A 60,948-nucleotide genomic window follows, 5' to 3' on the forward strand; every position below is an offset into this window, starting at 1 on the left:
GTTTGGGCCTTGAACCAGTACTGTTTCGACCCTTAGGGGTCTTTTCTTACCATCCTCTCACTGTTTTCGATTGAAAATCTATACTCAGTCATGGTTATACCTGTTTACTTCATAACTCAGTTTTATTACTCGATTTTGATGCATATAAATGTTGTTTTGGGTTGAGCACCCTGTTTTTACTGAAATGCCCGAGTGGCTTGAGAGGTTTATGACTGAGTGAGGCCGAGGGCCTGATTTGTGAGGATATTTATGGGATCGGACTGCACGCCATAGCATGTTGCATATTTATGGGATCGGGATGCACGTTGCAGCATGTTACATATTTATGGGATCGGGTTGCACGTCGTAGCATGTTTGATATAGGTCGAGGGCCTGAGTGATTTATGCCATGATTTGTCTTGATATAGCGCTTGGGCTGAAGGAGCCCCTCCGGAGTTTGTACACACCCCCAGTGAGCGCAGGTACCTACTGAGTGCGAGTGCTGAGTGCCGAGTGCTGAGTGACTAGGAGGCATGAGTGATTGTGAGGTATGCCCGAGTGGCAAAAGTGATTATGAGGTATGCCCGAGAGGCATGAGTGATTGTGAGGTTTTCCCGAGGGGCTGTATACGAGTGATTCTTTGCCCGAGGGTCTGTTTATGAGTTCATCATTTTTGCTTACCTTTGCATTTTTTCTCTGTTTGAAAGCTGTTGAAAAATATCCTTAAATGATTTTTTTTTCCGGAACTGTGTTTAAACGAGATATTTTGATTCAAATCCTGATTTTAAAAGCATGAGGTATTTTACTGAGATTTCATGATATGAACGTTATATGCTTTATTGCTCGTCACTACTACTCAGTCTTTATTTATTGTCGTTACTTACTGAGTTGGCGTACTCACGTTACTCCCTGCACCTTGTGTGCAGATCTAGGTGTAGCCGGACACGGTAGCAGTTGTTGATTGTTCTGGTTGCAGATTTTCTCGGAGATAGCATGGTAGCTGTTTGGAGATCGCAGCCCATGCTCTTCTCCCTCTTATCTTCCTCTAGTTGTATTTAGCTATTTTCCAGGCTGAGTTAGCTTTGATATTGTTAGATAGATTGTAGTAGATGCTCATGACTAGTGACACCCCGATGTCGAGCTTTTTCTTCTGCACTTTTATTTTGATTTGAACTCCTTTACGAAGGCTTTTATGTTAAATAACATCTATGTGCGCGATTGCTTACTTTGAGGCATTGATGAACCGCGTGCGCCTTTCTTCTTCCGCGATCACATAGTAAAGCTTCGTGGGGTAGTGCCATTTCTTCTTCGCGATCACATGGATTCATTCGCGATCGTGTAGTGCATTTTTGTGGCAGTCATTGTTTCTTCTTCGCGATCGCATGTGTATTTCTGCGATCGCCATGTGCAAATACCTGGGCAGCAGAATATATTTTCCAAAATCGAGGGTTTGGCCATTTTTATCATATCTTGAGTTGTAGACCTCGAATATGAGCGATTTGTCATGAGTTTTTCAAGTAAATCATTGGGGTAAGTGTTCTTCACACGGAATTTATTATATTTCATAATTCCATCTTTATTTTTATCTTTTAATTAGTGGTTTGAGTTGGGGGGGGATGAGGATTTTGAGAAAAACCTTCAAAAATGTAAAATGGCAATTTGAATGACGAATTGATATCGGAATTTGGTATTTCTTGTATGGTTTGACTCGTTATCGAATGGGTGTTCAGAATTTTTGTCGGGTTTCGAGACGCAGGCCCGAAAGTTGACTTTTCGATTGACTTTTTAGTTTTAATAAGATCAAAACATTATTATCTGGAATTGTTTTCTATGAGTTTTATTTATGATTTGAAGTTATTTTGGCTAAATTTGAGTCGTTAGGAGGCTATTTCACTTGAGAAGTTCCTTTTAGAGTATTGATCTAACTTCTTTGAGGTAAGTATCTTGCCTAACTTTGTGTGGGGGAAACTACCCCTTAGGATTTGAGTCATTGTGCTAATTGTGTCATGTGAAGGTCGTGTATGCGAGATGACGAGTACGTGCTCCGGCTTATTTGTGGAATTTGACCGTTTAGGACTCTTAAGTTCTTATGTTCATTAGATATGAAGTTGTTTTGCCATGTTAAATCCCACATTTAATAAATTCACCCTTACGTATCTTTTTTGGAATTAATTGCTTCATGTTCTACCCTTATTGTCGATTAAATTCTTATCTGCCTGAACTGAAGTTGTTGCCTCTTTTATTGCCATGCTATATTTTCCGTACTTGTCTATCTTTAATTGAAGTTATTATTATCTTTTCAGTAATTGCTTATCCTTAATTGAGCTTGTTGTATCTCTTCCGTAATTGCTCAACCTTAAATGAAGTTTTGTTATCCCTTTTCACTGTTGACTTATCCTTAGTTGGAATTATTGATTCATGTTATCTCTCTTATCATCGAATTATACTTTTGTGGAATCCTTAATACACATTATCTCTTCCTTGTTAATCTATTCTTGTTGAGACCATTATTCTCTGTTGTGCCTTTTTTGTGAGCTCGTTCTACAGTTTCCTTGTGTTCTAAAGTTTCTAAGTTGATTTACTTGTCGTATCCTCGTGTTATTATTGTTGTTGCTGTTATATTCAGTATTTTTGAGCTGAGGGCTATGCGTGGTTGTGATATTGAAGTTGTTTGAGGAAATGTTGTGGTATATGGGCACATATTATGAAAGTCATTTTGTTGAGTTGTTATGTTTTGGCACACATGTTATTGTTAAGAGGATTGTTATGATGTTTGCACGAGGTTTCTGTCATGTTGTTGTTATGATGTTTGCATGAGGTTTCTGCCGTGCTATTGTTCTCATATTTGCACGAGGTTTCTGCCATGTTATTGTTATTATTGATACGCATGTGGTGGTATAAGGTCTGAGTGTTGAAACGCATGCGGTGAGATAAGGTGGGCTTGATACGCATGGCTAGTAGGGGAACTACTAGAAGCCATGCTGTATGATAAAGTGGGGTAAAATGCGGGATGCTATTTCAGGAAAACTGATATTTCAAAACTAAATATAAAGGCTCACACGGTGATATAAGGAAAGATTGTGATTCATTTTATGATTTGAGACTACGAGGCGATACCTCGGTAGTGACTCTTGTTGACATTTCCCCCATTCTTTTGTACTTGTCTTTGATTGTTGTTTCCTTATTATACTACTAATTGTCTTTCTCTGTGTTGCACTATTTGCTTAGTTCTGTGTATCTAATCTTGTGGTATTACTCGTTGTTTCAATTTCATTGCTGACTTTATTACACTGTACATTCTGTGGTGATCATTTTTTATGTGCCATTCACTGTCTCTACTCTTACTTGTTGACATGAATTGTGGTAGAACACTTTCACAAGCATACACGTAGATAAATCACCCATATCGGTCTAAGAAGATGAATCCTAATATTTTGACCATTTACATGTACCCCATGTACTTGCCTTATGTGTGGGAGTTCTCATGTTGGCATGTGAGTTGTCCGTGCAGTCATGAGTCATTCTTATTGTTGGCACGTGAGTGGTCTGTGCGGATATTAGATATTGTCATTCCTTGGGCAATGTTGTTATGAATTGTAATGTGGGCACAAGATGCCAAGTGATTAGGGTTAACGAATTGGGACCCGTGATTTGTGATTTTGAGGTTTGGTACCTCGTGGAAACTCAAGGTAGACTTGACGTCGCGTTTGCAGGCCTCAGAGTAAATTATATTTTGAATAGTTGTATTTAGGAATTTTATAGCAAACTCAGTAGAGCTTATGACTTGTACTACTGGTTTTGGGATTTTAAGTTGTTTATAAGGATTTCTATTTCATATTTATCAATTGATGGTTGAATTCTTCTATTAATTCAGTAAATTTTAGGCTTACCAAGTCTTAGAAACTAGGTGTCGTCACGACATCCTACAGAGGAAAACTAGGATCGTGACAGTCCTAGATATCTTTGAAACCTTTGTATATGTTGAGTTGTTGCTGCATAGCTTTAATTTTCCTTGGAATATTACTCTACTCCAAATTTAGACTTTTGAAATATGATTATGATGCTTCTGCCCCTAACCTATATGTGTTTAGAATCAGATCTTTAGAATTCATGTGATATATGTTTGTTTGGTAATCCGGTATAGACTATATGTTTTTATGTTAGGAGGGAAAGTATATATTTTGTGGTAGGCTATGCTATAGCATTTAGTTTACATTGAAAGGGCCTTATTGGCATTTAAACCCGTAAGGAAAACATATTATTAGTGTTTAAGGGAATTTGGGAGTGGAGTTTGACTCTAGGTTGGGCTGCCCTCCCCGGCACAAGCATTACCCTAAGCCTTGAGTCCCTTGGGAACTTTGAAGTGTCGGGGGATTCAAAGGGATCATCTACCTTGAGTTGAGTTTCCTCCTTAGCCCTTAATTCATTGACGCATTTAGTTTTGGGGGGGTTTAATGTTTAATGACAACGAAAGGTTTTCAATGTGAATTATTTGCTAAGTAGAACCACCACATTAATATAATTTCCCACAATATTGATTATTTTCTTGTTCCAATTGTTATTTAATGTACATGTCATAAATGTTTTGAATACGTTGAGAATGTGGAACATACTTCTAATGACCTTCTTTTATTCTTTTGGGAATGTATACATTTGGGTCTGCTGAGTTCCTAAGGAACTCAGGCCCAAACCAGTTTTGCTGCATCTTTGAAGAGTCCAATTTGCTATAGACGCACCTCTCAAATTGCGGGGCCTACTTTATTGAGGCTCAATCATCACAGTCCAGTCTTCTCTCTTTTACTTCTTTCGTTACTGCTCATTATTTCCATAGTTTAGATTAATGCTTTCATTATTTTTCGCTCACTGCATTCGTTGTTTTATCATGTTTTGTTCTCATGTATTTAACACTCAAGTATTAAATTATGTGACTTATCTTCGTACATTATCATATGAAACATAGGCAAACCTTAACTAATATAGGACTTAAGAGAATTAATTGGTAATTAATCTTCGCCCCTGTAAATTAGGATTTGCTCATCTTGTATACTCACCTTTCTTAAAGATTTTTTGAAGCTCATATCCATAATCAAACAACATCTCGTTTTCAAAGAGAAATTAGAAAAGAATCACTGGTTTTTGCTAACAAGGAACAAAACCAGATTTTTCATGAAAAGCAGTAATGAAATGATCACCTAAATAAATTTTCAAAGACTCGCCTTCTTCAGAATTTTTATAAAAATCGAGGTACATTTAGAATCGCTTTTTCTTGTGTACATCTTCTAAAATTGTACAAACATTTGTTCTTCAAAGGTAATCACTTTCTTAACTTAATAATTACAAGCCTTAAATTATAGGCCACTTTCAAAACTCTATTAACCTTCAATAACTCTTTTAATCTCATACCCTTCTTAAATTCTTACACATATACATTCACTTCGGTATATAGTAAGCCATGTCTTAGTAGTAACTAAGTATAGTATAAATAATTGATTCCTTAAAATTAGTCTAAGTCCTATGGAGCTACCTCAGGTAGATTTTAAGGGGTGTCTAATACCTTCCCCTTAGAAGAACAAAAACCCTTACCCATAATCTCACTGGTTCACAGACCTATAATGAACATAACTTAGTAATTAAATAGGTACCCTAGTATACCTTTAAATATTAGGTGGGGATTCTCTTTCATCAACAACAGAGAAACCACAAGTTGAATCCTGTCTTGACTAGTGCAAAATAGGGTGCAACAACATGACAACTCTGTTGGGGAAACCCCACTTAGGTTTTGACCTTAGCATACTTACACTAATTTGGCCTCTAGATTTATTTATACCTTGCGTTGATTATAGTTGAAATTGCAATTACATGCTTACCTGATTTATTTGCTCTTTATGACTTTCAATCAGTTTTCTCCTAAAAGAAAACCAAACAAATTAAGTCAATTTTTCCAACATTAGAACCAAACCAATCCAATTGAGTCATATGGTTTTTTCGGGCTTTTTTAAAGTATATGAAATTCATAGTCATGTACATATTTAAGTGACTATATACTAGCATAACACTACAAAGCCAATTATTCTTTAAGATAAATTATCTTTTAAAATGATATTTTGATGATAATTGAACTAAATAATGATGAATATATAATTACTCGGCCGGTCATTTTGAGAATTTGCACTTAACTTAATAGTTTGAGGTCATGAGTAGCTTCAGATGGTGTATTATGACTTGTGTGTATCGTCGGTTTTGGTCTTCGGGTTGTTCGAAATAACTTGGAAGAATGATTCTTAAATAGGAAGCTTTAAGTTGGAATAGTTGACCTAGTTTGACTTTATGTATTTGATCCCGGATTGGAATTTGATGGTTCCGTTAGGTCAGGATGGTGATTATGGACTTGGACGTATGCCCAGATTTGCATTTGGATGTTTCTAGAAGGTTTCAATACTATTTGACAAAAGTTAGCAATTTGAAGGTTTGGAAAGTTATAGATTTGACCGATAATTGACTTTCATGTTATCGGGTTCAAATTATTGTTCCAGGAGTGGGAATATGTTCGATATGTCATTTGAAACTTGTGTGAAAAATTTAGGTTCAATCCGGATTGGTTAGGCTTGAATCGGATGCTTGGTTCGAAGTTTGAAGTTTATAAACTTGAGAGATTGATCTTATGATGATCCAAAATGGTCATCTTATATTTTAGAACTCGAATCTATGCTCTTAAGCCTTAAAAATCTCACGTTTACCCTCCTCAATTTGCGTGCGCAGTCCGGCAGGTTTCTGGAAAGCTTTTATGTTCAAAACTAATGAAAATAAGAATTTTTGAATTAAAAGTTGATTTTAGTTGACTCCGGTCAACATTTTTAGTAAACGGTCCCGGTAGGTCCGTATCAAATTATGGGACTTGGGCGTATGCCCGAAATCGAATTCGGAGGTCCCTAGCTTGAGTTATGAATTTCTGATGAAAATTAAAAGTTTGAAAATTATTTATTTTTAAGAATTGATTGATATTTGGCATTGATATTTAAGAAAAAATTATTTTCTCCGCAGGAGCAGGACCGCAGAAGCGGAACCCTGTCCGCAGATGCGGCCCCAGATGGCCCAGCCCTTTTTTCCGTAGAAACGCACATTTTGCTTCTCGTTTTCAAAAGGATAGGACGCCTAGGGCGATTTTTCAAAGACATTTTCTTCCCCAAATCATAGGTAAGAGTTCCTTAACTTGTTTCTTTCAATCTTTTACTTCATTCTACTAGAATTCAACCTAAAAATCTAGAGTTTTATGGTAGAATTAGGGGTTAGGGTAGAAACTAGAGATTTCAGGAATTTGGGGATTTTAACCTCAATTCAGGGTCGGATTCCAAACCTAATTACATATTCGGGCTCGGGGGTGAATGGGTAAGAGGATTTTAGTTCGAACCTCAAGTTTTGACCAAACGGGCCCGGGGTCGATTCTTTCGACTTTTTGGAGGAAAATTTTGGAAATTTAACTTATGAAATATAATGGATTCCTTTAGCAATATTTGATATTAATGAGTCATTTTTGAATAGATACGAGTGGTTTATAGGTGAATTCCAAAGGAAAGTTGTGATTGAGAATAAAGAGGCCTTCGGAGCGAGGTAAGTGTGGTATCTAACTTTGGCTTGAGGGAATAGGTATTGTGTGAGTATTTGCTACATGTTTTGTTGTTGAATACGACGTGTAGTTGAGGTGACGAGCATCTATACATTGTGTTCGAGTCATAGCATGCGAGTGAAAATCCATTTCTTGCAAATTTGTAGTCTTAAATCTTGTTATCCATGCTTATTGTTGTTGTTGAAATGTTGGAAGACTTGTATCCGGTTCCACCAAGGATGATAAAATTGTGAATATTGATTCGAGGTTGAGATGTTAAATTGTGAAAGTAATCATTTATGAAATATTGTTTTCTTGTGAAACTTTTCTCTATCCGTTGTTTCTGATTCTGTGAATTGTGAGGAAGAGTGTAAAGCATGAAGGGTGATGCCGTGCATAATTTAATTATATTGCGAGGAAGAGTATAAAGCCCGAAGGGTGATGTCGTGCATAATTTAATTATATTGTGAGGAAGAGTGTAAAGCATGAAGGGTGATGCCGTGCATAATTTATTTATATTGTGAGGAAAAGAGTAAAAGCACGAAGGGTGATGCCGTGCAGTCTTATTCGTTATTTGGTGAGGTTGAGAGTAAAAACATGAAGGGTGATGCCATGCAGTTTTCCTCGTTGTCTTAATTGCTCAATTCATTCAAGGATTTCCGGTTTAATTATGTCTTTACATTATACTCACTCTTTATGTTGTATTCTCCCACTGTATGTTGCCCTCCCATTATTTCTGAATTTATTGTTGTACTTATTGTTGTTGCCTCTTGCATGATTATACTATTCAGGTTATATGTGGGTGTCTTGTCCTAGCCTCATCACTACTTTGCCGAGGTTAGGTTCGACACTTACCAGTACATGGGGTCGGTTGTACTGATGTTGCACTCTGCACTTTCTATGCAGATTTTGATATCAGCTCAGGTTGATCGAGATTTGCTACTGGTCCGATGTCTGGAGACTCAAGGTAGATCTGTCGGCGTTCATAAACCTTGAAGTCCCCGTCTATCCTTTATGTCTTACTATTTTCTTTCATTCAGATAGTTGTATTTCCTTCAGACTATTACTTGTTGTAAATTCTAGAATGCTCGTCAATTGTGACTTCAGATCCGGGTGGTAGTAGTTAATACAAATTTATGATATTTCGCACTTGTTATATTTTATTGTAGTTAATTAATGTTAATTACTGAATGGAAATAATGAATTGGTAAATGATTCTATAACGTTAGCTTGTCTAGCAAGTGAAATGTTAGGCATCAGCACGATCCCGTCGGTGGGAAATTTTGGGTCGTGATAGTTAGTATCAGAGCACTAGGTGGCCTAGGTCTCACGATTCACGAGCAAGGTTACTAGAGTCTGGAGGATCGGTACGGAAACGTCTGTGCTTATCTTCCATAGGCTATGAAGTTTAGGAACAAGTTTCACTTCTATTCTTCTCTATCGTGCGATTTTGCTTTCTCAATACTGATTGAACTCTTCTACTCTTATTCTCTCGCAGATGGCAAAAACACGTACCGCTTCCTCAGCTGAGCAACAGCCAGAGCCTCCAGTGACAGCTCCTACGTAGGGCAGAGTTCGAGGCCGAGGTCGTGCCAGAGGCCGAGGTAGGGCAGGGCTCAGCCTAGGGCTTGAGTAGCATCCCCAATAGTGGAGCCTCGGATAGAGCTTGACGAGGAGGTTCCAGCCCAGACTGTTCCTGCCGGACCAACTCAGGTTCCGGAAGGGTTCATTTCTACCCCAGTACTTCAGGACGCTTTGGTCCGTTTGGTGGACCTTATGGAGAGTGTGGCCCAGACTGGCGCATTTCCCATGGCACTAGCAGTCTTTCAGGCTAGAGGGGGAGCCTAGACTCCTACCACTCCCACTCTGGAGCAGATAGTTCCCCAGTATCAGGCTTCAGCAGCTCAGCCAGTCGGATTAGTTCAGCCGGTTATTGTGGCACAGGTCGGAGATGGGCCAGCTATGTCTTTATGGAGATTGGACAGGTTTATCAAGCTCTTTCCTATTCACTTCAGCGGTGCTCCTTCAGAGGATCCCCAAGAGTATCTTGATAGTTGTTATGAGGTTTTATGGAACATGGGTATAGTGGAGACCAATGGGGTCGATTTTGTTGCATTTCAGATGACTGGTTCCCCCAAGAAATGGTGAAGAGATTACTTGTTGACCAGATCAGCTGAGTCTCCTGCTCTTACATGGGACCAGTTCTCTCAGCTCTTCGTAGAAAAATTTCTGCCTATCACATTGAGAGAGGAGCGTCGCCGTCAGTTTGAGTGTCTCTAATAGGGCAGTATGACTGTCACTCAGTATGAGACCTATTTTGTGGATTTGGCCCGTCATGTTATTTTTCTGCTTCCCACCGAGAGAGAGAGGGTGAGGAGGTTCATTGATGGACTTACTCAGTCTATCAGATTGCAGATAGCTAAGGAGACTGGGAGTGAGATTTCCTTTCAGGCGGCTGCTAATGTCGCCAGACGAGTCGAACGGGTTCTTACTCAGGGAGGTCAGGGGTCTGACAAGAGACCTCGTCATTCCGGTGAGTTTAGCGGTACCTCATCTAGAGGCAGGAGTACTTTTGGTAGAGGCCATCCTCTCAGGCCGTTTCATTCAGCGCTCCAGGCATCCCATGGTGCCTCAGGTGGTCGTGGGCCTCAGATGCATTATTCCGACCAGCTAGCCTATAATGCGCCACCAGCTACTATTAGTGCACCTCCACTCCAGAGTTATCAGGGTGGTTATTCATGTCGGCAGGATCAGTTTCAGGGTCAGCAGTCACAGCAGCCGAAGTTATGTTATACTTGTGGTGATCAGAGGCACATTACTAGATTTTGCCCTCGGGCAACGGGCAACTCACAGCATCAGAGTTCTCGTGCCATCATTCTGGCACTAGTTACTGCACCACCTGCTCAGCCAGCCAGAGGTAGGGGTCAGGCAGCCAAAGGTAGAGGCCGGACAGTTAGATGTAGAGGTCAGGCCGTTAGAGGTGGAGACCAGCCAGCTAGAGGCCATCCCAGGGACGTAGTTTAGGGTGGTGTGGCCCATCCCCGGTGTTATGCTTTCCCATCTAGGCCTGAGGCTGAGTCATCTGACGCTGTTATCACATGTACTATTTCAGTTTGCAGTAGAGATGCTTCAGTTCTATTTGATCTGGGGTCCACTTACTCCTATGTGTCATCCTATTTTGCTTCCTATTTGGTTTTTCCCCGTGATTCTTTAAGTGCTCCTGTGTATGTGTCCACACCAGTGGGAGATATTATTATTGTAGATCGTGTTTATCGTTCATGTGTGGTCACCATTGAGAGTCTTGAGTAGATCTTCTATTTCTCGACATGGTTGATTTTAATGTCATACTGGGTATGGATTGGCTGTCACCTTACCATGCTATATTATATTGTCACGCCAAGACAGTGACCATAGCCTTGCAAGGGTTGCCTTGATTAGAGTGGAGAGGTAATCTTGGCCATTCTGCCAGCAGAGTTATCTCTTATGTGAAGGCTCGGTATATGGTCGAGAAGGGGTGTCTAGCTTATTTGGCTTATGTCTGTGATTTTAGTGTGGAGGTTCATTCCATATATTCGTTGCCAGTTGTTCGTGAGTTTCCAAAGGTGTTTCCTGCAAACCTGTCGAGAGTGCCACCCGACAGGGATATTGATTTTTGAATTGATTTGGCTCCGGGCACTCAGCCTATTTCCATTCTGCCATATCGCATGGCCCTGCCAGAGTTGAAGGAAGTGAAGGACCAGTTGTAATATTTGCTTGATAAGGGCTTCATTAGACCTAGTGTCTCGCCCTGGGGTTCACCTGTGTTGTTTGTGAAGAAGAAAGATGGATCGATGAGGATGTGTATAGATTATCGGCAGTTGAACAAAGCCACCATCAAGAATAAATATCCATTGCTGAGGATTGATGATTTATTTGATCAGCTTTAGGGTGCCAAGGTGTTTTCAAAGATTGATATGAGATCTGGCTACCATCAGTTGAGGATTAGGGCATCCGATATTCCTAAGACAGCTTTTCGGACTCGGTATAGGCATTATGAGTTTCTAGTGATGTCATTTGGGCGGACAAATTCCCCAGCAGCATTCATGGATTTGATGAACTAGGTGTTCAAACCCTACCTGGATTCCTTTATGGTTGTGTTTACTGATGATATCTTGATCTACTCCCACAGTCGAAAGGAGCATGAGCAGCACCTTCGGGTCGTTCTTCAGACTCAGAAAGGCAGGCAGTTATATGCTAAGTTCTCAAAATGCGAGTTTTGGTTGAGTTCAGTTGCTTTATTAGGCCACGTTATATCAGTAGAGGGTATTCAGGTGGATCCTAAGAAGATTAAGGCAGTTCAGGACTGGCCTAGACCCATATCATCTACAGAGATTCGTAACTTCCTGGGTTTGGCGGGCTATTACCGTCGATTTGTGGAGGGGTTTTCATCCATAGCCGCCCAATTGACCAGATTAACCCAGAAGGGTGACCCGTTCAGGTGGTCAGACGAGTGTGAAGCGGGCTTTCAGAAGCTCAAGACTGCTTTGACTATGGCACTGGTATTGGTGTTACCCACAGGTTCAGGATCTTATACAGTATATTGTGACGCGTCTCGTATTGGTCTAGGTGCAGTATTGATGCAAGGTGTCAAGGTTATTGCATATGCTTCGCAGCAGCTGAAGGTTCACGAGAAGAATTACCATGTTCATGACCTAGAGCTGGCAGCCATTGTTCACACGCTTAGTCTCATGCAAGGAGGAAGCAGGGCTTAGCCTTATGCAAGATGGGAGACAATGCTTAGTCTCATGCAAGAGGAGGTAGGGCTTAGCCTCATGCAAGTGGCAGACAATGCTTAGTCTCGTGCAGGGGAAGGCAATACTTAGCCTTATGGAATTGAGGAGGCAGGTCTTAGCCTCATGCAAGTGGGAGACAATGCTTAGTCTCATGCAGGGGAAGGCAATGCTTAGCCTTATGCAATTGAGGAGGCAGTGCTTAGCCTCATGTAAAGGTGGAGACAATGCTTAGTCTCATGTAGGGGAAGGCAGTGCTTAGCCTTATGCAATTGAGGAGGCAGGGCTTAGCCTCAGGCAAAATAGAGACAATGCTTAGTGTCATGCAGGGAAGGCAGTGCTTAGCCTTATGCAATTGAGAAGGCAAGGCTTAACCTCATACAAAGATGGAGACAATGCTTAGTCTCATGCAGGGGAAGGTAGTGCTTAGCCTTATGCAATTAAGGAGGTAGGGCTTAGCCTCATGCAAGATGAAGACAATGCTTAATCTCATGCAATGAACAGATAATAAGTAATAGTAGAGTATTTCTTAGCTGGAAATGTGTTTGCGCTTGGCAGCTTTGTCGTTATGAAGATAGTGATTCTGTGGTGTGCCCGAATTTGATAATATTTCTTATTCCTGTATCCAAAGGACAATCGTGAGTTTTACGGGGGAAGGTTGGTTCGTGCCTCTGCCTGCCTACTTTGCTTTGCTCTATATCGTAGTCCTGCTTGAGTTACCATGGGTAGCATCTGGTTGTTCCATAAAAATAAAGTTTTCGAAAATGTGCGTGCATATGATGAATGTAGTTATTTAAAATACATTAGTATGCAATATCGGATAAATTAGATGAACCAATGACTGTGACACTTTAGAGACATTGCGACTTCCTTAGAATTTTGAGGGTCCTCCTCAAAATTCTGCCCCAGTTTACTTAGGCGATTCTCTGACCTTTTTGTATATGATGACGTTGGCTGGACTTGCTCCGCAATTTTGAGGGTCCTCCTCAAAATTTTACCCCATTTTCTGGTTGTGGGGAAAATTAAAATTTTGTTGAATTGTGATCGAACCCATAGGGCTACCTACGTATCCCCTCTTAAATGGGAATAAGGTCGAGCGTAGTTCAAATACATCAGATGAAGAGATGCGAACATTCTAAACATAATATCTTTTGGATGCGTCTGAATCGATAGGCTTTGGCCAAACCTCTCTGTCCATTTCTATGAGTATGAGTGCTCCTCATGTTAGTACTCTGTGAACCATGTAGGGCCGTTGCCAATTGGGCAAAAATTTTCCTTTGGCTTTATCTTGATGCGGGAAGATCCGCTTCAGTACCAGCTGCCCCGATGCGAACTGTCTAGGTTTGACCCTTTTATTGAAAGCTCTGGACATCCTATTCTGATACAGTTGACCATGACACACTGCATTCATTCTTTTCCCGTTAATGAGAGCTAATTGTTCATAGCGGCTTCTTATCCATTCTGCATCACTAAGTTCAGCCTCGGCAGGAATGATAGCTTCGGTACCGTAGACCAGCAAATAGGGAGTTGCCTCGGTTGATGTGCGTACTGTGGTACGGTACCCCAATAAGGCAAATGGTAACTTCTCATGCCATTGCTTGTGGTTGTCTACCATCTTCCTCAGTATTTTCTTGATATTCTTGTTTGCGGCCTCCACGGCTCCATTCATTTGAGGCTTGTATGCTGTTGAATTCTTGTGCTTTATTTTGAAGGGCTCGCACATAGCTTTCATTAGATCACTGTTGAGATTGGCGGCATTGTCGGTGATGATGGACTCTGGAACCCCGAATGGGCAAACAATACGATCTCTCACAAAATCTGCGACAACTTTCTTGGTTACAGCTTTGTAGGATGCAGCTTCGACCCATTTTGTAAAGTAGTCTATGGCCAATAAAATGAACTTGTGCCCGTTTGAAGCGGCGGGCTCGATTGGTCCAATGACGTCCATTCCCCAAGTGGCAAAAGGCCAAGGTGCACTCATTGCATTGAGTTTATTTGGCGGCACCCGTATCATATATGCGTGTATTTGGCACTGATGACATTTCTGGACATACCTAATGCAGTCTATTTCCATAGTCATCCAAAAATAACCCGCCCTCAGTATCTTCTTGGCTAAAATGAAACCATTCATGTGTGGTTTGCAAGTTCCAGAGTGTATCTCTTCGAGCAGTTTGGAAGCTTCCTTGGCATCAATACACCATAATAACCCTAGGTATGGAGTCCTTCTGTATAGAATTCCTCTACTTTGGAAGAGATGGTTGGACAATCTTCGGAGCATGCGTTTTTAGTATGATTTGCATGCTTCAGATACTCTCCATTTGCCAAGTACTCCTTGATATCATGGAACCATGGATTCCTGTCTGCTTCTTATTCAACATGAGCGCCGTAAGCTGGCTGATTATGAATCCTTACCGGAATGGGGTCGATGAAATTCTTGTCCGGATGCTGTATCATGGAGGACAAAGTGGCCAATGCATTTGCGAACTCATTCTGGATTTTCAGGACATGTCTAAACTCTATCTTCGTGAACCTCTTCATCATCTCTTGAACATGATATAGATATGGTAATATCTTGGTATTCTTTGTAGCCCATTCTACCTGCACCTGATGTACTAGATGATCTGAATCACCAATTACCAGTAATTCCTAGATATTCATGTCAACGGTCAAATTGAGCCCCAATATGCAAGCCTCATATTCTGCCATATTATTGGTGCACGGAAATCTGAGTTTCATGGATATCGGATAATGTTGACCTATTTCTGACACCAAAATGGCTCCAATATCCACTCGTTTGAAGTTTGCGGCTCCATCGAAAAACATTCTCCATCCGTCGTAGGCTTCGGCGATATCTTCTCCTATGAATGATACTTCTTCATCAGGAAAATACATTTTTAGTGGTTCGTAATCTCCTCCTACAAGATTTTCCGCAAGATGATCCGCTAATGCTTGTCCCTTAACCGCCTTCTGAGTTACATAGACGATGTCGAATTCACTCAATAATATCTGCCATTTTGCCAGCTTCCCTGTAGGCATGGGTTTCTGGAAGATGTACTTTAGAGGATCCATCCTTGATATGAGATATGTGGTATAGGCATAGAAGTAGTGCCTCAGTTTCTGGGCTATCCAGGTCAAAGCACAGCATGTGCGTTCCAACAAAGAATACCATGCTTCGTAGGGTGTGAACTTCTTACTCAGTTAGTGTATGGCCTGTTCTTTCCTTCCCGTCTCATCATGTTGTCTCAAGACACAATCAAAAGCCCCATCTAATACGGAGAGATAGAGTAGCAGTGGTCTACCAGGTTCTGGCGGGACCAGGACTAGCGATGTGAATAAATATTCTTTGATTCTGTCAAAAGCTTTCTGGCAGTCTTCAGTCCAACTGGTTGCGGCATCCTTCTTTAACATTTTGAAAATCAGCTCACAGATCATGGTTGATTGTGCTATGAAGCGGCTGATGTAATTAAGACGTCCCAAGAAGCTCATCACATCTTTCTTGTTCTTTGGAGGTGGCAAATCCTGGATAGCCTTGACCTTTGATGGGTCTAGCTTAATTCCTCGGCGACTGACGATGAATCCTAACAACTTTCCTCCGGGGACCCCAAAGGCACATTTTGCGGGATTCAATTTCAAATTGTATCTTCGAAGCCAATCAAAGAATTTCCTCAAGTCTGCTATGTGATCTGTACTCTTCTTGGATTTGATGATGACGTCATCCACATATACCTCTATCTCCTTGTATAGCATGTCGTGGAAAATAGTTGTCATGGCCTAATATAAGTGGCCCCAGCATTCTTCAGACCAAACGACATCATTTTATAGCAGTACACCCCACACGGTGTAATAAAAGCTATCTTTTCGGTATCCTCTTCATCCATCCAGATCTGATGATATCCCGCGAAGCAATACACAAAGGATTGGAGTTCATTATTGGCGCAGTTGTCGATCAGTATGTGTATGTTGGGTAACGGGAAATCATCTTTGGGAATTGCTCTATTTAGGTCCCGATAATCGACGCATACTCTGACCTTCCCATCCTTCTTCAAAACTGGCACGATGTTATCCAACAAAGTTCGATATTCAACCTCTCTGAGAACCTTAGCTTTGATCTGCTTGGTGACTTCTTTTTTGATTTTTAGACTCATACCTGGCTTGAACTTTCTGAGTTTCTGCTTTACTGGCGGACACATTGGGTTGGTGGGTAGTTTATGATCCACTACGGACGTGCTCAAACCAGTCACATCATCATAAGACCATGCAAAAATGTCTTCAGATTCTTTCAGGTAACGGGTGTATTCTTCTTTCTCTGATGGTGACAGGTGAATGCTTATGCGAGTTTCTTTGACTGTTTCAGAATCTCCCAAGTTGACTATCTCAGTTTCGTCCAGGTTGGACTTAGGCTTGTTCTCAAAATCTTCAACTTCTCTAACAATTTCCTCAGGTATTATATCTTCTTCTTCTATTTCTTTTGAGTCACTATCCTTATGTTGCGTTGTCTCATTACATGTCACAGTTGTTGGTTCATCACAATAAGAAATAATAATGTTGTAGAGAGAAAAATGTAGAGAATAGTAATAAATAATAAAATAGCAAACCATTTATAATTATCAAGATGTCAAACAAAGGAGATTTTTTAATGATTCAAACAAATGTTTCAAAACAAAATACTGAAAATGTTTTTAAAATGCTCATAAGAATTGTTTTCAAAATAAATAACACTAGCAACCAGGCTACCCCGGAGCTCTGCGGGCCCTTGATGGTGTGTTAGTCCAGTTCCTGAGAATAGCTCCCTTCTCCACTGTCTGGATGACGAGGCCTTCCTCCTCCTCCTCCTCAACTATTACACTGCAGTCCATGTCTTCATCTTCCAAGAATAGATTCCTTAAACCAGCTAGCGCTTCATCTTCTTCGGATCCCCACATCATATCAACCTGATGGAAGGATTGGCTCAAATGTGGTATCGGCTGCTCAAGAGGGTAATAAGGACCACGCCATGGTGGTGACCAATTTTGATACTCGTACCAGGTGTATTGATATCCCAGTCCAAAGTTCGTGCCGTGACATTTTAACTGTATTAGTTTGGTGATCCCTTGGAGATTCTTGCCGAGACCCTTACCGGGTTCATACCCAGTCTATGCCAATATGCTTTCTATTTTGCTACTCCCTAATTTGTCCTTCTCGATCGTGTTAAAATACTCAATGCGATGGTAAGTCTCTCCCCTTAACTTCCTTTTATTCTCCACAACCGGGACAGTCTGGTTGGTGTAAATAAGGTTATTCTCATCTCCATGAATGATCACCTCCTCATGATTCCATTCGAACTTCACAACCTGATGCAGAGTAGATGCTACAGCCCCATCGGCTTGTATTCAAGGTCATCCCAATAGCAGATTGTATGAGGTGGATATGTCGAGCACTTGGAATTCAATATCAAACCAAGTTGGACCCATTTGTAAGCAGAGGTTAGTCTCTCCGATTGTGGCTCTTTGAGACCCATCAAACGCTTTTATGTTCATAGTTCCTGCTCGTATCTCATGAAAACCTTTACCTAACCTCTTCAAAGTAGTCAACGGGCAGATGTTGAGACTTGAACCCCCATCTATCAAGACCCTGGCAATGAATTTATCTTCGCACTGTACTGTGATATGCAACGCCCTGTTATGGCTTAACCCTTATAGTGGCAATTCATCTTTGTGGAAAGTGATCTTATGGCTTTCCAATACTTGTCCTACCATGTTGGCCATCTCTCCACTGGTAATGTTGGTGGGTACATAAGCCTCATTCAACACTTTCATCAACGCGTTCTTATGTGCCTTAGAATTCTACAGTAGTGATAGAATAGATATCTGAGCAGGGGTTTTATTCAAATGATCAACAATAGAATACTCTCTTGCTTGCACCTTTCTCCAAAGATCTGCCAGGATGGCTTCAATGATAGGCTGCCTGGAAGCGGCTTTTTTACTTGTTCCCCCCAAATGCTCGGGCATGTAAACCCTACCAGTTCTGGTCATACCTTGTGCTGCACCAGTTTCTTCCATTTTCCCATTTCCTTTCCTTCTCGCTTCTGCAGTATAGTCCCAGGGCACAGCATTGGAATTAAAGAATGGTGTGGGTGCTACCGTTACGATGAATGGTGTGGTCACTTCTACTTTGAACGGAGTTGGCGTGACTGAGGGCGTTGTTACTTCAACCTCGAACGGAGTCGATGTGGCTACCTCAACTTCAATCGGTGACTGTATTTGTACCACAATAGGCGTGAGAGTGACTGGAGGCATTTTGGGATCATCCTCTTCTCGAATGAGCCCAATTGACCCCTTCGGGTCCCATTCTTCATCAGTTTCTATCACATTTACCCTCTCATCCCTGTGATCCGGTAGGGGATTATTGCGGATGTTAGGTGAAGTCTCCTTTGCCTGTATAACTTTGGTATCAATCAACGTCTGGATCTTATCCTTCTGAGTGAGACATTCATCAATAGTATGACCCTTCATGCCCGAATGGTAGGCACATGTCCTATTCGAATTGACCCATTGAGAGAAATTTTCCATGGCGACAACGGGAATGGGAGTGACATAACCGGAAGCTTTCATTCTCTTATACAACTGGTCAATAGGTTCGCCAATAGGAGTGTATTGTCTGGGCGGCCTACGGTCAAAATTTGGCCTGAGTTTTTGGTAGTTTTGGCGTGCTGGTGGTGGGTGGTAATATGTTGGAAAAGTGTTGTAAGTGTGGTAGGCAGTAGCGGGTTGTTGATATCTAGGAGGTGAAGGCTGATATGTGGGTGGAGGTGTTTGGTATGTAAGAGGAGACTTCGGACCTTGGGCTACCATCATAGTACCTACTTCTTTCTTTTTAGATATACCCTCCCCTCCCCGACTGCAAGGCTTTGTTCGTAGCCTAGAGTGCCTCGAAATGTGTTACCATCCCGATTTTCATTCCCTCTTCTATTCTTTCTCCCAATTTGATGATGTCGGAGAATTTATAATTTTCAATAACCATCAACCTCTCATAATATTGCGGATCCTGGGCCCGGACAAAGAATTTATTCATTTGTTCTTCTTCCAATGCTGGCCTTACTTTTCCAGCCTCTGATCTCCACCGAGTAGCATACTCGCAGAAAGTTTCTGTCAGCTTCTTCTTAAGATTCTGGATATAGAAGACGTCTGGTGCATTCTCTGTGTTGAATCTGAACTGATCCATAAAATCTAATGCCATGCTTACCCAATTAATCCACTTCTTTGGATTTTGACTGATGTACCAGGATAGGGCGTCTCCAGTGAGGCTCCTCATGAACAGCTTCATACAGATTCTTTCATCTTTACCAACCCCTACGAGCTTGTCGCAATACGTCCTTAGATGTACCTTTGGATCACCTATCCCGTCGAACATTTCAAACTTAGTTATTTACGGCATGCCATGTGAGGTATTCACTGATCATCGGAGCTTGCAGTATTTGTTCAAGAAGAAGGAACTCAATTTGAGGCAGAGGAGGCGGATGGAGCTATTGAAAGGCTATGATATCACCATATTGTATCATCCCGGGAAGGCCAACATGGTGGCCGACGCTTTGAGTAGGAAGTCAGTCAGTATGGGTAGCCTTGCATATATTCCAGTTGGGGAGAGACCGCTTGTATTGGATGTTCGGGACTTGGCCAACTAGTTCGTGAGGTTAGATGTGTCTGAGCCCAGCTGTGTTCTAGCTTGTATAGTTGCTCGGTCTTCTTTGTTTGAGCACATCAGATATCGGCAGGATGACGATCCTCATTTACTTGTCCTTAGAGACAGAGTGCGGCACGAGGGTGCCAAGTAGGTTACTGTTGGAGATGACAGATTTTTGAGGATGCAGGTCGTATTTGTGTGCCTAATGTGGATGGACTTCGTGCGTTGATCCTTGAGGAGTCCCACAGTTCCCGGTATTCTATTCATCCGAGCGCCGCCAAGATGTATCAAGACTTGAGGCAGCATTATTGGTGGAGGAGAATAAAGAAGGACATAGTTGCCTATGTAGCTCGGTGCCTAAATTTCCAGCAGGTAAAGTGTGAGCATCAGAGACCTGGTGGTTTACTTCAGAGGTTAGATATTCCTGAGTGGAAGTGGGAGTATATCACTATGGACTTTGTTGTTGGACTCCCACGGACTTAGAGGAAGTTCGATGCAGTTTGGGTCATTGTGGACAGGCTAACTAAGTCAGCGCATTTCATTCATATGGCAGTTACCTATCCCTCGGAGCGGTGGCAAAGATACATATTCGGGAGATCGTCCGTCTTCACGTTGTGCCTATGTCTATCATTTCTGATTGAGGTACGCAGTTTACCTCGCACTTTTGGAGGGCAGTACAGCGTGAGTTGTGTACGTGGGTTGAGTTGAGCACAGCATTTCATCCTCAGACGGACGGGCAGTCCGAGCGTACTATTCAGATCTTGGAGGATATGATTCGTGCCTGTGTTATTGACTTTGGAGGTTTTGGGGATTAATTTTTGCCGTTAGCGGAGTTTGCCTACAATAACAGCTACCAGCCGAGCATTCAGATGGATCCCTATGAGGCATTATATTGTAGACGATGTAGGTCGCCAGTTGGGTGGTTTGAGCCGGGGGAGGCTCGATTATTGGGTACAGATTTAGTACAGGGTGCCTTGGATAAGGTCAAGATTATTCAGGATCGACTTCGCACAGCTCAGTCCAGAAAGAAAAGTTCATGAGGTTGCACTCATGGTCGGAGAGAGAGTGTTACTTTGGGTATCACCCATGAAGGGTGTAATGAGGTTCGGGAAGAAGGGCAAGTTGAGCCCTAGGTATATCGGGCCTTTTGAGATTCTGGAGAGAGTGGGAGAGGTGGCTTACAGGCTTGCATTGCAACCTTGTTTAGCAGCTGTTTATCCGGTATTCCATGTGTCCATGCTTCGAAAGTATCACAGTGATCCGTCCCATGTATTAGATTTCAGCTCTGTCCAATTGGACAAGGATTTGACTTACGAGGAGGAGCCGGTGGCAATTCTAGCCCAGCAAGTCCGCCAGTTGAGATAAAAGAGTTACCCTTCAGTTCGAGTGCAGTGGAGAGGTCAGCCTATTAAGGCAGCTACTTGGGAGTCTGAGTCTAATATGCGGACTAGATATCGCCACCCTTTCACAAGCCCATGTACTTTTCTATGTCCGTTTGAGGACGAACGGTTATTTTAGAGGTGGAGAATGTGATGACCCGAAATGGTCATCTTATGTTTTAGAACTCGAATATGCACTCTTAAGCCTTATAAAACTCAATTTTACCCTTCTCGATTTGCGTGCGCAGTCCGGGCAGGTTTTTGGAAAGCTTTTATGTTGACAACTAATGAAAATAAGAAGTTTTGCGTTAAAAGTTGATTTTAGTTAACTTCGGTCAACATTTATGGTAAACGGGCCTGTATCCGTGCTATGACAGTCCCGGTAGGTCCCTATCGAATTATGGGACCTGGGTGTATGCCCGAAATCGAATTCGAAGGTCCCTAGCTTGAGTTATGAATTTTTGATAAAAATTAAAAGTTTGGAAATTATTTATTTTTAAGAATTGATTGATATTTGGCATTGTTAGTATCGGGTCCGTATTTTGATTCCGGAGCCCGGTACATGTTCATTATGATATTTAAGACATGTCTGTGAAATTTGGTGAGAAACGGAGTTGATTTGACGTGATTCGGACGTCCAGTTGAGGAAATAGAAATTTTAAAGTGTTCTTGAGAATTTCATTTGATTTGGTGCTAAATTTAGAGTTCTAGGTGTTATTTTGGCGATTTGATCGCACGAGCAGGTCTGTATGATATATTTAGACTTGCGTGCATGTTTACTTTGGTGCCCCGAGGGCTCGGGTGCCATTCGGGCGATGTGCGAGTTGAGTTCAAACCTCAACAAGGCGGTTGGTGCACCAAATCTGGTGTGCCCGCACCTACGAGCCTTTGGTCGCAAGTGCGAGCGAAAGTCCCGCAGATGCAACCCAGGCCTAGACTTCATTTATTCGCAGATGCAGACTTTTCTTCGCAAGAGCAAAACCGCAGAAGCAGAACCCTGTCCGCAGGTGCAGCCCCACTTGGCCCAGCCCTTTTTTCCATAGAAACACATATCCCGTCCGCACAAGCGGATGCGCAGGTGAGACCAAAGCACCGCATGTGCGAAGGTCGCTGGGCAGTGAGCATTTAATTCGGACTCCAGCCATTTTTCTTCTCGTTTTCAAAAGGATAGGAGGCCTAGGGAGATTTTTCAAAGACATTTTCTTCCCCAAATCATAGGTAAGAGTTCCTTAACTCGTTTCTTTCAATCTTTTACTTCATTCTACTAGAATTCAACCTAAATATCTAGAGTTTCATGGTAGAATTAGGGGTTAGCGTAGAAACTAGGGATTTTGGGAATTTGAGGATTTAGACCTAAATTCGGGGTCGGATTCCAAAACTAATTACATATTCAAGCTCAGGGGTGAATGGGTAAGAGGATTTTGGTCCAAACCTCGGGTTTTGACCAAGCTGCCCCGAGGTCGATTTTATTGACTTTTTGGAGGAAAATTTTTGAAATTTAACTTATGAAATATAATCGATTCCTTTAGCAATATTTGATATTAATGAGTCATTTTTGAATAGATACGAGTGGTTTAGAGGTGAATTCCAAAGGAAAAATTGTGATTGAGAATAAAGAGGCCTTCGGAGCGAGGTAAGTGTGGTGTCTAACTTTGGCTTGAGGGAATAAGTATTGTGTGAGTATTTTCTGCGTGTTTTGTTGTTGAATACGACGTGTAGTTTAGGTGACGAGCATCTATACGTTGTGGTCGAGTCATAGCATGCGAGTGAAAATCCATTTCTTGCAAATTTTTAGTCTTAAATCTTGTTATCCATGCTTATTGTTGTTGTTAAAATGTTGGAAGACTTGTATCCGGTTCCACCAAGGATGATAAAATTGTGAATATTGATTCGAGGTTAAGATGTTAAATTGTGAAAGTAATCATTTATGAAATATTGATTTCTTGTGAAACTTCTCTCTATCCGTTGTTACTGATTCTGTGAATTGTGAGGAAGAGTGTAAAGCACGAAGGGTGATGCCGTACATAATTTAATTATATTGCGAGGAAGAGTGTAAAGCACGAAGGGTGATGCCGTACATAATTTAATTATATTGTGAGGAAGAGTTTAAAGCACGAAGGGTGATGCCGTGCATAATTTATTTATATTGTGAGGAAGAGAGTAAAAGCACGAATTGTGATGTCGTGCAGTCTTATTCGTTATTTGGTGAGGTTGAGAGTAAAAGCACGAAGGGTGATACCGTACAGTTTTCCTCGTTGTCTTAATTGCTCAATTCGTTTAAGGATTTCCGGTTTAATTATGTCTTTACATTATACTCACTCTTTATATTGTATTCCCCCACTGTATGTTCCTCTCCCATTACTTCTGCATTTATTGTTTTACTTATTGTTGTTACCTCTCGCATAATTGTTGCCTCTCCTATTAAAAATAGATATTATTATTCTAACGTTTGCTTGCCTAGCAAGTGAAATATTAGGCGCCATCACGGTCCGAAGGTGGGAATTTCGGGTTGTGACAGTCTTCGCAATTGCGAGATCAGAGGCCTGCTACAGACACCAGTTACACCAGCAATTCTCTAAGTTCTAAAATTACTTTGTAGCCTATCTGAAACTCACCCGAGCCCTCGAGGCTCCAAACCAAATATGCACGTAAGTCTAAAAATATTATACGAACTTGCTCGTGCGATCAAATCACAAAAATAACACCTAAAACTATAGATTTAGCACCAAAACTCATGAATTGCTCAAGAACATTTCAAAATTACTATCTTCTCAACCGGACGTCCGAATCACATCAAATCAACTTCGATTTCTACCAAATTTCACATACATGACTTATATATTATATTAAACATGTACCGGGCTCTAGAACCAAAATATGGGTCCGATACCAATGAGATCAAACATTAATCAATTTCTTTAAATCCATAGAATTTCAGTCTTACAAGTTTCATCAAAAATTCATTTCTCGAGCTAGGGACCTCGGAATTCGATTCTGGGCATACGCCCAAGTCCAAAATTATGATATGGATCTACCGAAATTATCAAAATACTGATCCGGGTCCGTTTGCTCAAAATGTTGACTAGAGTCAACTCAGTTGAGTTTTTAAAGCTCTATTTCACATTTTAATCTATTTTTCACATAAAAACTTTTTGAAAAATTTTATGGACTGTGCACGCAATCGAGGAATGATAAATGGTGCTTTTCAAGGTCTTAGAACACATAATTACTTATAAAATTTAAAGATGACATTTTGGGTCATCACACATGCGCACAGTCAAAGACCACTAACCGTAAAAAGAGAAAAAGAAAATTAAATAAAAAGAAAAAAATTCCTAAATTAGCACTACAAACTATTTCAAATACTATTGATTACTAATCCTCGGCAACGATGCCAAAATTTGACGAGCTCAAAGCATACACTTAAATTATGCTTGCTAGTCAAAGATAGTATAGTATAATATCGTATCCACAGGGATTGGAGTTAAACAGTATTTTCGTAGTTTCTAGCTTGATTTCTATCCAGGAGAATCAACAATTGAGATTTATATGATTAATAATTAAAATTAACTAAGAGTGTAAAGCTATTGACTAATGACAATCACAACAAGGAACAAGCAAAGAAGTTATCTATCACGACCCAATTTCTTCTATAGGCCGTGATGGCGCCCAACGTCGCCGTTAGGCAAGCCAACAGTGAACTAACCATGTGATTGCTCCTTTTAATAAGTTTCCGAGTAATTAAATTCCATTTATTAAAAAAATTAAGGAGTAGAAAATTTAGTAAATAAAACAAAGGCAAGTGAGTGGAAATCATAGTGATATAAATACTCCAAAACCACAAAGTCTACTAGTATGTATGCCAAGACCTGGTGTCACAAGTGTATGAGTAACTAGTAGAATATACAAACTCTAACTACTGTCTGAAATAAAAATAGACAGAAAGTAAGTGCAAAAGATAGACTTTAGGTGTTGTAGGACGGCTCAGGAAGAAGCTCACCACTAGGCATCAGGGTAACGGGGTGTGTGCCGGTATTGTCACGACCCAATTTCACCTATAGGTCGTGATGGTGCTCAAAATCACCGCTAGGCAAGCCAACCAGTGAATTAAACATATATATCCTCTTAAATATATTTTTGAGAAATTAAACTTTCCTTACTTGCAAGATTTAAGAAAATGAAAGGTTTAATAAATTTAAAACCAGAGTAATATATTCAAACCACAATTCTACTAATGTGTATGCCAAGACCTAGTGTGACAAGTATATGAGCATCTAGTAGATTATACAAACTTTCAACCACTGTCTGCATATGAAATAGACAACATATGAAATACAAAAGAGAGAGACTCTAGGGATGCAGAACGACTCAAGAAGCAGCTCACCACTAGGCCTCGAGATATTGGGGGTACGCGCCGGAAGGACCACCTGATGCACTTGTCTCAGATCCTGCACAAAAGGTGCAGCAAGTGTAGCATGAGTACGTAAATAGCGTGTGCCCAGTAAGTATCAAGTCTAATATGGAAGAAGTAGTGACGAGAGGTCAACTTCGACACTCACTATGGGTCAATAATATAAAGATAAAGATATTTAAATAAACATGGTTTATGTGAATAACAATAATTTCCTTAACAAGCAGAAATAAATAATTCTCTCATAATTTAATAATTTCCAATAAATCGTTTATCTTCACAAGCTGCAATAAAATGTCAAAGCATCGTGTAATTGTTATTATTAAGCACAATTTATGCCGAGGTCGTACGGCCCAATCAAGAGTGACGTGTACACTGCCGAGGGGCGTGCGGCATGATCCATAGATGCATCTATCTAATGTCGAGGCATTCGGCCCACTCCACAAGAAAAGAAGGATATTTTAAGCATTTGACTTAAACATTATTAATGATTTATATCCAAGGTAATACAAATTTCTCTAACAAGTTCTAATATATTTTAGGCCTTTTAAATTTAACTAGTGCAAAATTTCAAATAGTTCGTGAATTGGGTCCTAATACTACTTGGACAATAGCATAATTGTAGCTATGCATGGACTCTCATCACCTCGTACATACGTAGCCCCCACAATTAGAAACAAATATTTATTTAAAATACCTATGGGTTAGATTCCTTCTTACAAGGTTAGACAAGAGACTTACCTCGTCCCAAAGTTCACTTCTTGATCACAATTCCGCGTTAAAGCCTCAATTGGTGCAGAAAAATCCGAAACTAACCAAATGTTATATAATTTAATCAATAAATACTCAAAATTTCATAATTTATCTATTAGAATAATTACCCAACCCAAATTGGTAAAATTCCTAAAATTCATCCCGGGCCCACATGCTCGGATTCGAGAAATATTTGGAGGAAATCGTCACCCATAATCTCAAGAACTCAAATATAAAATTTTCATCCCATTCCATTCGTGATTAAAATCTCATTTTTATCAAAACCTAGGTTTTTTATCTAAACCCTTGATTTTCACAATTTATATGTTATAATCTACCCATAATCTATGTATTTAACTCACAATAAGTAGAATTGACTTACCTCCAAGTTGCTAGGTGAAAATCCCTTTCAAAAAGCTCCAGAATCCCCCAATAATGGAGAAAATGGGCTAAAATATGGTTGAGCCCCGACTTAAATGAAGGTTCTGCCTTCTGTGATTTCCACTTTTGCGGCTCAACAACCGCATCTACGGAAAGGCCCTCGCAGATGTAGTCCTTCCCCTAGCTGGCTCCTTCACTTCTGCGACTAGCGGCTCGCTTCTGCGAGACCGCTTCTGTGGTGCGTGTGTCGTACTTGCGACCTCTGTCCGCTCCTGCGCAACCTTCCTCGCACCTACGCCTTCACATGTGTTGTCCATTTCCCTACTTCTACGGTCATTGACAGCCCCCTTCTTGGTTGCTTCTGCATCTCGTGTCTCGCTTCTGCGAGCTCACACCTTCGACTGGCCAAGCGCAGGTGTGATTGCAGCAGAAACTAGAAGCTTCAACTACTGCTCTTAAGTACAAACTTGGTCCGAGCCTCGTCCGATTAACTCCCGAGGCCCCCGGGACCCTGTCCGAACATACCAACAAGTTTGAAATCATAAAACGGCCTCGCTCGAACTCTCGAAATGCATAAAACAACATCAAAACTAAGAATCATATCCCAAACCAAATTGATTCAACTTAGAAATTGCAAATTCTTCAAACTTACTCTGAACACGCCGAAATATACTTAAACTACTTGGAATGACACCAAATTTTGTGTGCAAGTCTTAAATCACCATACGGAACTATTCCCAGGCCCGGAATTCTGAACCGACCTCAATTACTCCAAAACCTATTCCAAACCAAATTTAAAGAACCTTAAAACCTTCAAATATCTAACTTTAACTATTAAGCGTTGAAACGCTCCCGGGTTATCCAAACCTTGATTCGAACATATGCCCAAGTCCAAAATTATCATACGAACCTATTGGAATAGTTAAATCCCTATTCTGGGGTCGTTTTCTCAAAATGTTGATCGAAGTCAAACTTAGCCTTTTTAAAACCAACTAAGGAACCAAGCGTTTCCATTTCAACCTGAACCCTTCCAAATCCCGAACTAACCATCCCCACAAGTAATAAAATAGAAAAAGCACATACGGGGAGTGTTATTTAGGAGAATGGGGTTCTAGATGGCAAAACGACTGGTTGGGTCATTACATGTATGACAGCCAGATACACCTGCCTCAGATCATGCATGGGTAGTGAAGAAGTGTAGTGTGAGTACATAAACAACATGTACCCAGTAAGTATCTAGTCTAACCTCGAAGAAGTAGTGATGAGGGGTCGACATCGACACTTACTATGGGCTAACAATAAAATACAGAAATTCTAAATAAGCGTGGATTATGTAAATAATGAATATAATTCAATAACAAGCAGTGAGTATTAATTCTTTCACTAATAATAAATTCCAAGTCAATTTCTGTCATTAAATAATTATAACCGCTCAAGCCATAAAATAATATCAAATATAATTAAGCTTCGAGTATTATTCACGCACGATTATGCTGAGGTCGTACGGCCCGATCCAGAATAATGTGTACACTGGCGAGGATCGAGCGGCACAAACCATAGATGCATCTATTCTACTGCCAAGGCATTCATCTCGTTCCACAAGAAGAGAGGATACTTTACAAAACATTCGGTTTAAATCTATTACAAAGCTGATACACAAAGAGGCACAATTTCTATTAACGGTCAAGTATCCCGCCAAAACTCAAGTAAGTTGGAGTCGGTCTTTTACAATTCCTCTATCAAGTTTCAATATAATTTAGGCACTTTAAATCAATAAATAGGGTGCAAACATTAGTAGTATCTCATGATTCGGGTCCTAAACTACCAGGAAATAAACATAATTAGTTGCTACGCACAGACTCTTATCACCTCGTGCGTACGTAGCCCCCACAATTAGGAGCAAATAGTAATTTAAATCTCCTATGAGGTAAATTCCCTCTTACAAGGTTAGGCAATAGACTTACCTTGTCTCAAAGCTTGCTTCCGATCCACAAATATGCTCTAAATCCTCAACTCGGTGCCAAACAACCCAAAACTAGTCAAATGTTGTATAAATTAATCAATACATGTTCAAAAGTTCATAATCTAACTATTAGAGTGATTACCCAATCCCAATTGGAAGATTCCTAAAATTCACCCCCGGGCCCACATGTCCGGATTCCGGAAATTTTTGAAGATAATTGTTACCCTTAAACTTACGAACTCAAATATATAATTTTCATCCCATCCCATAATCATTTTCATGGTTAAATTTTATTTTTCTCAAAACCTAGGTTTGTTCATCTAAACCCATAATTTTCACAATTTTACATGTTAAAGTCTACTCATAATCTGTGTATTTAACTTACATTTGATAGAAATTACTTACCTCCAATAGCTAGGTGAAAACCCCTCTCTAAGAAGCTCCAAAATCGCCCAAGAAGTGAAAGAAATGAGTCAAAATGGCCTATGTCCCGTATTAAACGAACCCCCTGCCTCCACCACTTCTGTTTCTGCAGCTCCATGGGCGCATATGCGGCTCCGCTTCTGTGGACAAAGCCTCGCAGATGCGGATCATGCCCAAGTCTGCCCTTCCCGCTTCTGTGGGCAAAGTCTCGCATTTGCGAGCCCGCTTTTGCGGGACTAGTGCCTCACCTACGCACCAACCCATTTCTGCGATCCCTTCCTCGCATTTGGCCTTCACAGATGCGGCCCCTCTCCTAGCTTATGCGACCACTGGGCAGCCCATGAGTCCACACATCTGTGGTCATTGGCTCACTTCTGCAATTTCGCACATGTGGATGGCCCTCCGCAGGTGCAATTGCACCAGAACTCTAATGCTTCAGCTATTCCTACCAAGTCCAAATGAGTTATGTACCTCGTTCGAATGGCATCCGGGCCCCCCGGAGCCCTGCTCAAACATACCAATAAGTTTGAAATTATAAAATGGACCTGCTCGACCTCACGAAACATAGAAAAAACACCAAAACTAAGAATCACACTCCAAACCAAATCGAATCAACTTATGAACTTCAAGTTCTTCCAATTTGCTCCGAACGCGCCGAATCATACTTCAACTACTCGGAATGACACCAAATTTTGCATGCAAGTCGTAAATCACCTTACAGAACTATTCCCAAACTCGGAATTCCAAACGGACCTAGATAACACCAAAACCTACTCCAACCCAAATTTAAAGAACTTTAAAACCTTCAATAGACCAACTTTCAACTCTATATGCCGAAATGCTCCTAGGTCATCTAAAATCCCGATCTAGATGTACGCCCAAGTCCAAAATCATCATACGAACCTATTGGGACTGACAAATTCTGATTCTGAGGTCGTTTACTAGAAATGTTAACCCAAGTCAAACTTAGCCCTTCAAAGCCAATATTAAGGAACTGAGTGTTCTGATTCCAACCCGAACCCTTCCAAAACCCGAACTAATCATCCCCGCAAGTTATAAAACAGTAAAAGCACATATGGGGAGTCTTATTCAGGGGAACGGGGATCTATATAGCAAAACGACCAGTCGGGTCATTACATTCTCCACCTCTTAAACAAACGTTCATCCTCGAACGGGTCTAGGATCATACCTGGGGTGCTGAATAGGTGTGGATATCTGCTTCGCAGGTCCTCCTCGGCCTCCCAAGTCATCTCCTCTACTGGTTATCCCCTCTACTCAACTTTTACCGAAGAAATCTTCTTGGACCTCAATTGGCAAATTTGTCTGTCTACAATGGCAGTTGGCCCATCCTCATAACCCATGCTCTCATCTAGCTGAACCGTGCTGAAGTTTAACAATGCGACCCACCGGTATGATACCTCTGAAGCATAGACACATGGAAAATCGAATGAACTTCCAATATACTGGGAGGCAAAGTAAGCTCATAAGCAACCTCCCCAACTCGTCTCAACACCTCAAATGGACCTATAAACCTTGGGCTAAACTTGCCCTTCTTTCCAAACCTCATGATTCCCTTCATTTGCGAGACCTTCAAGAGAACCTTATCGCCCACCATAAATGATAAATCATGTGCCTTATGATCCGTGTAACTCTTTTGTCTGGACCGTGCTATGCGAAATCGCTCCTGAATCAACTTTACCTTTTCCAAGGCATCTTTCACTAAATCAATACCATATAACTTAGCCTCGCCAGACTCAAACTATCTGATGGGCTAACGACATCACCAACCATATAAATCCTCAAATGGAGCCATCTTGATGTTGGACTGATAACTGTTGTTGTAAGAAAACTCGGCCAAAGGCAAGAATCGACCCCACTACCCTCCGAAGTCAATCACACATGCTCTGAGCATATCCTCCAAGATCTGAATTGTCCGCTCCGACTGCCCGTCGGTCTACGGATGAAAGGTTGTGCTGAGCTCTACCTGGGTCCCCAACTCACTCTATACTGCCCTCTATAAATTCGAAGTAAACTGAGGGCCTCTATCTAATATAATGGAAACAGGCACACCATACAACCGAACAATCTCCTGAATGTAAATCTGGGCCAACCTCTCTAAAAAATATGTGATCATAACCGGAATGAAGTGCGCCAACTTGGTTAACCTGTCGACAATGACCCAAACTGCATCAAACATCCACAAGGTCTGCGGCAACCCAACTACGAAATCCATAGTAATGCGCTTTCATTTCTACTCAGGTATAACCATCTGCTGGAGTAGCCGCCTCGCCTCTGATGCTCGTATATAACATGTTGGCAATTAAGGCACCTCGTTATATACTCAACTATGTCCTTCTTCATCCGCTGCCACCAATAGTGCTGCCTCAGGTTGCGATACATCTTCGTAGCACCTGGATAAATAGAATATCGAGAACCGTGTGCCTCCTCTAAATTGTTTCCTTCAATCCATCAACATTAGGTACACATAGGCGACCCTGGAGTCGTAGAACATCATCCTCACCGATAGTGACCTACTTGGAACCACCCTGCAGTACCGTCTCCCTAAGAACCAACAAGTGCGGATCATCAAACTGACATGCCTTTATTTGCTCGAATAATGAAGACTGAGTGACGACGCATGCAAGAACTCGGCTAGGCTCTGAAATATCCAACCTCACAAGTCTGTTAGCCAAGGATTGAATGTCCAAAGCTAATGGCCTCTCCTCTACTGAAATGAATGCCAAACTACCCATACTCTTCGCCTTTCTACTCAAGGAATCTACAACTACATTCGCCTTGCCCGGATAATAAAGGATGGCAATATCATAATCCTTTAGTAACTCAAGCCACATGCGCTACCTCAAGTTGAGATCCCTCTGCTTTAACAAATGTTACAAGCTGCGATGATCGGTGTAAACCTCCCAGGACACACCATAAAGATAATGTCTCTAGATCTTAAGAGCATAAACAATCACGGCCAACTCCAAATCATGTACAGGGTAATTCTTCTCGTAGGGCTTCAGCTGTCGTGAAGCATATATAATAACTCGCCCCTCGTGCATCAATACATAACCCAAACCAATGCGTGAAGCGTCACAATACATAGTATACATCCCTGAACCGGAAGGCAACACTAACACCGGTGTTGAAGTCAATGCGGTCTTGAGCTTCTAAAAGCTCACCTCACAATCATCGGACCATCGGAGATGAGCACCCTTCTGGGTCAATCTAGTCAAAGGTGATGCAATAGATGAGAAGCCCTCCACAAGCCGATGGTAATAACTTGCTAACCCCAAGAAGCTCCTGATCTCGGTTGTTGTGGTAGGATGAGGCTAACTCTAAACTGCCTCGATCTTTTTAGGATCTACCTTAATACCTTCGCCTGATACAACATGTCCCAAGAATGCCATAGAATCTAACCAGAACTCACACTTGGAAAACATAGCATATAGTTTCTCTTCCCGCAAGGTTTGAAGCACCACTCTCAATTGTTGCTCATGCTCTTCTATGCTACGCAAGTAGATCAAAATGCCATCAATCAAGACAATGACAAACGAATCAATATATGGCCTGAACATACGATCATCAAATCCATAAATGCCCCCGGGGTGTTAGTCAAACAAAGGACATCATTAGAAACTCAGAATGGCCATATCTAGTCTGGAAAGCCATCTTCTGAACGTCCGAATCCCGAATCTTCAACTGATGGTACCCTGATCTCAAGTCGATCTTAAAAAACACCCTATCACCCTGCAACTGGTCAAACAATCATCAATACACGGCAACGAGTACTTGTTCTTAATGGTAACTTTATTCAACTGGAGGTAATCAATGAACATCCACATAGTCCCATCTTTCTTCTTCACAAATAACATTGGTGTACCCCAAGGCGATACACTTGGTCTGACGAACCCCTTTGCTAGCAACTCCTCAAGTTGTTCCTTCAACTCCTTTAACTCTTTTGGCGTCATGCGGTAAGGTGAAATAGAGATAGGTTGTGTACCTGGAGCCAAGTCATTATAGAAATTGATATCACGATTTGGTGGCATGCCTGGAAGATCAGAAGGAAACACATCGAAAAACTCCCGTACCACGGGCACTGAATCAATCGTCGGTGTATCTGGAGAAGTATCTCGAAAAAAATCTAGATAAGCCAAACAACCCTTCTTGACCATGTGTCAAGCCTTCAAAAAAAGAGATAACTCGGCTAGATGCAGTGACAGACGAACCTTTCCACTCCAATCTAGGAAGATCTGGCATCGCCAAGGTAACAGTCTTGGCATGGAAATCAAGGATGGAGTGATATGGGGACAACCAATCCATGCCCAGGATGACCTCAAAGTCGGTCATATCAAGCAACAGAATATCTAATCTAGTCCCATAACCATAGAAAGTCATGATACAGGACCGATATACCCGATCCACAGCAACAAAATCGCGCACTGGCATGGACAGATAAACAGGAGTACCTAGGGACTCACGAGGAACATCAAAGAAATGAGCAAACAAAGATGAAACATATGAATATATGGACCCTGGATCAAATAGTACTAAAGCATCCCTACCGCAGACATAAATAATACCTGTGACCATGGCATCTGAGGCCATTATATCTGGTCTGGCCGAAAAAGCATAGAACTTGGCTAGCGCACCACCTGACTGGCCACCACCTCTAGGATGGCCCCTACCCATCTGCCCTCCACCTCTGGGTGGCCGGACGGCTGGTGTGGCAGCTGGTTCTGTAATCATAGGTTGTTGACCTTGCTGCACTGCCTTGCCCGGAAGCCTGGTGCAGAACCTCTGCACATGACTAAGATCCCCCCACTCGAAACAACCTCTTGGTATGGTGGACTACTAACCTGAAGTCTTACCTTGATGGCCTAAATACCCACTGGAGGAACCCTGAATAGCTGGTGGGCGGTAGGAAATCTACATCATGGCGCTGAAATAAGGTTGCACTGGAGCACCCCGAGAAGGCGGTGGTGCTGGATAGGTGACCCTGCTAGACTAACCCCTCATGAACTGACCCCTGCTCCCAGCTGGGGCACCACTGAACTCTCCAGAATATTGAAACCACTTATCCCTCATTGCCTGCCCTTGGCTCCACTAACAAACACCCTCGATCCTTCGAGCTATCTCCACAACTAGCACGTAAGAAGTCCTTATCTCAACCTCTCGGGCCATAGTGGCCTGAATACCAGAGTGCAAACCAGCAACAAACCTCCGCACTCTCTCTGCATCGGTAGGAAGTATCATAAGTGCATGGCGAGAAAACTCAGATAATCTCGCCTCATAGTCAATCACCGACATCTGACCCTGCAGAAGTTGCTCGAACAGAAATCGCAACTCTTCCCTATGAAAGGGTGGAATATATCTATCTAAGAAGAGGCATGTGAACTGATACCAAGTCATGATAGGAGAACCTGCTGGTCTGCCAAGAAGGTAGGACTACCACCATCTACGGGCCCTTCCCTCCAGCTGAAAGGTGGTAAAGTCCACCCTGTGGGACTCCAATATCCTTATGTTGTACAGTTTGTCCCTGCACTAATCAATAAAGTCCTATGGGTCCTCATGTCACTCACCCCAAAGGCAGGAGGATGTATTATGGTCCATTTGTCCAATAGCTTATGTTGATCACCGGTCATAGCTGGTCTAGGCTCAGGTACAGCTGCTGCAACTGGCTGAGCTCCGCCCATGGGTAGTGCGCCCGGGGTCTGATATACGGCATTTGCATGCCCTGGAGCCTGAGCGTTAGGGGTTTTTGCTCCCTCTCCCACTTGAGATATGGTTGGGTTCACTGGAAATAAACTAGCCTAAGTCATAGAATCCATGAATCGCAGCATACGGCCCATGACCTCCTGGAATCCCGGTGCGGACATGAAATCCACCGGGGCTGGCTCTGTTGTAGGCACCTCGCCCTGCTCCTCAATAATAGGATCCTCTACTAGACCCACTAGTGGCACAACTGGGGCAACTCTAGGATGTCCTCGTCCTCTACCACGGGCTGGAGCCCTCCCTCGACCTCTAGCAGTTGGGGGAGCAGCTCCTCCATTATCAGGTAACTCCGTCACGCGCGTTCTCACCATCTGTCAAAAAATAAGAGAAAGATAATTAGAACAACATCAACTGCATAATAGGAGATGAAGAAAGAGTAGTTTCCTAACACCATATAGCCTCTCGAAGATAAGCACGGACGTCTACGCACCGATTCACAACACTCTATTAGGCATGCTCATAACTTGTGAGACCTACATGAACCTAGTGCTCTGATACCATGTTGTCATGACCCAATTTCTACTATAGGCTGTGATGACGCCGAACATCGCCCTAGGCAAGCCAACGGTGAACTAACCATGTGATTTATCCTTTTAATAAGTTTCAAGTGATTAAATTCTATTTATTAAAACAATTAAGGAGTAGAAAATTTAGTAAATAAAACAAAGCAACTGAGTGGCAATCATAGTGATATAAATACTCCAAAATCACAAAGTCTACTAGTATGTGTGCCAAGACCTGGTGTCACAAGTGTATGACCAACTAGTAGAATATACAAAACTCTAACTATTGTCTAAAATAAAAATAGACAGAAAGTAAGTGCAAAAGAGAGACTCTAGGTGCTACAGGATAGCTCAGGAAGCAGCTCACAACTAGGCCTCAAGGTAACGGGGGTGTGCGCCGGTATGACTGTCGGATGCACCTGCCTCAGATCCTACACGGGTAATGCATAACTGTAGCGTGAGTACATAAGTAACATGTACCTAGTAAGTATCTAGTCTAACCTCGAAGAAGTAGTGACGAGGGGTCGACATCGACACTCACTATGGGCTAACAATAAAATATAAAAATTCTAAATAAGCGTGGATTATGTAAATAATGAATATAACTCAATAACAAGCGGTGAGTATTAATTCTTTCACTAATAATAAATTCCAAGTCAATTTCTATCATTAAATAATTATAACCGCTCAAGCCATAAAATAATATCAAATATAATTAACCTCCGAGTATTATTCACGCACGATTATGGTGAGGTCGTATGGCCCGATCCAGAATAATGTGTACATTGTCGAGGGTCGAGCGCACGAACCATAGATGCGTATATTCTACTGTCGAAGCGTTCGGCCCATTCCACAATAAGAGAGGATACTTTATAAACATTCGGTTTAAATCTATTACATAGCTAATACACAAAGAAACACAATTTCTATTAAAGGTCAAGTATCCCGCCAAAACTCAAGTAAGTGGGAGTCAGTCTTTTACAAATCCTCTATCAAGTTCTAATATAATTTAGGCACTTTAAATCGACAAATAGGATGCAAACATTACAAGTATCTCATAATTCGGGTCCTAAGCTATCCGGACATAAACATAATTAGTAGCTATGCACGGACTCTCGTCACCTCGAGCGTACGTAGCCCCCACAATTAGGAGCAAATAGTAATTTAAATCAGCTATGGGGTAAATTCCCTCTTACAAGGTTAGACAAGAAACTTACCTTGTCTCAAAGCTCGCTTCCGATCCACAAATATGCTCTAAATCCTCAACTCGGTACCAAATAACCCGAAATTAGTCAAATGTTGTATAAATTAATCAATACGTGTTCAAAAATTCATAATCTAACTATTAGAGTGATTACCCAACCCCAACTTAAAGATTCCTAAAATTCACCCCCGGGCCCACGTGCCCGAATTCCAGAAATCTTCGAAGATAATTATTACCCATAACCTTACGAACTAAAATATATAATTTTCATCCCATCCCATAATCATTTTCATGGTTAAATTCCATTTTTCTCAAATCCTAGGTTTGTTCATCTAAACCCATAATTTTCACAATTTTACATGTTAAGATCTACCCATAATCTATGTATTTCACTTACATTGGATAGAAATTACTTACTTCCAATATCTAGGTAAAAATCCCTCTCTAAGAAGCTCCAAAACCTCCCAAGAAGTGAAAGAAATGAGTCAAAAATGGCCTAAGTCCTGTATTAAATGAACCTCCCTGCCTCCAGCACTTTTGCTTCTGCGGCTCCATGGCCGCATTTGTGGCTCAACTTTTGCGGACAAAGCCACGCAGATGCGGATCATTCCCAAGTTTTCCCTCCCCGCTTCTGCGGGCAAAGTCTCGCATATGCGGGCCCACTTTTGCGGCACGAGTGTCGCACCTACGCACCAGCTCGCTTCTGCGATCCCTTCCTCACATCTGCACATTCCCAGATGCGGCCCCTTTCCTCGCTTCTTCGGTCATTGGCTCGATTGTGCGAGCTCGCACCTATGACTGGCCATCCGCAGGTGAGATTTCACCAGAACTCTGATGCTTCCGTTATTCTTTCCAAGTCCAAATGATTTTCGTGCCTAATCTGAATGGCATCCGGGGCACCCGGGGCCCCGCCCAAATATGCCAACAAGTTCAAAATAATAAAACAAACCTGCTCGACCTCACAAAACATGAAAAACAACACCAAAACTAAGAATCACACTCTAAACCAAATCGAATCAACTTATGAACTTCAAGTTCTTCCAATTTGCTCCAAATGCTTTGAATCATACTTAAACTACTCGGAATGACACCAAATTTTGCGTGCAAGTCTTAAATCACCTTACGGAGCTATTCCCAGACTCGTAATTCCAAACAGACTTCGATAACACCAAAACCTACTCCAACCTAAATTTAAAGCACTTTAAAACCTTCAATAGACCAACTTTCAACTCTAGATGCCGAAACGCTCCCGGGTCATCCAAAAATCCAATACGGACGTACGCCCAAGTCCAAAATCATCATACAAACCTATTGGGACTGTCAAATCCCGATTCATAGGTCGTTTACTAAAAATATTTACCCAAGTCAAATTTAGCCTTTTAAAGCCAATATTAAGGAACTAAGTGTTCTGATTCTAACCTGAACCCTTCCAAAACCCAAACTGACCATCCCTACAAGTCATAAAAAATTAAAAGCACATACGGGGAGTCTTATTTAGGGAAACAATGAGTCTTATTTAGGGGAACGTGGATCTATATAGAAAAATGACTGGTCGGGTCATTACATTATCAATGCAACATAATTGTTTGGGATCTAACTCTAAATAATTCACTTCTAATGTTCAAGTAAGTCTCTCGAATTCACTCAATTATTAGTTCAAACATTTAGCAAAAACTCCTCTCTCGATTAAGTTTTAACCTCACAAGATGAACCAATTTAAGCACGTGAAGATATGCAAGAATACATAGTGGATTGGTCTTTAGGAGGACCTCTCTCGATTATCCTCCTAACTAGGTTTAATCAATGATTCAACTAGCCTCTTTCGATTACTAAGAAGAATTAATGAACTCAACCAACAATATAATGCAAAGATATCACAAGTTATGCCTCTCTCGATTACATGAACTAGTGAATATAGAAACAACAATTAGATCATCCAAAAAATGCTTCAATACATAAAACTAGATTTATAATCCACAAATAATCATTAATACACCAAATCCATCAAACCCAAAAGAGAACACTCCATAGATATGGAGCAATTCATCACAAATATAATTAAAGTATAGGAAAACATAAATTCGATCCAAACTCGGGTCTTGAATGAGAAAGGAATGATGAAATCCTTGTGCTTTTGCTCCTCCAACTCCTCCTTAGCCTCCTTCGGTCGAATATGTATGAAATGTTCAGAAAATAATGTTTTTCCATTTATACCAAGTAGGAACGGGCCCAAACGAAATCTCCATTTTCTAGCCGAAATAGGAAAAGTTGCAAACTTAATGCTTTCCATGTGTCGCACTATGCTACGCCCAGTGCAGCGCATTAGTGCAATTTTCTCGGTCGTAAACTCTCTCAACTTAGCTTGTCTGACAGAATTTTGTACTGATGTTACGCACTATGCCTAGCATTTGTGTATTTTTCTGTTAGACCCAAAAATTACAAGTCTTTGAACTTCTTAAATTTCTGAACAATGCTACGCATGGTGCGCCGTATTAGTGCATTTACTCAGAGTGTTGCTTCCTACTTGATTTTTGACGTCGAGAAGTGATCCTCGACCTCGGAACACGATCTCGGCTTAATCCCTTGGGCTTTTACTTGACTTCAAAGCTCCAATTATTTGATTTAACATCACAACATCTACATAACTCAGAATCATTCCTACAAGGTATAAAACACATAATAAGTATAAAATGCTAGCACTTAAAGCTCAACACAGGTAAAGTACAGTGAATTAAAGTGCAATAAGCAACTAAAACATGTGATTATAGCCTACCATCATGTAGTAGTCGTTAATCGAAGTTCGTAGAGTATTCTCTCTTCCTGTGGATCGGGTAGAACGTCTCGGCAGTATAATAGATACATCTATGGTTCACATAGGTTGGCCCCCGTCAGTGTACACACTATTCTGGATTGGGTCGTACGACCGCGGCATAAATTGTGCGTGATATTGCTTGGAGTCCGATTGTACTTGATATTTCTTCCATCAGTTGAGAAATTACAATTACTTGATGGCTCTTATTTGTTGAAATTAGAATGTGATAGTTGGAGATTTTTAATTAATATTTAGTTAAAAAACACTTACTTATTGTTCATTATTTCGTTATTACTGATGTATTCCATGCTTATTTATAATTTTTGCACATTATTTATTTACCCTTAGTAAGTGTCAATGTCGACCCCTCGTCACTACTTCTTCGAGATTAGACTAGATACGTACTGGATACATGTTGTTTATGTACGCATGCAACACTTCTTCACGAATCATGCAGGATCTGAGGCATGTGCATCTGGCGGCCATACAGGCGCGTACCCCTACTACCTGGAGACTTGGTGGTGAACTGCTCTCTATGCCCATTCTGCAGTGCCCGGAGTCTCTTCTTGTTGCATTTAATTTTCTGTCTATCTTACTCGAGACAGTAGTATAGGAGGTTTTGTATATTCTACTAGTTTGCTCGTGCACTTGTTATACCGGGTTTAGGGAGATGTAGTAGATATGCTATGGTTTTCATTATTAAATTCACTACTTCACCCTTTCGTTTATTTTATACTTTACATTACTACAATCACTTATCAATCGTTCTCTTATTAAATAAAATCAATGACTTTAAAAATATAAAAATGAACAATTACATAGATAGTTCACCGTTGGCTTTTCTAGCGGCAATGTTGGGCACCATCACGGCCTATAGTAGGAATTGGGTCATGACAACTTGGTATCAGAGCTCTAGGTTCACATTGACGAGCTCGAAACAGACACTTAAATTATGCTGGCTAGTCAAAGATAGTATAGTATAATATCGTATCCACATGAATTGGAGTTAAATAATATTTTCGTAGTTTCTAACTTGATTTCTATCCAAGAAAATCAACAATTGAGATTTATATGATTAATAACTATAATTAACTAAGAATCTAAAGCTATTGACTAATGACTATCGCAACAAACGTAACCAAGGAAGCTATCAGTGGGAGAAAATAGGTGTTGATAGGATAGATGCAAGATAATTATTTGGGATCTAACTCTAGGTAATTCACTTATAATGTTTAAGTGAGTCTCTCTAATTCACTCAATTATTAGTTCAAACGTTCATCAAAAACTTCTCTCTCGATTAAGTCTTAACCTCGCAAGATGAACCAATTTAAGCACGTGCAAATATGCAAGAATGCATAGTGGATTGGTCTTTAGGAGAACCTCTATCGATTATTCTCCTAATTTATTTTAATCAATGATTCAACTAGCCTTTTTCGATTACTAAGAAGAATTAATGAACTCAACTAACAGTATAATGCAAAGATATCACAAGTTATGCCTTTCTCGATTATATGAACTAGTAAATATAGATGCAACAATTAAATCATCCAAAAATGCTTCAATACATAAAGCTAGAGTTATAATCCACAAACAATCATCAATACACCAAATCCATCAAACCCTAAAGAGAACTACTCCATAGATATGGAGAGATTCGTCACAAATATAATTAAAAGTTAGGAAAACATAAATTCAATCCAAACTCATGTCTTGAGTGAGGAAGGAATAATAAAATCCTTGTGCTCGTATTATTCCAACTCCTCCTTAGCCTCCTTCGTTCGAATATGTGTCAAAAGTCCAAAAAATAATGGTTTTCTATGTATTTATACCAAGTAGGGTAGGACCTAGACGAAATCACTTTCTCCTAGCCGAATTAGAATTTTCACTTTGTAGATATTGCACAGGCGCTCCGCGTGGGGCGTCGTGCCATGTGGGTCATTAGTGGGAAAATCTAGAGAGTTGGTTCTGAAAGGTAGCAGGAAATTGTACAGCCACAGCGCGCCACACGCCGCAGTAGTGGACTTTTCTAAGAGTACGGATTTTTTGTGCATTTTGATGTCCAGGCTTGGTCCTCGACCTCTGAACACGATCCCAGCATAACCCCTTGGGCTTTTACTCGGACTTTAAAGCTCCAAAACACTTGAATTCATTCCATAACATCTACATCATTTTGAATCACTCATACAAGGCATAAAACACACAATACGTGCAAAACACTATCAATTAAAGCTCAAACATGAATAAAGTGCAGTAAATTAGAGTGCAACAAGCGACTAAAATACGTAATTATAGCCTACCAGCAACACCCCACACTTAAACTATTGCTCGTCCTCAAGCAATCCAACTACACTTCACATAGTACGCGACATTTTTCAACAACTCTCATAACTCATCGCACCAATAGTATTTAAAACAGATTAAGCACAATACTGTAACATCCTCGCCTTAAGATTTGACTCACAATAACCATGCATTATTTATAACTCGCTCACTTACTCTTACACAGAGGTCAAGTATTACCTTTCCTTCATGAATTAAGTGCCATCATACAACAATAAATAGTAGTTCCACACACAATGAAATTTAAAAACAATTAGGAACTCAATATAGAAAGAATTCACTCACTCTCTGAAACAACATTCATATGCCACAAAAGTCATACCATAGGCTTGCCCGTAGTGTACTACTTTATTATTAGAGCTCATTCAGTCAAGGATCAAGTATTTCTTTAATGGGTTGTAATGTAGGCTACGGGACGGGCAGGATACATTTAGATATAAGAGTGACTACACCTCCCTAAGAACTTTAATACATATACACTTAACCGTTCAAAACCCCACACTTATAGCAAACCAAAACTCCACCTTCACATCAATATACATTAACTCCCAACTTCTTTAGGCACAAATACATCAAGAGTCACTACTTTCAACGAATATTTTTCACAATAATACACTATTTCCTTTCTTTTCTTTTTCAATTCAAGTGGTCCTTACTTTTTTTAAACAGCGCACTTTTCTCCTTATTTCATTAGTTTTGCTCAAAAGTAAAACCAACCACCCCACACTTCTGCTTTTACAAAATTCATAACAAATTTAAGTGCCCACGAGAGGTAAAAGTTCAAATAGATGGTCAATTCAAACAAATGGGTAATGCTCGTACTGTGGTTGCCAAAGAAACAGGCTTACAGGCTTCTCAAGGTTAATTAAAATACATAACAATTAGGTGGGTAAAAGAATATAACTGGCTCAATAAAGAAATGCCTATATCACTTCCAAGACTGAATAAAACTACTATTTCGCTTTGCAAACACATAGGGCAAGTTCTAGACATCAAATGCAATACACAGAATACACAAAACCTCACACACATATGGCACATAACTCACTCAGGATCGGTCTCTTCAAGACACTTTAGTCAAAGTAGTTAAGGAAAGTTAAAATCATACAGTTTAAGGTACTTATACAAGAGTCAAAACCTAAGCTTAAGCGTCACAACTAAAGCACTAACTATTCTCAAGTCCTAATAAAGTCAAGAGACATTACTTTCAATTCAAATTATAGCACAAGGTTTCCTACTCCTAAAAAACATAAAAACTAACTACATTTGGTTCAAATAAAACCCTTAGAAAAGAATCGCGGCACAAAAAAAAACCAAGAGGGACTTATTATACTACCTACAAAAGAAAATCTTTTTGTTTTTTTCCTTCGAATTTACTCCCTCAAGAAACCCGTCGAATGATATCCATCATCGGGAAAAATTGATTTTTTTTCAATTTTATGGTTTTTTCAATTTTCCAAATACAACAACTTACAAAACCAACACATATACATACAACATACAATTATCCCTCACCACACACTTTATGTTATGGCATGTCCCCATGATACACAATTAAAACGCATAAGATAAAAGAAACTTCCCTAAACATCTAGTCGAGGTCTGAGTCGAAGTCAGGCTCCATTCCTTACCTTCGGACTAATGCGCATATCCATGCTGACAGCTTCTTCTCAGCATTTTTGGGGTACACCCCACACTTATCTTTCTCACTTAGTGCAGCCTTCTCTTTTGAGCCCTTCACTTTCCACTCAACATACGCAACTGGTTTTTCTTTTTGTGCCCCATTTTCTACATTCATATCAAAAGTCACCGTCTCCTCACCCACTCTAAGCATGAGTTTCCTCTCGTGTATATCCAATATTGATCTACCCGTTACTAAGAATGGTCTTTCTAGGATGAAGGGGATCTCCTTATTCTCCTCCATATTCACCACTGTAAAGTCTACAAGAAATACGAACTTATCCACCCGAACTAACACATCTTTCACTATCCCCTCGGGTATTAAAGTCGTTTGGTCTGACAGCTGCAAAGATATTGGCATCGACCTTATCTCTCCAATCTCCTTCTCCACTTTCCTGTAAATAGATAGAGGCATTAAATTAATTGAGGTACCAGAATAACATAATGATTTATTAAAATGAATAGTTCCAATAGAGCAAGTTATAGTAAAACTCCCTGGATCTCCACACTTTTGTGGGAGTTTATTTTGTAAGATCGCACTGCAATACTCTGTGAGCTTGACCACTGATGTCTCCTCGATTTTTATTTTCTTTGTAAGGATCTCCTTCAAGAATTTGGCGTAAGCAGGTATTTGTGAAAACACTTATGTGAATGATAAGTTCACATGAACTTATTTTAGCACATCCAGAAATTTCTCAAACTGCTTATCCAGCTTTTCCCTATATAGCTTTTGTGGGAAAGGTAGAGCAGGCATATGTTCTCTCTCATCAGGTTCCTCCCTTCTTGATTTTTCTTCCTTTTTCTTCTTCTCAGTTTTCATCGGACCTTTCTTCTTTTTATCAACATCATTCTCCAGTTGCTCCCCTTTCTTTTTCAAGTATCACCTCTTTTTTGGATCAGGGTGGGATTTTTCAACACTTGCCCTCTTCTTAGAGTTTCAACATTCACTGTTTCTTTGGGATTCTTTTCTGTGTCAGTGGGGAGAGTTCCTGGAACTCTCTCAGGTAATATTGTTGTCGTCTGTCCCACTTGTCTCTCCAGGTTTCGAAAACCATTGCCCAATTTTTTGATAGCTGCTCCATGAGCGTCCAACCTCTCATCTGTCTTGATAATGAAAGCCTTCATTATATCATCTAGACCACGCCGAATGGGCTGTTGAGGCGGAAATTGATGCCTCTGCTGATTTTGGTATGCTGGAGTTCCTTGTCCCTGCAGTCTAGAGTTATTTTGCTGCCAAGCATTCGCAATACCTCCAGGTGAACTCCATAAAAAACCGGGGCGCCTTTGACCCATTGCATTGAAATTTTAGTTTCCTACAGTATTTACTTCCTCAATTGAGGCTTCACACTCACTAGTAGGGTGTCCTGTTCCATATATATCACAAGTTGCATGAGGCTCACTTTGTATCAAGGCTAAGGTCAGCTTCCTTATCTCTTTGGCCATAGCACCAATCTGTACCTGTACAGATGTATTAGCATCAACCTGGTGAATACTAGTTGATCTTCTTCTTTCCACACTCTCAGAGGGCCATTGATTAGCATCATCAGACAACTCATCAATAATTGTAACTATCTCCTCTAGAGTCTTAATCATCAACGGGCCTCCAGCTGCATTGCTCAATGTTCTACGTGAGGCCGGTGTCAATCCATCCCAAAAGTATTAGAATTGCATCCAGAGTTCAATTCCACTATGCTCACACTTTCTAACAATCTCCTTAAACCTCTCCCATTCTTCAAAAATAGTTTCCGTATCTTTCGGGCAGAAGCTATGGATTTCTCTTCTAAATTTCCCGTTTTAGCTAAGGAGAAATATTTATCAAGGAATTTTCTGGTCATCTCACCCCACGTTCTAATCGATCCAATAGGAAAGCTTAGAAGTCACTTTTTGCATCATCTTTAAGAGAAAAGGGGAATGCCCTTAAGTACACTACATCTTGTGACACACCATTATATTGAAAGTATTCATAATCTCCTCGAAGTCCATTAGATGTGTGTTTGGATCTTCGTTTGGCTTCCCCCTGAAGACACAACAATTCTAAAGAGTTTGAAAAAACCCTTGTTTCAATTCAAAATTGCTAGCTGCAATTGGAGGTGGTCTCACACTTGATAATCCTTGATTGTAAACTGGTCTAGCATAATCGCCAAGTGGTCTCCCAGACATGGGAGCTATATTTCAGAACTGGTCTGAACCCAAGGGTTGATTTTGAGCAATTCTCCGACCCATGTCTTCTTAGTAGATAATATGTGCATCTTTGATAGTTGCTTCCTCAGCATCCGGTGCAGCTTGATCTCATTGTTGGGTTCTCTCGCAGCCAAAACTACATTATCATCACCGTTTCCAGCCATATCTTATTTGGTTGAGGATTGCCCAACCTTTTCTAACGTTCGACGAGATTTTTTTCCTTCCTCACCTATCGTAGTTGTTTTTAATTTTTTGCTCGTATGGTAGAACTTCTTTAGCAGAAGCTCGAGACATGCACCAATCTTAACTTGTAACATCCCGCACAGTCAAACAACACCAACCGTAAAAGAAAAAAATAAAATTAAATAAAAAAATTCCTAAATTAGCACTACAAACTATTTCAAACATTGTTGATTGCCAATCCATGAGAACTGCACCAAAATTTGACGAGCTCGAAACACACACTTAAATTATGCTCACTAGTCAAAGATAGTATAGTATAATATCGTATCCACAGGAATTGGAGTTAAATAATATTTTCGTAGTTTCTAACTTGATTGCTATTCAGGAAAATCAACAATTGAGATTTATATGATTAATAACTAGAATTAACTAAGAATCTAAAGCTATTGACTAATGACTATCGCAACAAACGTAACCAAGGAAGCTATCAGTGGGAGAAAATATGTGTTGATAGGATAGGTGCAAGATAATTGTTTGGGATCTAACTCTAGGTAATTCACTTCTAATGTCTAAGTGAGTCTCTCGAATTCACTCAATTATTAGTTCAAACGTTCATCAAAGACTTCTCTCTCGATTAAGTCTTAACCTCACAAGATGAACCAATTTAAGCACATGAAGATATGCAAGAATGCGTAATGGATTGGTCTTTAGGAGAACCTCACTCGATTATTCTCCTAACTAGGTTTAATCAATGATTCAACTAGCCTCTTTCGATTACTAAGAAGAATAAATGAACTCAACCAACAATATAATTCAAAGATATCACAAGTTATGGCTCTTTCAATTACATGAACTAGTGAATATAGATGCAACAATTAAATCATCCAAAAATGCTTCAATACAAGAAGTTAGAGTTATAATCCACAAACAATCATCAATACACCAAATCCATCAAACCCTAAATAGAACTACTCCATAGATATGGAGCAATTCATCCCAGATATAATTAAAAGATAGGAAAACATAAATCCAATCCAAACTCGTGTCTTAAGTAAGGAAGGACTGATGATATCCTTGTGCTCGTGTTCTTCCAACTCCTCCTTAGCCTCATTCCGTCGAATATGTGTCAAAAGTCCAGAAATAATTTTTTTCCGTGTATTTATACCAAGTAGGATTGGGCTCATACGAAATCATCTTCTTCTAACCGAATTAGGATTTTCACTCTGTAAACATTGCATAGGCACGCTGCGTGGGGCGACGTGCCATGTAGGGCATTAGTAGGGAAATCTAGAGTGTTGGTTCTGACAGGCAGCAGGAAATTGTACAGCAGCGGCATGCCATGTGCCACCCCACGCTCTCCGGCAGTGGACTTTTCTCAGAGTACGGATTTTTGGTGCATTTTGACGCCCAGACTTGGTCATCGACCCCCGAACACGATCCCGGCTTAATCCCTTGGGCCTTTACTTAGACTTTAAAGCTCCAAAACACTCGAATATATTCCATAACATCTATATCACTCAAAATCACTCCTACAAGGCATAAAACACGCAATAAGTGCAAAACACTATCAATTAAAGCTCAAACTTGAATAAAGTGCAGTAAATTAGAGTGCAAATACGTAATTATAGCCTACCATCACACATAGGTCTCACAAGTCATGAGCGGGCCTAATAGAGTCTTGCGGATCAGTGCGGAGATGTATGTGCTTATCTTCGAGAGGCTATAGAGTGTTAGAAAAATTCTCTTTCTTCATCTCCTATCGTGTAGTTGATGTTGTGTTAAGTATCTTTCTCTTATTCTCTCACAGATGGTGAGAATGCACGCGGTAGATGTACCCGGCAACGGAGGAGCTTCTCCCCATATTGCTAGAGGCCGAAGAAGAGGCAGATGGAGGGCTTCAACCCCTACTAGAGGAAGAGGACATCCTAGAGTTGCTCATGTTGTGCCACCAGTGGATCCAGTGGAAGATCCTATTATTGAGGAGCAGGGTGAGGTACCTGCATCTGATCCAGCCCCGGCGGATTTCATGCATGCACCGAGATTTCAGGAGGTCATGGGCCATATGTTGCGGTTCATGGGCCATTTCAGGAGCACAGACCCCTGCCGCTCAGGCTCCAGGGCATGTTGTTGCCATATATTAGACCTTGGGTGCACTACCTGCGAGTGGGGCTCAGCCAGTTACAGCAGCTATCCCAGAGCACAGACCAGTCGCGACCGGCGAGCCGTAGAAGCTATTGGATAGATGGACCAGGCTACATCCTCCTGAATTTGGTCTCACTATTACGGCGTGCAACCCAATCCATACATGATACCGTTGCGGCGTGCAACCTGATCCAAACATCATACCCGTGGCGGCGTGCCACCCGATCCACACATAAAAATCAATAAGGAAATACCTATCGAGCCATAATGCTCATACATACGAAATGCCCGAATATCAACCAGAAGCACGTCAAGTGCATAAATATAAACCCGGGGAGACGGATAGCGCCACGCGCTACAAAAACTCGAGCACAACTAAGGTGCAATAGCGACAAGCTACAAGGGACCACAACCAAAGGAATAGAGCACCTTTCAGTCATAACCTCCCCCGTTGGAGACATCACCAAAATCTCCATACCTGATTTCAATATCTAATAATCAAATGACTAACACATCACACTTATACAATATTCCCGTGGGATATACTCCTACAACCTTCCGCACCAGGTAGTAAAATTTGAACATTAATGGCCATCGACCATACTATTTCTATAGTGCTAGTCAAGCATCCGCATTTCAATACCCAACATTCTTCCACAAAACAGACCATCCTCAGACTGCCCAAAACTAATGTCAGCATACTCTGAACATCTTAAATCTTCCCCCGCTCCTCCGAGCTCGTGAAATTCTTATCAAAATCGAACCGCAACCTTGATCCTCAACTTCCAATCTCCATACCACTCACTGCACCCATCATGCCGCTATGCGAGAGTCCAAGAATTTCATCAAAATCCCCTGAACCACAAGTAGAATAAACACTACATCAGCTAGAACCCCCTTTCACTCCACTTATTTCAGAAGAACAATTGCAACACTCAACCAAATTCCCATAATCGCATAAAATCAAGCCTCAAGTTGTAGTCTAAACTGCCATAACTCTTCTAGAATCTATGTACACATAACAGAACCATCAGAATCAAATACCTCTAAATCAATCAAATCGCGAAGGTTGTCAATCCCGCACATACAACCACAAATCACCTGTATAGTTTTACCACACCGAAGAAACCGACCATTTTCTTAACCATGCCGATCCAAACCACTACTAGGCCGACTCACCTTCTTTCGATTTCTCTTTGACTTGCCTTCAGAATAAATACCTATATTCAATCATATAATGGATCCCAATCAACACTCATCCTGAGTAACACAAATCGCGACACCTTGTTGTTTCAATACCCATAAGCTATTTCATACCCTCCCCGTGCACTCCATATTATCTCCAACTGATGCACCTACGCTGATTAGATCTTCTGTGAATCTGAAGTTGTTTCTCCCACTTCTCTAACACTGCACTGCAGACCCGATGATAACATAGAATATTCCAAGTACCTTTCACACTCTGCTGCAACACCCAGTCTTCAACCACATAACGAACCCAAAAATCCTTAAGCGCCACACCTTAAATCTTGAATCCAGTAGGACCATTATTGAGAGTCGCCCATTCTAATCCAATATCGATTATCTAACAAAATAACTAGTGCTCCGTTAGAACATGAGCACTCCCATGAAGCGACCAAATGAATTCTTTTCCTTGCCCATCACATCCACATAAGCATAACTTCTAAGTCATCCCCAGTACTTGCACACGAATAAATAAGGCGAAATGTAACATATATACGTCAAACATCCTTGTCCAAAATTCCTCGTCCTCTTGGTCATAAATAATCTACCAATGCACCGATAACCAGAATTGCACATGCACATGACCACGTGACTCACTTGTAGATGGTGGGCTCCCCCACTTAGCTTTACGCTACAACCATGTAGATTCAGACACCGCGACGACCTCTTCTTCCCAGTTACCAGGCCCCCACACCGTTGCTCAGCCAAATTTCTCATAAGTTCTTGTTGGACTAATCATAACACATCCAGAATTATACGCCATAATCGTACACTCGATCTTCTAACCTCCGTACCACCTTCTTCAAGCGATACAAGCTAACCTCACAGTACGTCCATCCCATGTTGGGCAGAAAGTAGAAGTCTACGTATGGACTTCATCAAAATCATACAACCGTTAACCTGCTCACATGAGATAGCGCACCTGTGTAACTTCATATCGACCTCCTCTAATGTCATTTCTATAGTTACATCCATCATGAAATCAATTGACTTCCCTGGATCCATACTGATCCGCCATCCATAGAGAGGTAAGTGCATTAAAATAAATCGTAGTTAGGTACAATATAATTAAAATAGTGAGTAAAAGTGTAACAATATAAACAGTCCATAAATAAATTCTAGAACACCCCCAAAACCCGGTGTCACAAGTGCATGAGCATCTACTAGATGGTACAATAACAATACAATATCTTTTTGAAATACAAGTGTCACGACCCAAAATCCAACTAGTCATAATGGCACCTAACCCAACCCGCTAGGTAAGCCAACTTTCAACTACTCAATTCCAATAACAATTATTTAAGAAATTTAAGTAAATAAAGATCTTAATCCTATACATTTTTCAAGAATTGATAGTACAAATCATGAGCTTCTAAGAATAGAATTTACAAAGCTGATATGAAGTAAATACATCTTCTGTTTGAAAAGCACATAAACAGAGTTTTTATAATCTAAGGCTACCATAAACAAGAGGCAGCTACAATAGGAACGCAGGTACATCTTCAAATCCGGCAACCATCGAGCACAGCAACAACAACAGCCAACATTTGCACGCAATGTGCAGAAGTGTAGTATCAGTACAACCGACCCCATGTATTGAGTAACTAACAAACCTAGCCTTAGGTTAAAAGTAGTGATGAGCTTCCACCAAGGTCGGGTTCAAAAACAATAGTCCACAACAGTCCATAACAACGTAAAGCAGATAATACTAAAAGTAACTCAAAAATAAAATGCTCAGCTAAATCATGATTTCAAAGATAATAGTTCTTCCTTTCAAGTACATCAGTGAAAACCCAAATCGTTTACCAAAGTTGCCAAAAATATGAATAAGTTTGAAAACAATAATTTTTCCAAAATTCTTTCAATAATAAATTAGATGTTTCATTTTCTTTCCAGATAACCCGTGTAAAAATAAAGGCATCACTATTCCCATTTGTCAAAAATGTATGAAAAATCATGAATGATGTGATGTAGTACAACATGAGGAAATACATATCTATGCATGTATGTCATGTGTGCATGCCAATGCGATGTAACTCAATGATAAAACCATAAACAGCCCCTCGGGCAGACCTCACAATCACTCGTATATAGCCCCTCGAGCTTACCTTACCATCAATCGTAAACAGCCCTTCGGGCATACCTCACCATCTCTCATGCCTCCCAGTCACTCAGCACTCGGCATTCGGCACTCGCACTCAGTAGGTACATGCACTCACTGGGGATGTGTATAGACTCCGGAGAGGCTCCTACAGCCCAAGCACTATAATTTGCATGGATAACTCATGTGCTACACGGACAACTCATGTGCTATAATATCATATCAGAATCCGCACGGACAACTCGCGTGCCATAATAAGCCAATAAGGCCTGTTGTAGGCGGGCAGCCCCGATCCACATAATAGTAATAATATATATAAAGCCAACATGGTCAGCTGCAGCATGCAGCCCGTTCCCAAAACTATCCTCACAATCAGGCCCTCGGCCTCCCTCAGTCATCAATCTCTCTAGTCTCTCTCTCTCTCATGGGATCACAATGTCATGAGAATAGCCCAAAAAATGATGATATGATGTATCAATAAATAATACTAGAGACTGAGATATGATATGTAATGAAATGAATATGACTGAGTATGAATATTCAATTTTAAAAAAATAACTCACAACAAATATGACCTTTGTGGGTCCCAAAATACTGGCACATAGCCTCAACATAATTTTTAATATGTTTTTCAGCTCAATTTCTTTAACACATAAAACCGCATGGAAAATGCCAAAATTATTTAACTACAAAATTCTATAGTGCACGCCCACATGCCCTTCATCGCATGTGCGTCACCTCCCAACAATTCTCATAATGCATATATTCAGGGTTCAGACCCTCAACTCCAAGATTAGAAGAGTTACTTACCTCGAACAAGCCAAATCCAATGTCGAGCAAGCTAAACAATGATCCAGAAATCCCATTCTGCGCGTATCAACTTTCGAACAGCTCGAATCTAATCACAATTAATTTGATTCAGCCCACAAAATTTATAGGAATTAATTCCATATCAAAATACTAATATTTTCCAGAAAATCCGAAATTACTCCCCAAAAATCACTCATGGGGCCCACATCTCGGAACCCAACAAAAGTTACAAAATATTAATGCACATCCAACCACGAGTCCAACCATGCAAATTTCACCAAATTCCGATATCAACTCGACCCTCAAATCTTCAATTGAAGTCTTTGAAGATTTCTACTATTTGCAACCCAATCTTTACCTAATTTGAACTAAACACTCTTTCCATAAACCTTATTGATACGTATAAATAATACTCTTACACCTAAGAATCATACTTTTAATCACCCATCATTACCCAAACTCCAAATTGAAGATTAAGGGATAGAACCTTACCTCTTTGATGAAGCACTTGAGGGATTTCTTGTTGGATATCAAGACTTGGACAAGAATTTGATGAACAATACACGTCATCTACTTCCTCTCTCTAGAACACTCTCACTTCTCTCTAAAATCATCAGATAATTACTCCAAAATAAGCCCCAAAGCCTATTTATCAAAATGGGGTCGGGTTATGAAAATAGAAAAATTACCCCTCCGAAAATAAGTATGCGATCGCACAATGCACCGCCAAATAGGAATGCGGGTCGCACAATGGATCGCAAAACTGATGCCCAGAAGTGGTGTGCACTGGGCATATCGGTGACCATGTTGCGGGTCGCAAACCTATTTTGCGGCTCGCATAATTGATTTGTTGTCGCACAATTTGCCGCATAATCGTATTTTTTCAACTTTTGGTAATTTGGTCATAACTTCTTGTAGTATTGTCCAAATAACGAACGGTTTGAAGAGTTAGAAACTAGACTCAAAGATCTTTCATTTGATAGTTAATAAAACATATAAAACTTAGTATCATGAGAGTTATGCTCATTGGAAGTTAGGTTTTGTACAAACTCACTTGACTTTAGTCTATTATGAAATTTCCAACCTCTACATTCGATGCCGAAACTTACCGAATCAAGTCTGATTGACCTCAAATTGTGCACACACGTCATAAATGACATAACAGACCTATTCCAATTTTCGGAATCAGATTCCGACCCCAATATCAAAAAGTCAACCCCCAGTCAAACTTTCCAAAAATTCAACTTTTGCCATTTCAAGCCTAATTCCACTACGAACCTCCAAATAATTTTTTCGGACACGCTTCTAAGTCCAAAATCACCATACATAGCTATTGCAATCATCAAAATTCCATTCAGGGGTCATTTACACATAAGTTTATATCCGATCGATCGTTGTTTTAACTTAAGCTTTAAACCTTGGAACTAAGTGTTCCAATTCATTCGAAAACCTCACCGAACCCGAACCAATTACCCCGGCAAGTCACACAACAATTTTAAAGCCCAAATTGAGTAGTAAATGGGGAAACGAGATTGTGATACTCAAAACGACAGATCAGGTCGTTACATTCCCCCCACTTAAACATTTGTTCGTCATCAAACGTGCCAAGAGTTGTTCTTAACCTTCAAATATTTTTTCCACCTTACCACGCACATACGCGGGGGTGATCTCACGTCGCCCTATTCTATATAGGTCTGACAATACAATACAACTGAAAATTCTTAATTTAACCTTAGCCCAAAAACCTTGGAATTCAATTCCCAACCTTCAAAAATTCTTTCAAGACACGAATCTTACATTTACACACTATATGAGTTTGAACAAGTTATATCAAGCCATAACCATCACCATAACCACTAACATAATCACCTAACATATTACACAACTCGCATGCTCGTAGCACAATTCCTGTTCATAGTGACTACGCCAAAACCAACCACATACTAGTATTAAACCCATATCGAACCAAACCTCATCCCAAAACCTTCGTACACTGTTGATAATAAAAGAAACACACGAAATTTCATGACCACTTACCAGATCAACAAGTCACGGAGCTCTCTCACCCCAACTAGAACCATAATCACTTTCTGAGCCGATATTCAATATTATACTCCTGGATATACCGAAACCAAACCTGATAGTACTCATTCTAGGTCCAATGACCTTATATTACTAAACACAACTATTCCACAGACATGCCGCACCAATATAACTCAGAGCCACAACCCGTGCTATCCGTGCACCAATACGCAACAATTCAAATGTACCAAGTCATGGAAAATGACTCAAATAAGAGAACTGCCATGTCAGATTAACAAGTACCGCCACAACGAAACGTTGAAAATTCATCATACACCATAGAACCATCACCCGATTCTAACACAAGGTTCATATCTTAACATAACTCTACTGCAATGTGTGACCCCATCCAAACGTTGGTCCATATTATATACCCCGAGCCACCCTGCTCCAAATTAATAATGACGGAGAGGCAAATGACAAAAATGCCACACAAAACCTGAAAGGGCATAACTATTACGCTATCGATCAGGCAATACCCAGATACTCATCAAGCTCAAATTCTGCTATAAGGCTCAAATAGAACCGCACCATCTGTGCACTTAACCAATGAATCACAACTCCTCGTACCATAAAGGAGTAACTTACATATCATTTCAGAACAAAAAAAAAAGTTCAACATCAACCGAATGACACACCCCTCCACAATAACAGTATGGAGTCAACCATTCTTGCTCAGTATAGAATACATATCTTAATTGGGCCTACCAATAGACTGCCAAATTAACTCTAGTCACCCACAATTAGACAAATAGCCCTCCAAAAATTCACCGCGACTGATTCATAACACATCTTATCATCTGGCTAGCTCCGGCCACAACTTCATAGTCTACAACCATGAAACAATCTGCTCATGAGAACTCCCAATCTCCAAATCCATAGAACACGCGAATCACCATATTTGATTCCATCTACAGCCTGAATGCCTAACACCTCTCTCATACATGATCATCCCACGAGAAATACTTAAAAATTTCTTTCGTGCCACTTGGAAAAATTTGAATATCAACAATCTATCAACCATGTGAGTACCGCAATACTAATTTATATATCTGTAAGTCAAAATACAATGTGCCTTCTGAAATGCGCACCCTTATCAGGAATTACCGAGCAGTTATAACATTCATCGAAATATTTAAAACTGACCATGTTGTCCAACATTCGTTACCTTCTCTTCAAGACTGAACTGTCACCTTGTACATGTAAATCCTAATCCCGCACATCACATCTATTATGCCATCATGTGACAAGCACAAGAATCTCATTATCAACTTTGAGTCGCCAATAATTTACGTACCTTTTTTGTTAGAAACCTTACTTTTGCTTCTTATGAGAAGGAAATCACAATACACAACACGTTCTCCACACCGGTAGAAACCATCAAGAATACTTTGGAATCCATTTGCACATAATCAAGCCCTTAGAACTAAATTCCTCTAACTCGACCAAACCACGTAGGTCACCAAACCCAAGAATATTGCCACCAAAACATCTGTAGAGTCTCACCACATCATAATTACCCCTATAAATACCACAACCGAAACACCCACTCTGAAAATACCTTATTTGAATCTAAGGTCGTTTCATTCATCTTCCTGATACCGAAATATAAAATACATAATGATATATAAAAATGACACAAGTCTCGACACCATCCAACTTAAATCTCAGATTTTAGCCATAAACAGATCCGCCAAAAATTCTCAATTGTTACATATTAAATCTCGAATCCATTAGAACTTTCTCGAGAGTCATCCCATTTGTTCAAATCCACAATACACCGCCCAGATGGGCCAAAAGACATGTGCCCCATTAGCACAACAACACTCAAACTATACTTTAATACCACCTATCAAATTCATACTCCGTGCACACTACATCATTCATAAATAACAACTCACTCATACCACGATTTTCATATACTTGAAAGTGCAATATATATCCAGGAATTTCCTTATTCGAGTCATCCTTGATCTCAACTTCTACAAGTCATAACTAACCTACCAGTATGCCTCAGCCCAAAACTAAACCATTACATATAACCATGAAATTGAATTATCAATAGCAGGCTCCCCCACTTGGCTCAAAACCATAGATTAAAAAATTCCATGACTCACAATACCAATACTCTATTACTGCCATAATGCCACAGTCAGTTCAATAAAACTTCTTCTCAAACTCATGCAACACCAACCATAAAAATACCCCAAATCATCCGCTAAGCTCGCAATTATTCTCTTGATACTCAAGTCAACTTTCTCAGCCAGATTCAAATTCAAATCTCTACACATACGCCCTGCTGGAAGAAAAGAAACTCTCCACTCATATATAAGGAACATACCTACGTAGATTACTCTCCATGAGATAACCCACCTCCTTAGCCTCAAATTGGCATCTTGTTATATCTTTTTGCAGTCATAATTACTATGCAATCACTTAGTCTATCTAAGTCCAAACTCATTAACCAGACGTGAGAATTTAATTTGTCCCAAAATTTAACAATGTAAAAGATCCTTCAAAATATTCATACTCGAGACTGTACGTCATATCAAAACGAAAATCAAGTACCTAATGGCCTTTCCTTTACATTTTACGGAAACACTTCTCGTCATATTCAATGCGTCTTAACACATCCCGCAGTTACATCGTACTCATCACAAGGCCATTCCACCGCTCATCGATCCACAAATTCCACTTGTAGGGACATTACCGAACATATGAGTCCAAATATACAAGTTATAATTAAAGCTACCAAGCTTAAACTGTGGTCTAACCATGGCCTCGAGTCCTCCAGACTGGCCCATCACCAAAACATAGAATACACATCTCGCACATCATCCCTGAAATCACAAGCCGACGATACACAGCTGATACCGAGCGCTCATGTGCGTATACGAATGTGTGGAAGGAATTCAAAGAGTTATATTTCAAGCTGAATCAATTTCGCACGATCAAGAAAGAAGATGGGAAATTATCCTAAATGCCCTGTAGCCTCTCGAAGATAAGTATGGACGTCATTATACCGATCCGCAAGACTCTACTAGACACTTGCTCATGATTTATAGAACCTATGAACCTAGAGATCTGATACCACCTTGTCACGACCCAAAATCCAACTAGTCGTGATGGCACCTAACCCAACCCGCTAGGTAAGCCAAATTTCAACTATTCAATTCCAATAACAATTATTTAAGCAATTTAAGTAAATAAAGATCTTAATCTTATACATTTCCTAAAAACTAATACTATAAATCATGAGCTTCTAACTTCTAAGAATAGAATTTACAAAGCTGATATGAAGTAAATACATCTTCTGTTTGAAAAGTATATAAACATAGTTTTTATAATTTAAGGCTACCATAAACAAAAGGCAGCTACAATAGGAACGCAGGTACACTTTCAAATACGGCAACCATCGAGCACAGCAACAACAATAGCCAACATCTGCACACAATATGCAGAAGTGTAGTATCAGTACAACCGACCCCATATACTGAGTAAGTAACAAACCTAGCCTTAGGTTGAAAGTAGTGACGAGCTTCCACCAAGGTCGGGTCCAAAACCAATAGTCCATAACAGTCCATAACAATCCATAACAATGTAAAGCAGATAATACTAAAAGTAAATCAGAAATAAAATGCTCAGCTAAATCATGATTTCAAAGATAATAGTTCTTCCTTTCAAGTACATCAGTGAAAACCCAAATCGTTTACCGAAGTTGCTAAAAATATGAATAAGTTTGAAAACAATAATTTCCCAAAATCCTTTCAATAATAAATTAGATGTTTCATTTTCTTTCCAGATAACCCGTGTAAAAACAAATGCATCACTATGCCCATCTGTCAAAAAAATTGTGAAAAATCATGATTGATGTGATGCAGTACAGTATGAGAAAATACATCTCTATGCATGTATGTCATGTGTGCATGCCAATGAGATGCAACTCAATGATAAAACCATAAACAGCCCCTCGGGCAGACCTCACAATCACTCGTATACAGCCCCTCGAGCTTACCTCACCATCACTCGTAAATAGCCCCTCGAGCTTACCTCACCATTACTTGTAAACAGCCCCTCGGGCATACCTCACCATTTCTCATGCCTCTCAGTCACTCGGCACTCGCACTCAGTAGGTACATGCGCTCACTGTGGGTGTGTATAGACTCCAGAGAGGCTCCTACAGCCCAAGCGCTATAATCTGCACGGATAACTCATGTGCTACATGGACAACTCACGTGCTATAATATCATATCAGAATCTACACGGACAACTCACGTGTCATAATAAGCCAATAAGGCATGTTGTAGGCGGGCAGCCCCGATCTACATAATAGTAATAATATATATAAAGCCAACATGGCTTGCTGCGACATGCAACCCGTTCCCAAAAATATCCTCACAATCAGGCCCTCGGCCTCCCTCAGCCATCAATCTCTCCAGGCTCTCTCTCATGGGCTCACAATGTCATGAGAATAGCCCAAAAATGATGATATGATGTATCAATAAATAACAACAGAGACTGAGATATGATATGTAATAAAATGAATAAGACTGAGTATGAACTTTCAATTTAAAACAAATAACTCACAACAAATATGACCTTTGTGGGTCCCAAAATACTAGCACATAGCCTCAACACAATTTTTAACATGTTTTTTAGCTCAATTTTTAAACACATAAAATAGCATGGAAAATAACAAGATTATTTAACTACAAAATTCCACAGATATAATTATGTCACAATTTCTATAGTGCACGCCCACATGCTTGTCACCTAGCATGTGTGTCACCTCCCAACAATTAACATAATACATATATTCAGGGTCCATACACTCAACTCCAAGATTAGAAGAGTTACTTACCTCGAACAAGCCAAATCCAATGTCAAGCAAGCTAAACAATGCTACAGAAATCCCATTCTACGCGTATCAACTTCCGAACGGCTCGAATCTAATCATAATTAATTTGATTTAGCCCACAAAATTTATAGGAATTAATTCCATATCAAAATACTAATATTTTCCACAAAATCACGAAATTACTACCCCAAAAATCACTCGAGGGGACCACTTCTCGGAACCCGCCAAAATTTACAAAATATTAATTCCCATCCAACCACGAATCCAACCATATGAATTTCACCAAATTTCGACATCAACTCGACCCTCAAATCTTCAATTGAAGTCTTTGAAGATTTCTACCATTTTCAACCCATTTGAACTCAACACTCTTTCCATAAACCTTATTGATACGTATAAATAATACTCTTACACCCAAGAATCATACTCTTAATCACCCATCATTACCTAAACTCGAAATTGAAGATTAGGGGTTAGAACCTTACCTCTTTGATGAAGAACTTGAGGGATTTCTTGTTGGATTTCAAGGCTTGGACAAGAATTTGATGAACAAGACACTTCATCTACTTCCTCTCTCTAGAACACTATCACTTCTCTCTAAAATCATCAGATAATTACCCCAAAATAAGCCCCAGAGTCTATTTATCAAAATGGGGTCGGGTTATGAAAATATAAAAATTACCCCTCCGAAAACAGGTATGCGATCGCACAATGCACTGCCAAATAGGAATGCGGGTCGCACAATGGATCGCAAAACTGATGCCCAGAAGTGGTGTGCATTGGGCATATCAGCGACCATTTTGCGGGTCGCAAACCTATTTTGCGGCTCGCATAATTGTTTTACGGTCGCACAATTTACAGCATAATCGCATTTTTTTAGCTTTTGGTAATTTGGTCATTAACTCCTTGTAGTAATGTCCAAATGATGAACGGTTTGAAGCATTAGAAACTAGACTCGAAGATCTTTCATTTGATAGGTAACAAATCATATAACACTTTTTATCATGAGAGTTATTCTCATTGGAAGTTAGGTCTTATACAAACTCACTTGACTTTAGTCTATTATGAAATTTCCAACTTCTATATTCGATACCGAAACCTATCGAATCAAGTCTGATTGACCTCAAATTTTGCACACATATCATAAATGACATAATGGACCTATTCCAATTTCCGGAATCAGATTTCGACCCCGATAACAAAAAGTCAACCCCCGGTCAAACTTTTCAAAAATTCAGCTTTCGCCATTTCAAGCTTAATTCCACTACGGACCTCCAAATTATTTTTCCGGACACGCTCCTAAGTCCAAAATCACCATACGGAGCTATTGGAATCATCAAAATTCCATTCCGGGGTCGTTTACACATAAGTCGACATTCGGTCGCTATTTTAACTTAAGCTTTAAACCTTGGAACTAAGTGTTCCAATTCATTCCAAAAACTCATCGAACCCGAACCAATTACCTGGCAAGTCACACAACAATTGTAAAGCCCAGATGAAGTAGTAATTGGGAAAACGGGGTTCTGATACTCAAAACGACCAGTCGAGTCGTTACAACAAGTTACACAGGAAAAATATAAATAATTCTGATTGAGACTATGTATGTTGCGGATCGTAACATGGGATGTAGCTCACCGTAAAGTCCCCGAAATAGCGTGCCTTTGCGCCAAAATACCACCAGGAATATATATACATGCATAATAAGTGCAGAA

The 60,948-nt window shown here is 40.4% G+C and overlaps 1 protein-coding gene and 1 non-coding gene across 2 annotated transcripts; one reads left to right on the forward strand and one right to left on the reverse strand.

Annotated features, from left to right (window-relative positions):
* Nucleotides 1-19,248: 19,248 nt before the first annotated feature.
* Nucleotides 19,249-19,740, reverse strand: LOC138898648 (uncharacterized). The gene has a single exon (XM_070184728.1). The coding sequence runs from the start codon at nt 19,738-19,740 to the stop codon at nt 19,249-19,251; it is 492 nt and encodes a 163-aa protein (XP_070040829.1).
* Nucleotides 19,741-45,315: 25,575 nt separating this feature from the next.
* On the forward strand, nt 45,316-45,422 carry LOC117273537 (small nucleolar RNA R71). The gene has a single exon (XR_004503543.1). It is a non-coding gene; the product is annotated as a small nucleolar RNA R71 (small nucleolar RNA).
* Nucleotides 45,423-60,948: the final 15,526 nt, after the last annotated feature.

The sequence above is a fragment of the Nicotiana tomentosiformis genome, chromosome 9 (assembly GCF_000390325.3).
Source record: "Nicotiana tomentosiformis chromosome 9, ASM39032v3, whole genome shotgun sequence".
NCBI classification, from domain to species: Eukaryota; Viridiplantae; Streptophyta; class Magnoliopsida; order Solanales; family Solanaceae; genus Nicotiana; species Nicotiana tomentosiformis.

Coding starts and splice junctions, on each gene's coding strand:
- LOC138898648 (XM_070184728.1), bottom strand. CDS start 19,740: ATGTTCGACGGGATAGGTGATCCAAAGGTACATCTAAGGACGTATTGC.